The sequence below is a fragment of the Phocoena sinus genome, chromosome 6 (genome assembly GCF_008692025.1).
Source record: "Phocoena sinus isolate mPhoSin1 chromosome 6, mPhoSin1.pri, whole genome shotgun sequence".
NCBI classification, from domain to species: domain Eukaryota; kingdom Metazoa; phylum Chordata; class Mammalia; order Artiodactyla; family Phocoenidae; genus Phocoena; species Phocoena sinus.
The window spans coordinates 62814514-62886602 of record NC_045768.1 but is presented as its reverse complement, the minus strand read 5'-3'; the positions used below and the strand labels follow the sequence as shown (position 1 = coordinate 62886602).

General features: G+C 37.0%; 1 protein-coding gene across 1 annotated transcript; it reads right to left on the bottom strand.

Annotated features, from left to right (window-relative positions):
* Positions 1-25448: 25448 nt before the first annotated feature.
* Positions 25449-41061, bottom strand: TYRP1 (tyrosinase related protein 1). Its single transcript, XM_032635756.1, has 8 exons — positions 41017-41061; positions 40121-40582; positions 38178-38500; positions 35270-35474; positions 32296-32463; positions 29723-29902; positions 26574-26720; positions 25449-25734 (listed from the first exon to the last, which is right to left on the bottom strand). The coding sequence occupies exons 2-8, from the start codon at positions 40503-40505 to the stop codon at positions 25529-25531; spliced, it is 1614 nt and encodes a 537-aa protein (XP_032491647.1). The 5' UTR covers positions 40506-40582; positions 41017-41061; the 3' UTR covers positions 25449-25528.
* Positions 41062-72089: the final 31028 nt, after the last annotated feature.

Sequence of the window (72089 nt, the reverse complement as noted above, 5' to 3'; positions counted from 1 at the left end):
TTGTTAACTCCACATGATCTCACATTCTTCCATTTCTATCTTTCCTGTCTTCACCTTTATTCTAGATGGACATCATCTTTTACTTGGACTACACCACAAGTCTCTGCTGGCCTTTTCATTTGGTCTCTTTCCCCATCCCAATCCATTACCCACATAGCAGTGGAATTTATTTTTCTCAGAATGTAGCTGCATTGTGTCACTATCTTGCTTAAAATCTTTCGCTATTTTCTCCTTGTGCTTAGTCTATTTTTTTGAATTTTTTTTCTATTGAAGTATAGTTGATTTACAATGTTGTGTTAATTTCTGCTGTACAGCAAAGGGATTCAGTTATACATATATATGCATTCTTTTTTTATATATTCTTTTCCATTATAGTTCATGCTAGGACATTGAATAAAGTTCTCTGTGCTGTATAGTAGGACCCTGTTGTTCATACATTCTATATATAAAAGCTTACATCTGCTTACATGTCCCACTCCATACTTGTGCTTAGTCTTAAATCCATGCTCTTTACAGTGAACCAGAAAACTCTGCTTTATAGCACTCATCTATCTCTCCAGAGTCACGCCATCCCACTCTTAGCACTGCAAGCCCAGCAGGTTCTACCTTCTGAGCCTTTCACAGGTGGTACTCTCTGGAATGCTCTTCCTCCAACTCTGTGTGCCTAGATCTTTCTGTTCCTTTAGATTTCAGCCCCAAATATCACCTCCTCAGAAAGACTGCCCTGGCCATTATGTTTGAGTGGTTCCCTACTTTTTGATATCTCCTTGAGATGAAAAGATCTAGCTTCTATTTAGGGAGGCTCAGGTTTATTTCTCATAGTCTATTTTGGTAATTTCCCACATATTTTTGGTGTTATTTCAAGGAATCAGAGAATCTTTATGTAAAAACTAAGAACTGCTTTTACACTGAATCAGTTTTATTTTATAGATGCTATTTTTCAAGAGTTCATGGATGCTGTTATGATTAATACAATTTTACTTAAGTGTATTTGTAGATTTCTGCTAGAATTAGATTTTGTTTTTTAATCCATCTATAACCAAAATAGAAATACTTTCACGTGGGATTTATTGTATTTTCTTTAAGAAAAGAGCTTCCCATCCATAAAAATTGCTGAACTACTGATCCATGTTGTTGAGAATTAATTTAAATCAAATAAGTTCATTCCTGTGATGTAGTTTACTTTTCTACTGAGTTGGATCAAGTTTTCTCTATTTAGTTCTAGAATGTTAGAAATGAAAGGAATCCTTGAGACACTTCAGTTTAGTTCCTTTACATTATAGAAAAGGACATAGGTTGGAGATTTAAAATATTTAAGTGATCCCACAAATAGTAGGAGGGTAGAATGGACAGACTGGCATCCTGTCTTGTAGTCCAGCTCCTTCCATTGCCCTCAGCGTCCTTTGGACACTACCCTCTCCGAAATGGAGTCAGAGACCAGATTCCTGAGCTGAGTGTCAGCTGAGCCGTCTAGTCCGTTCCTTCTCTTCCTCACTCCCTCCTGCCCCCTCCCTCTAATTTATCCAGGCTGTAATCTCATAGCCTGAAGTGTTTATTTTTTACTGGTAGTTAAAGAAATATTTAACCAGCTGCACATTAACTTGAAAATGACCACACAAGAAACATGGTTGCTAAGCAAAGGTAGTGTAACTCCCGTAATTGTACTGAGAGCTATAAAACATGCACAGAAGCATATGTCACCACTAAAGCATCCCTTCTACTCACATTTTTCTCATTGCCTCCTCGAGTAGCATAAAACTGGTTCCTGGATGCCCATGGCAACAAACTCAAAACTTGACTTGTAATAGAGCTTGGTTCCCAGATGTTCCTATTGGCTATAAAGTTACACAGCAGACTTAATGATATAGCTGGACGTGAAATGCTTTCATATTTTTCCGCTGCAAAGTCAAGTTGAAGGCAATTTTAAGTAGGAACATAAAAATCCTAAAATCTAGATGGACCGGTACTCAGTCTGCTAGATTTAAGTCAGCTTTAAAGACATGGGTTTCATTGAGTTAGAGAGTTTCTAAATCCATAGAAAGAAATATAAAACCCTCTACATTCAAATTTATTTTCAGACCAAATTAATCTCCTAAGGATAACTAGACACCACATTGAGATAACTACTGTTATCTCTGGACAGGCATATTATCATCCTACTTTCTCTCTTGTTCTCCAGTTAATGCTTATAATATTCCCTTGGGCAGCTTGTAAGTAGATTCCTGGGCACCACCCTCAGAGACTGTGATTCAGTAGATGGATGCTGAGATCCAATACTCTGTATTTTTAGCAAGCACCCTCAAGTGATTCTGATGAGGTGTCCATAGACCTCACTTGGAGGAAACAGGTGAGCCCAGTGGTGGCAACCACATGGTGCACAGCCTTTTGTCACCCAGGCATGTGTAAGGCTAGAGTGACCAGAGACAGGGCAGCGACCTGAGAGAAGTACAGCTTTCCGAGGCAGCCTTGGTTGAGGAAATCCTCCCTGGGATAGAAATAATTAAAGCCAGCCTTATGACAGTCTTGAAGTAATAGGGCTCTAGGCTTCACAGATTTTGTGAGAAGATGACCACAAAGCTGGCAAGAGGATAACATGATCCCAAATTTGGTTCATGACATTTCTTATTCAGCCCACACCTAAACATGAGGTAGAGCTACTGTCTTTTCATAACAAATTAAATAGGTCGAGAGGACTATTAAACATTCTTTTTAAAGGGTGCTGTTGAAGACTGAGGCTCCATATGAAATGATTCTATTGTTGAGAACTGCAAAAGTCCCGTTAAGAAGATCTAAAATGAGCAGCAGATGTTACTGCTTCACCATCTGGTTAAGATTCCTAAAGGAGCTCCTAGGGAAAGAGAGACTAGGTTCATTTAAAAATGAGCTCATTAAGAGTAATGGGGAGTAATGAGCTTCATTCCAATAATAATAATAATAATAATGATAAATGAGTTCCAAGAACACATTATCAGAATTATCAAATTGATTCACCCTGGGCCCAAATTTCCTTCAGAATCCAGTCAAATTATATGGCTTAAGATGAGTTCAACCAAAGAGGCTTCATGTCTTTAGACTTAAAAGTTCCCAGTAGCCTAAATTACCACACATTTTCTGCATTGATACCATTGTTTAATGGCTGTAAATAGAGTGATAGAACCTCATTTTCCTAAAGCTAAACCGGAGAACTGGACTCTATTGGTGGACTTTTGGCCTAACTTTGAGACTAAGAAGCAAATATTTTGCAAGAGAGCTCATATCCCTCAAGTCAGTGTCCTTATAGACACAGGCCCACTCTCCCTACTATAATTTCTCAGTAAATTTCACAGATGCTACACTTTTTGTCCACGTTACACTATGGGCAGTGTTACAGTTGTTTTACACTATGTTTGTTGGGTCGTAGTCATTCACAAACTATTTTCTGATGCCATGCTTGTCTTCCACAATGAAATAAAATTCCACAGCATGAATCTTCTAATACTCAGGAAAATACTGTTGTAAATTAATTTAAAGGTTTTTCTAACTTCGGATTTTTCTTCTATAAGTTTTTTGAAATCTTTGATGTCTGCCACCACTCATCCAGTATTAGTTTGCAGCTCATTTAGACTAAAACAAGGTATTTGTTTCTTTTAAGCATGTATAAATATTCTGTGGAATATTACTAAAATATCCATCACTTTCCGGTGCCCTGCCACCCGACTGAGGAAAACCACAGGTGTGCTGATTTAAGGTGTAATTACAAGGATGTACCTGAGTCACAGTGCAATGCTTCTACATGAACGTGTTGAGGGCTCACCTTCAAAATGAGGTCATTGCTGGGCCAGTCACCTGGTAGGAATGGTTCATTCAGATGGAAAAACAGAAGCGAGGTGGAAAACTCTAGTGAGAGTTCTAGGGGAATCTCCGAGGCTTGGAGGTGCCAACATGTTGAGTGTCTAATTTGATTCCCTTAATGAGGAGGCTGGATCAGCTGCTGTGATTCTAAAGCTCCAGGGTTGCACAGATCTTGTCTCTACACCTGGAGCTTAGGCCAAACCAAATACTCAACTTTGTAATCAGACCAGTTACTTACATTTAACACAGATCCACAGTAAACTCATACCTACATTAGAAAAAAAAAAAAAAAGCACTTTGAATTATGTCACTTTAGTTCAGCAGAGTAAATATATTTTTCTGAAAGCAGTTTGTTAATATTTCATCAAAATAACCTGATCATTCTATGGAATTTCTGATCATTCATTCTTATACTAACAGACTTAAAAAAAACTAATTTATTAAACACAATTTATTAATTAAAAGTTTAAATAACAATACATGAAATGCACAGGGAAAATATATGATTAAACATTAAAAAACTGGTGATTAGATGTGCCACTTTGGGAATATGAGCAAAATATTGGGGCAGTTAAACTATAAATATTCTTAAAAGTTTTATCCCTGTTTCATTGTCCTTGATGCCTGTAGGTATCATATATAAAGCATTTTAAATTACCTTTTGGAGTGCAAGCAGATGGAAGTGGGAACGTGGAACAATGGTCTTTGTCCTGTTGCCCATATTTAGAGCTACTGAATGTGCATGTACTTTTGTGTATAGCATTATATCTTGTTGCCGCTGCACTCTCATGCCCAGTGCTGCAGCTTTGAAAATTATAACCGGTTCTCAATAACCACCTTTAGGAAATCCCCCAAAAGTATTTGTGTAACTTCCTGCCTCCTGAGTGCAAGTTTACTTAGGATATCTCAGGAAAGGAAGAATCCTTAGTTCCTCTTATTCTGTCCTGACCCAGATAGGTTTGCTGCTTGTTCAGTCTAATAAAATGACCTCAGGAAAGTATAGCAATGTAAAGCTGTGATGTTTGGGTGATTTGGGGCGGAGGGGAGTAGCAGCAGATAGAAAGTATTTATGGAATAATGGAAAAGATTCCTGCCTAGGAGAATACCTTTTGCAGTCATCACCTTATACTTAAGTTTCAGTTATAGATTGAATTTTTTTTTTCTTTGTTGGCTTATAGCCTAGATTACCTGGGAAATACCTCAAGGAACACTCCACGAGTTACCAGTTATTTACACTTTTATAGGAATCACTGTATCAGGTCTTTACACCAAGAGCAAGTTTTTAAAAAGAGCTGGGTAGAGAGTAAACAAGGTCACCAGAGTCAGCCTCTGTGTGTGCGTGTATGTGTGTTTTGAAGGATCACTGGAAAAGGAGAAAAAAAAAATTGTACATTGAGTGTGTTCCTGGCACTTTGCTTGATATTTTATATTATCTCAGTTAATTAGCTCAACAGTCCTATGGAATGTATATTTTTATTTTATTGCCTGAGTTTTATGGGTGAAGAAACTGAGATTCAAAATGGGAATTAACTTGCCCAAGGTCACATAGCCAGTCAGTGGCAGATGTGATATCTTAGCCTTACTCTGTCAAGATAAGATATATGTTAGTCTTCGAGAATAGATGGTACAAGATACGAGGCATGAAAGAACATGGTATTATTTAGAGAATGCTAAATAATTTAGTATGTCTGAGTAAAAATATAGATGAGAAATTACACATTGCCCCCTACATATCAGCATGCAATCAGCTGGCAAATCTGTGTTTCTTCTACTTCCCATGTGTAGCCTATTGCAGTCTAGTGGCACCCTCCTAATTTAATATCTTATGACTTCTATGTGGACAATTTCAGCAGCTTTGTACATGTCTCTTTCCACCAGCTTCATTGACTTTCAGTTCTTCCTCAGCAATAATGCAGGTTTAATCTTCTAAAGTATGTGGCAGTCTCTTTTGCAAAAGAAAAAAAAAAGCCATGTGTGTGTATATACACACACACACTTTATTTTTAGAGCAGTTTTAAATTCATAGTAAAATTGAGCAGAAAATACAGAGATTACCCATATACCCCCATCGCCACACATGTGCAGCCTTCCCCATTATCCACCCACTAGAGTAGTACATTTGTTACAATTGATAAACCTACACTGACACATCATTACCATCCAAAGTTCAGAGTTTATGGTTCACTCTTGGTGTTGTACTGTCTATGGGTTTTAACGAAGTATAGAGAAATATATCCACCATTATAGTATCGTACAGAGTATTTTCACTGCTCTAAAAATCCTCTGTCATCCCTCACTTCTCCCAAACCCCTGGCAACCACTAATCTCTTTACTGCCTTTTTCAGAATGTCCAACAGAATCATAGTAGCCTTTTCAGATTGGCTTTTTTTCACTTAGTGTTAATATGCATTTAAGTGTCCTCCATGCCTTTTCATGGCTTGAACATATTCCTTTGTCTGGATGTACTACAGTTTATTAATTCATTTACTGAAGGACATCTCGGTTGCTTCCAAATTTTGGCATTTATGAATAAACTTGGTATAAACATCCATGTGAGGATTATTTGGGTAGATACCAAGGAGCATGACTAATGAGTTGGTGTTTAGTTTTGTAAGAAACTACCAGACTGTGTTCCAAAAGTGGTGGTACCATTTTGCATTCCCATCTACAGTAAATGTGAGTTCCTGTTTCTCTACGTCCTCGTCAGCATTTGTTGTCATGAGTGTTTTGGATTTGGTAATTCTAATAGGTATGTAGTGCTATCTCATTGTTATTTTAATTCCCTAATAACATATGGTGTTGAACATCTTTTCATATACTTACTTGCCATCTATATATCTTCTTTGGTGAGGCATCTGTTAAGGTCTTTTGCCCCCTTTTTTTTTTTTAGTAGAGTTGCCTGTTTTCTTACTGTTGTTTTAAGAGATCTTCATATATTTTGGATCACAATCCTTTATTAGATGTGTCTTTTGGAAATATTTTCTCCCAGTTTGTGGCTTGTCTTCTCACTCTCCCAAATTTATATTTAATTGATATTGTTGTATATTTATCCTTTATTTTAAGCCCTTTCAAAACCCTTTTAAGAAAAAGTAGCATGTCAAATTTTAAAAAGGAGTTAAAATATTTAAATGCTTAGTAAAGTTCAAATTCCTGATTCCGGCATTTACGGATGTCCACAGTTCAGCCCAACCAATGTTTCTAGTCTTATCAAGTAACAGTTGCATTCACTTTTGTGCCAGACTAATAGACACTTCTTTCCTGGAATTCAGACACTGTTGGAGGGAACATAAAGTGGTGTAGCAATTCTGGTTGGCAGTTTAACATTACATAAAGAAACGAAAACAAAACCCCCAAACCCACATTAAAAACAATCTCCTTTGCTTTAGCAATTCCTCTTCTTGGAATGACTCCTCAGGAAATAATTGTTGTGTACAATCACATGGTCTCTCCACCTTTCCTTTCCTAAAGGTGTCTGTTGCATTATTTATTGTCGTGAACATCACTGGTTGCTTATCCAATCTATTTTCCCCTTCTCAAGAATTTTAAACTTGCATTCAATTATCCATCTCACCCCTATTATTTTAGGGCTAACGTTTTTCTATTCCAGTCCTGAAGTTGAGCCTCACTGGGTAAATCTGCTTTCTGTTTCCAATGATTATTTGGAAACACTGGCCTATGCCAACCTATTGATGGCTTTCTGTGCATCTCAGGAAACGGTTCATAAGTGGGTATATGAGACATAAGAGGACATTTGCCAGGGGCACTGGAAGAGGTGGTTTCTGTTCTTCTGGATGTATTTGAATGTAAAGCCCAGAACTGCTGCTATCATTTTTCTTCACCACCAAAAGACTGAGTGGACCTTTGGCAAAAGCAGGGCCAAAAGGATCTCAGAGAAATGGAGTCTTAGCTCTGATTTAAATGTAGCTGACCAGTGCCCTACATCTGGATTTTAACCAGTTATGCGAGCCTTAATAAACCATTTAATGTGGTTTTAGCAGTTTGAATTAGATCTTTTCTTTTGGTTGAATTCATCAAAATCGATACTTTGTAGAGAGAAAAGCTGCAAACATCTTAAATATCAACCAATAGAGAACGGGTTAAATAAAAAATCACTAATACAATGGAATAATGAGCAGGAATTAAAAGATGACACTGTGGAAGAAGATATAATGACATAGAATGATATTCATAATATTTTTGTGTATAAATGAGTTAAAAACAGTATACATATGATAATTTGGGCTTAAAATCTATATTTACATAAAATGAGGTGAAGCCTTGCAGAGTGCTTGGTACAATGCTCAAAATATAGTAAATGTTATTATTATTTTAATTTAACAAAATGTTAACAGTTGTCATATTTAGGTGATAGCATAAGGATGACATTATTTTCTTAATTTGCACACATTTCATTTTGTAACAATAAGAAAAAAAGCTCTTTCAAAATGGTTTAAATTTTAAGGTTCTACTATATTGTCATCATCAATTTTTGAGATGAATAGTTCACTATGATCGCATCATAAAGAATTCTGAAGATATTAGAAAAAGAAACCTACTTATCTGCTTCCTAAATATATTTTCCAGGTGCCTTCCCATTCTTGAAACCTTTCTCTCCATTTGGATTGCTTCTTTTTCCTACCATCTTTTGACAGTTTTATTTCCTCTTTAAGACACAACTAAAACATTGCCTTTGGCACAGTCTTTCTAGGACACGCTGGTCAGATGTGGTTCCTTGCTCTCTTGAAAACTACAGAATTTGCAAACTGATTTTTATTTTGTCCTGTGTGTTTAATTTACACAGTATTTTAAAAAACCTGTAGATGACACTAATTAAATAACGGTAGATTTCCACATAAAAATCTGGATTTTCTTTTTTTTTTGTGGTACGTGGGCCTCTCACTGCTGTGGCCTCTCCCGCTGTGGAGCACAGGCTCCGGATGCACGGGCCCAGCCACTCCGCGTCATGTGGGATCTTCCCAGACCGGGGCACGAACCCGTGTCCCCTGCATCGGCAGGTGGACTCTCAACCACTGTGCCACCAGGGAAGCCCTGGATTTTCTTTTGAAAAATAATAAGACCCGACAATCTTGCACTTGCATAGTTGCATGATAACAATAGGCTTAGATTGAATGGCAGCTTCCCTTTTCAAGTGTGTATTTTTTTTTTTTTAAGTATTTCACTCATTGATAACAACTTGTGCCTTCTGTAGACGTTTGACTCCTACCGTAGTTTAGTGGAAGGCTCAGCAAGGCAAGGTTATTTGGCTACTCCCTTATTATACACTGCTTTTCGCGGTTGTTTTCGTATGTACATTTTCTGTAAGTTTCTTGGGACCAAAGCCTGTACTTACACATATCTTACACATATTTGTCAGCTCATACTGCCTTACGCACAGTAGGCTGGTAACATATTACTTATTGAGTGAATTAAACCAGTGAACAAATAAATAAACCTTGCCACATTCTATAAATTCTTTACTCGAAAAAGGTTTTTTTAGTTGCTTCGGTTAGTCAACTGAAGAAAGCACTTTAGAAAACCACATTAGTAGACAAATAAGAAATTGCACCGTGGATCATGAGTACTGAACAGGTCCTGTATCATTGTTGAATTTCAACAAAATGGTTGACTTTTGAAGGTGATGTATGAGATCTGGCCTAGCATTGCACTAACAAACGTTACTGGCTTACAAAAGATTTTGATAAATTCACTCTTGTCCTTTTACTCGTAGAAATGTGTTTTACCACCTGTCAGACACAATGACAGAAAGGCTGAAAACTTCATGATAGAGCCATCACTTGTGCAAAATGCTATTAGATATGTCAAGCTCTGATGGTGAACTTTCTTCAAGAGTCTAAACAGAGGTCACTTTCAACTTCTATATTCAGTTTTGTGAAAGAAAGCAGTATAGTATCATTTTAGGTCCCCTTATGACATCTCTTGTACGTTGTAGTTGCTTTGAGTTGGGGGAGAAAAAGCTGGATAGCAAATGAAATAGTTTCTGGTTGTGGAGAAAAGTTCCTAAAGTAATTAATTCCTAGTTTTGATATTTTCTGTGAACCCTCATAGCTGCAGGAGGATAGACAAGAATTTGAAACACATCCTTCGAGTTTCTTACATATATTAAATTAAACTTAATAACATGTATGGAATGACAAGGGAGAAAGATCTAGATGTATGGAGAAGAGCTGTAAAGTTGTGGTTGCCATTTTAATATGGGCTTTTTATTTAGAGAGTTCCTTTTCCTTTAACTGTCCATAATCTGGCAGCCTTGTATGAGTATAAAAAGGGTGAGACAGAGCATTCAGCACAGAACTGTGGCATTGATAAAGTCAGTCTTCCTTTGGTCTCACAGTCTGCTCTTTGAATATGTATAATTTAGAGATACAGATTTCATCTGAATACAGATACACCTCATTTTATTGCACCTCACTTTTTTGTGCTTTGCAGATACTGTGTTTTTTACAAGTTGAAGGTTTGTGGCAACCCTGCGTCAGACAAGTCTATTCGCGCCATTTTTCCAACACCATTTGCTCAGTTTGTGTCTGTCACATTTTGGTACTTCTCGCAATATTTCAAACTTTTTCATTGTTGTTATATTTGTTATGGTGACCTGTGACCAGTGATCTTTGATGTTACTATTGTAATTGTTTTGGGGCACTGTGAACCATGCCCATATAAGATGGCAAACTTAATCAAACTTAATCTAATGGACTAGCTTTTCCCCCATCTTTCTCCATCTCCTTGGGCTTGCCTATTCCCTGAAACAAAACAATGTTGAAATTAGACCAATTAATAGCCCTGAGTGTTCAAGTAAAAGAAGGGTCGCGAGTCTCTCACTTTAAATCGAAAGTTAGAAATGATTACTCTTAGTGAAAATGTTGAGAAGTGATTAGGCATGTTGAAAGTTGAGACAGGCCGAAAGCTAGGCCTCTTGTGCCAGTTAGACAAGTTGTGAATGCAAAGGAAGCATTCTGGAAGAAAATTAAAAGTGCAACTCCAGTGAATACATGAATAAGAAAGTGAACCAAGCGTTACTACTGTTACGGAGAAAATTTTAGCCATCTGGATAGAAGATCAAACCAACCACAAGATTCCCTTAAGCCAAAACCAAATCCAGAGCGAGGCCCTAACTCTCCAATTCTACAAAAGCCAAAAGAGGTGAGAAAACTGCAGAAGAAAAGTCTGAAGCTAGCAGAGGTTGGTTCATGAGGTTTAAGGGAAAAAGCCCAAGGGTTTCCATAAAATAAAAGTGCAAGGTGAATAAAGCAAGTGCTGATGTAAAAGCCGTAGCAAGTTCTAGCTAAGATCACTAATGAAGGTGGCCTCACTAAACAACAGATTTTCAATGCAGACTAAATTGCCATATTAGAAGAAGACGCCATCTAGGGCTTTCATAGCAAGAGAGCAGAAGTCAGTTCCTGGCTTGAAAGCTTCAAAGGACAGGCTAACTCTCTTGCTGGGGGCTAATATAACTGGTGACTTGAAGTTGAAGCCAGTGCTCATGTACCAGTCTGAAAATCCTAGGGCTCTTAAGAATTTGGCTGGATCTACTCTGCCTGTGCTCTATAAATGGACTAACAAAGCCTGAATGACAGCATATCTGCTGACAACATGGCTTACTAAATATTTTATGCCCACTGGTGAGACCTACTGCTCAGAAAAAAAGATTCCTTTCAAACTATTACTGCTTACTGACAATGTACCTGGTCACCCAAGAGCTCTAATAAAGATGTATAAGGAGATTAATATTGTTTTCATGTCTACTAACATAACATCCATTCTCAGCCCATGGTTAAGGAGTAATTTCGATTTTGAAGTCTTATTATTTAAGAAATACATTTTGTAAGGCTATAGCTGCCATAAATAGTGATTCCTCTGATGGATCTGGGCAAAGTAAGTTGAAAACCTTCTGGAAAGCATTCACCATTCTAGATGCCATTAAGAACATTATTGATTTATGGGAAGAGGTCAAAATATCACAATTAACAAGAGTTTGGAATAAGTTGACTCCAACCCTCACGGATGACTTTGAGGGGTTCAGGACTTCAGTGGAGGGAGTAACTGCAGATGTGGTGGAAACAGCCAAAGGAACTAGAGTTAGAAGTGAAGCCTGAAGATGTGGCTGAACTGCTGCAAGCTCGTGATAAAACTTGGACGGATGAAGAGTTGCTTCTTATGGATGAGCCAAGAAAGTGGTTTCTTGAGATAGAATCTCCCTGCAGAGATGCTGTGAAGATTGATGAAATTCCAACAAAGGATTTAAAATATTACGTAAGCTTAGTTAATAAACCAGCAGCAGGGTTGGAGTGGGTCGACTCCAGTTTTGAAGCAAGTTCTACTGTGGGTAAAATGCTATCAAACAGCATTGCATGCTCCAGAGAAATGGTTCATGAAAGGAACAGTCAATCCATGCAGCAAACTTCATTGTTGTGTTATTTTAAGAAATTTCCACAGCCACCCACCCTTCAGCCATCACCACCTTGATCAGTCATCAACATTGCGGCACCAGCCTCCATCAGCAAAAAGATGATGACCCGCTGAAGCTCAGATGATGGTTAACATTTTTCAGCAATAAAGTATTTTTAAATTAGGGTATGTACATTGTTCTCCTTTTAGACATAATGCTATTGCACACCTACTAGACTGCAGTACAGTATAAACTTAACTTTCATATGCACTAAGGAACTAAAAAATTCATGTGGCTTGCATTCTTTCCATGGTCTGGAACAGAACCTGCATTATATCCGAGGTATGCCTGTGTAAGCTCTATCACTTGATTTTACATGGCCTATCTGAGCTTCATTTTATCTATAAAATGTGAGTAACTGTCTTAAAAATATGAACTTCAGGGCATGGTTGAGAGTATTTAAAATCAAGTAACTAGTGTACCCACAACAGCCTCCCCCTTGCCCTCCAGCTTTTGGAGACTTTATGCTTTCTCCATTCCTACCTTTTCAAAACCTTAAAGAGGAAGGGATCTGATCAGATTACTCATATTTAGATGCAAATAACTGATAAGACTTCAAGTGTACCTGCCCTTGTATATGTTTACCAGGGGCCAAAGGTTTTAAGCCCGAAGAATGAATCTTTAACTGTGGAATTTTAGGAATTAACTAATTATTGAAGGAGAAATTCGTTGCTCAGATAGTCACTTCCCCATGCTTTCTGTTCCACCCCTGGAAGTGGTAGGCAGTCTGCATACTTAGTAGTCAACACCCAAGTGGGAAGTGGTGACTAATAAGTAAGATGGATAATTTTCTTGGTAGTTAAGTTTTTGTTTAAAAAGGCACCAGATTCCTTCTGTTTCTTATTTAAGAAAGAAGTGCCTAATCTCTAAGTAGGAAGGGCAGAACTCCCAAACAATATTATTGCTATCAATGACATTGTTATTAAACATTTTTTCCACTCAACTAGGGAACCACCGGCATAGGAATTAAGGCAGTACCTGTATGTTTGCATTTGCCGTGTAAATATCCAGTTGAGGCAAAAGGGCTTTGCTTCCTTAAAGAGAAAGATCACCTTCTTGTAGGAGACAGAGGGCAGAAAACATACATTAAGTTCAATTTTTGAACCTGGTTGAAACGGCTAAACACCATTTATCTGAACGCAGCACCACTGGTGGGCTCAGCATTCTGAACTGAAATTTCAGGTTTAGACCATGGTTAGGGATTAATGGATAGAGCTTTGAGCAAATAATTTGCTACATCCTAGACTTCTACCACTCTTGCTGCACCATTACCGTTAAACTAATAGCTAATTTCTAAGTCAGTCCCTCTAGCAGTCAGGTGGCAGAGATTGCTACAAGGTTCATTTTACAGCTGAGAATAATAGGCTTGGGTGACGTGTTACACATCAAAACAGTGGTTGAAACAGATTCTAGCCCAGGCAGTCTTTTGAAAGCAAAAGCAGTTTGAATTTTTAAAACTTGCTAAATTAATCAGACCAGGAGGCCTTTAGACAAAGGTGGCTCTAATGCCATGGCAGTCTGCATAAAAGCAAACCAAAATCTCAGCCTGTAAATGCCTCAAGGTTATGAAATTCAAATGCTAAGGACAACCAATCACACACAGCCAAGTAGGGTTCAAGCTCTAGACAATCAAACAATTTCCTTGCTTTTCTTCCCCCTTTTCTCTCTGTAAGCCTTCCTCCTGGCTCCTCTCTGTACAGTGCTCCTAACTCCTTCCTGTTTGGTAGTTTGGCCCTATTCCCACTGATTTTTGCTCAGATAAACTCTTTAAATTTTTAATATGCCTCAGTTGACCTTTTCACAAACTTTAAGACCAGATGAAATTCATAAGTTTCTTCATCCATCTTATTTCTCTAATAATAATCATCATCCATATCTTCAGTTTCTTCACTGTGCTAAGTATTTTAAATGTATTATAGGTTACATAATGTTTAATCTTTTAATATCAATTTAAAGGTAAGCATCATTATCCAGCTTCTATAACTTGAGATCATGAATCTTTAAGATTGTACAAAGCAAAGGCTCTTTGCTTATAAGCCCCCCAATCTTTCCATCCTCCTGTCTCTCTAGTTGGGAATAACTCGAATCATCTCAAGAGTGGAAATTCACTGTCAGCTCTCCTCTTGAAAACCTTTGGGTGATAACACTATAAATGAAAAGGACACCAGGTCCCGTTTGTTTAGGAAGATTGACTATAATTAACTGCCCGGTAATTTAATAATATTTTTTTCAACTATGCTTTTGTAAAGATCAAAAAGGAAGTACCTAAATTGACTGTCCGTATTTTGCATTAGTATAAATGGGTAGCAGTGAAAAGAGTTCCACACTACATAACGTACATACATGTGCATGGATATATACAAATGCTCTGAACACTGTACTTCTTCCTCGTTTTGTGATTTGGTCTCCACTGAAAATAAAATAATGCCATCTGGTGGAGGTTAGAAGATGTGGAAGCCTGACCTTCAAGTTCACTTGACTCAGTTTTGTTCAGTTTGATATTCTACCTGTTTCTACACTGGGCTAGGTGACCTGCAGGGTATCTGGTCACAAAAATAAGTAAGAGATGATTTCTTCCCTCAAAGAACACACAGTATTGCCAGGCTGCTGGCATGGAAATTGCCAAGGATATACCTTGGGCAAATTGAGGTGCAGAGGGGCACTGAGCCTTAGAGGAGGTGATGCTCTCAGTGGAGGATTCTTGCCTGAGAAGCAGTCAGGGGCAGAGATGGTGGACCGGAGGGGCATCATGAACGATAGCACAGAACTAAGAAAAAGCACTGGTTTTTCAGAAAAGCAAGTAATTTGTAATCCTAGAACTTAAAATTTGGGAAGCAGCAGAGACAGAAGATGGGTCTGCAAAGCAATCCGAGACTGGTCCCAGAAGGCTGGCTGAGGATGCCATGCTGAGAAGATTGCAGGTTACTGATTGTTATAAGTGGGGCGGGGAGATAGTTGAGATTTAGTAAATCAGTCTGCTGGCGGATAGATTTGACAAAATGCAAAATCCATTTTGTCATAAAAGGTAACATTCACAGGTTCCAGCGATTAGGACCTGGGTATCTTTGGGAGCCATTTTTCTTTTTTTTTTTAACACTTAAATTGTGTGCACTTTTTTTAACGTCTTTATTGGAGTATAATTGCTTTACAATGGTGTATTAGTTTCTGCTTTATAACAAAGTGAGTCAGCTATGTATATACATATATCCCCATATCCCCTTCCCTCTTGTGCCTCCCTCCCACCCTCCCTATCCCACCCTTCTAGGTGGTCACAAAGCAACGAGCTGATCTCCCTGTGCTATGCAGCTGCTTCCCACTAGCTATCTATTTTACATTTGGTAGTGTATATATGTCCATGCCACTCTCTCACTTTGTCCCAGCTTACCATTCCCCCTCCTTGTGTCCTCAAGTCCATTCTCTACGTCTGTGTCTTTATTCCTGTCCTGCCCCTAGGTTCATCAGAACCTTTTTTTTTTTTTTTTTTTCTTAGATTCCATATATATGTGTTAGCATACGGTATTTGTTTTTTTCTTTCTGACTTACTTCACTCTGTATGTCAGACTGTAGGTCTATCCACCTCACTACAAATAACTCAATTTTGTTCTTTTTATGGCTGAGTAATATTCCATTGTATATATGTGTCACATCTTCTTTATCCATTCATCTGTCAATGGACACTTAGGTTGCTTCCATGTCTTGGCTGTTATAAATAGTGCTGCAATGAACATTTTGGTACATGACTCATTTTGAATTATGGTTTTCTCAGTGTATATGCCCAGTAGTGGGATTGCTGGGTTGTATGGTAGTTCTGTTTTTAGTTTTTTAAGGAAACTCCATACTGTTCTCCATAGTGGCTGTATCAATTTACATTCCTACCAACAGTGCAAGAGGGTTCCCTTTTCTCCACACCCTCTCCAGCGTTTATTGTTTGTAGATTTTGTGATGATGTCCATTCTGGTAAAACAGTATTTTAAACTCATAAAATAATTACTGTAGACATCTCCTGAGTTATTAAAAAGAAACAAAAAACCGGAAACCTTTTACTTAAGCAAAGAGAGAAATTTTTCTTTTTATGTTTGGACAAAGTACAAAATAAAGCCTCAAAAAAAGTGGGCATAGTTTCAATCTTATTCTGTGGAGAACTTTGATACATGAACTTTAACCTTCAACTGTGAGAGAGACATGGTCAGTATAGTTGGCCGTAGAGCTATGGAAGAAAATTGAATAGGACTAAGATTTGGTGCCCAGGACAGGCTAATAATTTGTCAGCCATTTCAAACTGTTAATGAATAATATACAGTATATTCATTTATTTAATAGGCAGGGTCACTTCCATTATAGAGTTTAGTTTAGTTTCATTTAAAAGAAAAAAATTTCTGATCTCGTTTGATCAGAGGGGGACCACTTTGCATTTTGCCATAAATAGAAGGAGTTGTCTGTGAGGTCATCAGAACGATTTTTTTTCTGAATTTTCCAGTGATGTCTTCCAGACCCTTATAGGTTGGTAACCCAGGTCATCTAGCCTTCTCTCTCCTCAGATTACAGAATTATGTGCTGGCTCTGTAATGTGAGCTCTGAAAGGGTTTGCAAATATCCTATCATCTTAGTGTTCCCCGATTGCTCTGTGTTCAGATCTCCAGCCCTTTCTGGGGACTACAAATCATCCCAGTAGGCAACTAGACACGTACATACAAACAGGAACCCTGTATGTGTAATGTAGTATAATAATTAGACTGAAGACTTCATGAGTGACTGTCAGGCTTATTTACACTACCAAAGTTTTTGATTAATAACAATTTTCTATTACTCAGAAATATGTTCTACTTAAAATTATATGTCAAGGTATTTGCTTAGAGTGGTACAACATGTCATAAAATGTTAATAACTGATGAAATAGATGTATGCATGTGTATGTGTATGTCAGTGTTCATTGTTTTGCTTTTTCAATTTTCTGAGGGTTTGACATTTTCCAAATAAAGTTTGGAGAAAAATTAAGAGGTAGGGTGTAATGAATTTCTGAAATGCATTAAATCTGTGGGTGAAGATACGTCACTATTACTTCTGGTCTGATCACTGGGAGACATCAGGATGATATATAGACGACTCAGGAAACAGTTTGGAGAGAAGAAAGAGAAGAATTTTCTAGGGCTGAGGGAATGGGGAGTCTAGTGTTTCAACTGAGTACATTTTGTGATACACATCAACTACACACTCATTAGAATCTTTGTATGTTATGTTACTTTTAAAATTCTGTGTTATCCTGATTAAACAAATCTACACTGTTGGTGAAAAAGATATAGTTCAAGCCTCCATGCCAATGGGCATTGCTGAATTGAGTCCGGTATCAGATATCAGTAATTATCTAAGATAAAGTTTATTGAGTTTTTAAAACATTAATGTCTCTATAAAGGAGAAGGTAAATCACAATATCCAATATCTGGATATTGTCACAATATCCAATATCCAATAATGAATGATAGGGTCTTACAGTGCTAAAAAAGACATGGAAAGCAATGTGTGTTTGCTGAAATATATCATAGCCACATTTTGTTCTTTCTTGTACAAAATCCACTATGTCATCTGCAGATGAACATTCACAGTTGTAAATTTAGCTCAGTTTTCAAAAGAAAAATCTTTCAAATGTATAAATAGTATGGACTGGCATAAACAATTATTTTGCCGTGCTCTTAGTTTTTCATTAACGTTAAGGTTTACGTTCTGGGACTCTACTGCCACCTAGAGGAAATCAGTTTTAAGTATCACTTATTTGCAGTGCTTTTCCCAGTCCCTTGTAGATCAAGTTCCCACAGTTGTGGCTTACTATAATGCTTTATTTTTTCCTTCTTTTCTAAGCAAACTTTGAATTTAGTTTCTATAGGAGTATCTCATATTAAAAATTATAGCACGTGAAAAAAAGAGAAGAAAATTAAGAAACTTCATCCATTAATGGAATAAGAATTTATATCAAGATTAAATTGTATCCTTGTCATTTATCAATGTGCTGTTGCAGATTCCATAGTTGCTCTACGAAGCTGGTAATTTGAAAATAATTTTAAAAATTCGAAGCAAATTTGTTTTTTTAAGAAGATGTATTATGTAATGTATTTGGAAGAATAGTATTGGTACAAAATTATGATATTATATGTGTATGTCTAACAATTTAGGTCTCATTGTTCCATGTCTATGCATACATTAAAATTTTATTTATGTACTTTAAATTGGGGACTGCATTCCCCCTTAATTTGGAAAACTAGATATACGTAGTCTGATTCATTCTTAAATATACGTTCTTTTAGGGCTTAAACAGAAACACCAGTCACTAAACAGGGTGTATTAAACGTATTGAGAAGAGTTTTATAGTCTTTCTGTGGTAAAGGGACATAAACGCAACATGAGTATGGGAGAGATCTATTTTGAGGTCGCCTCACAAAGCTGTGGAAGCACAAAAGAGGCAGACGGTGCAGCCACAAATGAGGCTACTGAAAGGAAACGTTGCCAAACCCAGGAACTCCCATAGCTATTTGCATAAGTGCTAGCAAAGTTCCTCAGCCGATCTGGTCCTGCACCCCAGACGCGGAAAAGCAGATGAGGCAGCAGATGACCGTTTACGTTGCCAGGGTGTGTGAACCAGCGAACATCCCCCGCATTACTCACTAAGTAATGAGGAGGGGCTTTAGATATGTTCCACAATTCAGATGGGCCTGCCAGTTGGCCCCTGGGCTTCATTCTGTGTGATCCATACACAGCAGAGACACTCAGGAGGCAATGCAAATGAATCAACAGACAGCAGCGAGGTCCCAGCAGCAGCAGGCAAGGTACTGCCTATGCAACAGGGCGTGATGACAGATAATTAGCTGTGACATGCCCTCCATGGCAGTGGGATGAGAGCGTTCAGTTGGAAACCAGTGTGCAACGTGTCTTCATGAACGACGAGATTTAACTTTGGAGCATGAATTCTTTTTTGCCAAACTAGTTTTTAAGGAAGTTGTCGGGAAGAGTTAAGTTTTCAAGATTCTAGGAATGAAAGATAGAATTTAGTAAGCACCTACTGCATTCCAGGCATTGGGAGATGTACTTACCATATAAAGTCATTTTTAATGTTCTAAAAATTTCTGTTTTGAAAGAACTGCCTTTCTGTTACAGATAAGAAAACTGAGGCATAGAGAAGTAATGCAACTTGCTCAGTGACACATTGCTAATAAGTAGAATAGACATGAGGCCAAACTAGGGCTGTCTGGGTTTAGAGTTGTCCTATAATTTGCCTATTTCAATCAGATGTTGAGTACTTTTTTAAAAAGGAATTTAATAGAAGGTCCCCCCTTTTTCTACTCTTTGGGTTTACTCAACTTGAGTTAAATAAGTTTTTCTTACGTATTTGACATTTTTATATCATGCTATTTGTTTATTTCTTCTTTAAAGTATTAAATTGGTTATTTAAAAAAATTACTGTAAAAGACTCAACAATTGGAACAATTTCATGTGGACTGTATATTAGAAAATAGTATTGTAAGCATGTTAAATTTCCTGAATTTGACAATTGGATTGCGTAAGAGGATGCCATTGCCATTCTTCTTAGGGGACACACAGAAGTAGGGATTAAAAAGCCACAATATCTGCTACTTACTTTCAGTCTTGTTCAGGAAAAATATTAATCATGATATGTACACAGGTAATATGAACATAGAGTGACAAAGGAAACGCGCAAAATGTTGACAATTGGTAAATTTAGGAGACTGTATGCAGGAGTTGGTTGTATTCTTGCATCTATTGTCTAGGTTGGATTTTTTTCAAAGTAAGTTAAAATGAATTGATATTCTCTTTAGCCTTCTATTAGGCCAGTTTTTCTTTGACAGCTTTAGGCGTACATTTGCAAAGTTAGCCATGACTTTCATTATGTGTCGTCTCAGGGGCTGAGTAGAGCTGATTCCCACAGCTGACTAGCCCTTTCACCCTTGTCACAAATTATCAGTGTCTTTGGTGCTGGCGTAATCATCTATTGTATGTGAAACCCATCTGGGTGATCTGCCCCTCACTCTTCATTTTGTGGCCTGGAAGGGCCTGATGATAAGTGATCGTGATAAAGGAGGATAATGTATACAAGAGAGTTCTAGTCAATAAGAAGACACATTTTTGTCATTATTATTCAGTTGGGAATTTCAGCCGTGTGGAGATTATTAATCTCACAGGCCATTTTTCTACCAAAATGAAAAACTGCATTTCTTCTGCTTTCAAGGATCACATGAACATTTTTTTAAACCGGAAGAAGAAGAGCAGATGTCTTCACTGTTCATTTCAGTTGGAGACATTTGATGTTCATAATCAACATTTTGAAATGTGTTCAAAGCTGCCATCTTGTGGTCAGATTCTATTCTCCTTTTAGCAGATATATTAATAAAAGGCTGACTAAATCCAAAGATTAGAAGAACATTGCAGAAATACATTTTACAACATGTCAGAAGGTCTATTTTGAAGCCTACATAAAAATATACAAGAGTGTATTTCTACATGTGATTTACTTAATCTAACTGATTGATGACCAGTTTTACTCATTTCTATTTGAGAGCCATGACAGATTTTATTCATTGTCCTTTCTTTCCTTCGTCCCCCAATTAAAAGTCTAAAGTTTCCTATTTCATAGGTGGAAAAATTAAGAATAAACTTCTGCTTAGTGACATAAATTTTGAAATCAATCATTCTTTACTGAGATTTCAAAAAAAGTCACTCTTTTCTTTAAAACTTCCTTTCAAAAAGTCAGGGTTCACGAACGACTACAAATGGCCTCTGCTCCAACCTTCCCCACATACAATTCACACTTCAAGTTGATTCTTTTGATTTTGCCTCTTTATTTCTAAACAGAAACAGTATATTTATTACCTTTAAAAAAAGGTAGTGGTAGCATGTTTTAACATTCTATTGAGGACAGTGGGGATTCACCTTTTATCATAGACCTGTTCAGTGTACTTTTCCAGCAATTTTCTCATCCTCTAGGTTTCAGCTTAATTTTCACTTCTTTAGCTGATTTTCCTTAATCACCTATCTATCAATTAGATGCCACCCTCCACCACCAGATTGTTTTTTTTTTTTAAAGAAAAGGACACTGTGTGTTTCTTTCATTCTGCTATAATTATTACATATCTGGATTGTTTTTGCTTGTTTATTGTTGTAGCAGTACTCCCAGCTGCCACAATTTCAGATTCTTTCTTTCTTATCCCTTACGAGTAGGATTCTGATTTTATTCAGGATAGTAACCAGCCGAACAACAAACCACCACCAACAAAAAACTCCCTTAATTTTTTATACTCTCCTGCCATGGGATAAACTTCTAATGCAAGATAGGCAGAATTTGGGAGGATATCTATTTCCAAATAAAAAGAAAATTTCTATGTGGGATAGATATAAAGTCTAGAGATGTGGCAGCCATTTCACAGCACTGAGAGTATAAATAAAATGGTACAAACCACACACTAAAGGTGCTGGGGAAAAGTTATAAAGAGCCTGTGCTCTTGAAGGCATCATTGTGCTGTCTTACTTCCCTTGGGCTCTGCCTTTCAGACTTCCTAGTCTGTGAGAAAATAATGCATTCCTAATACAGTGCATTGGCTTTGCCATTCTCTTTCATCTCTTTTCATTCTCTTTCAAGCTCTGTGAGGCCACGAGCACTATGAACCTTGTTTATACTTGTGGCCTTAGATCAGGTTTTCTTAACCTCAGCACTATTGACATTTTGGGCTGGATTATTTTTCGATTTGGAGGGCTGTTTTGTGCATTATTGGATGTTTAGTAGCACCCCTGGCCTGTGCCCACTAGATGCCCGTAGAATGCCCCACCCCCAGATGTCTCCTGGGGGTAAATTGCTCTCCAACTGAGAAGCATTGTCTTAGATGATGGGTTCAGTGCCCAGGAGATACTGACCAATAGATACTGGCTGTATTATCAAGATGATTAATTAATTGGATGTGAGGATTGAGAGAAATGGTAGAATTCAAGGGTGACTTCCAAGTTTCTCTCTTGGGCTAGTAATTGTATCACTTAAAAGATGGAGAGGCATGTTCCAGTTTGTTAATGTTTCTCTTAAACCGTGACCTTTAAGTCAAATAAATACTCCAGATGTGACTCAGACACCACAGATTTCTGTTCCTGTGTTAGTGACGCATAATACCTTAGCACTTCCATAGTATTTCTTTCCTCTTTATCAATCACATAGCATTCCTCCCCCCACTTCATTGGTTGCATTGCACTATTGCCTTATACTGGCCTTGAAATTCACTAAAATCTCCTGCTAGCTTCTGTCTTGTTCTACCCTTTAATTTTTCAATTGTGCTTTCAGAGTGGGAGATTTTTCATTTTTCCTTTTACATTTCAGTTCTTTCATATCAAGCTCTGTTCTTGGTTTGTTAACATATTTAAATTTTTTTTCTTGTTTCTGTTTCATATTAGCTCTCTGTGCCCAACTTGATCTTCCATTGATTGGTTGCTTGTGTAATGATTTTGACTAGGAAATGGCGAAGAACAAAATACATGATGTTACTGGGTCTTCATGGACTGAGCTCAGAACAAGTGTCTCATAACCAGTCTTGGAACAGTTATTTTAATAGACAAATCTTCTTTCTTCCTGCGTCCAGTTTTAAAGATTACATGGAGCTGTAAGTGAGCACCATCTCTGAAATCTGCTTATAGGAAAGAAGACAGGATATAACTTCAGAGGGATACAAAAGTAATAGCTTTTCATTCTTGATTATATAGGAAGGTCCAATCAGGCATTTTTACTCACTCTGTTTAGTCTATAAAGCTCAGCTCAGTTTGTGGTATTGGCATGCAATGTATGCTTATGCAACAGGAAAGAGTGGGTTTAAGTGGTATGCAGTGTGCTTTCCAGTAAGTACATAATAATTTCATTTACTGTGTTTTATAAGAGGGCTGGAGAACTGAGAACCAGTGAAAAATCTCCAAGATTGCAGAAGAGTATTATTTACAATGAATAATGTAGCATATTATAGGGGGAGGAATGGTTACCTGATCAAGATAAGTCTTAAGATCTTACAGAGCTGTAAAATAAATAGAAAGAAGTCCTTGAGTAAAAGAAAAATAAAGCAGCACATTTAGGGAGAAATTATCAAAGCTATATTTATAAGGTAATGGGTGTAGCTCTCTATAGAGTTAGGATTTCTTAGAATTAATGCTCATGTTTCGGGACAGGCTCTCCTCCTCTCTCCCATGAACTATTTGATATTAACTAGTCTCTTAGTTTGTACTCTGGCCATTTCAAATCATTCTTTTTTTTTTTTTTTTTTTTGCGGTACGCGGGCCTCTCACTGTTGTGGCCTCTCCCGTTGCGGAGCACAGGCTCCGGATGCGCAGGCTCAGCGGCTATGGCTCACAGGCCCAGCCGCTCTGTGGTATGTGGGATCTTCCCGGACCGGGGCACGAACCCGTGTCCCCCGCATCGGCAGGCGGACTCTCAACCACTGCGCCACCAGGGAAGCCCCCAAATCATTCTTAATCATCATTACTTAAAAATATTACCTCCACCGTTAGCTTTCTCAGACATACTTTGTGACTGTCCCCTGTTCTCTCATTCCAAATTTGGAATTCAAATAGAATGAATTCCAAATTTCTGAGGATTGCGCATAGGACACGGATTTTATTCCCAATTTATATTTCTTCTCCCCTCCATGAAAACTGTGCTCTAACCACGCTGACCTGCTTTATAGTTTTGAATGTTCCATGCTCTTTCAAACTTCTGTGACTTTGCTCATGCTGTCACTTCTGCATGGAATCTCATTCTCTACTCTTATATTTGGTAAATTCAATGGTATTCCTTAAGGCCCAAGTCAAATGTCACCTTAATTTTATGTTCCTGACTTTCCCCTCCCCAAATAAGTAGTGTGTGCTTGATACATGTTTTTGAAATGAGTACTTAGTAAATCTCCAAAAATATGAAGTAAGGAACTGAGTTTCATTGATGTTTATATAAAAATAAACCTTACATTATACAATAATTTATCTGAAAAGCTTTGAGTACATAAGATTTTAATAAATCAAAATGTATTCGAGAGAACCAACTGAGTAATCCTCTTTGAAAGTTAAAACAATATTATTGTTATATACATTCTCTTTCACTAACACTATGACACATATTCTCTACATTTATGCCTTCCTTGTGGACCTCTAAGAAACTAGAAGAGGAAGTGGGAGGTGAAATGCATGGATGGGTAGTTCTTTTTTTCAGTGAATTGAGAGGTAGGAAAACACCGTTGCAAGCATAGGCACTATTGACAGTCTTTTAAACAAAGTAAAGCTTTTACCTCTCCAAAGTGTGACAAAGATTGTGATTTTGTTGTGGCCTTGAACCTTAAACTAAATAATATAGGCTGATGCTCAAAGGGGAAGATCAGTTTGAAAAAGCTAATTGGGATCCCATTTATAATGTCACATAATTAATTTAAACTACAAATGTAGCTTCCTTTATATCTGTTGGCCAGTGTCAATGAATGGAAATGTATTTACATCTTGACATTGTAGAAATGTCTACTCTTTTTTTTTTTTTTAATTTTTTATTGAAGTGTCGTTGATTTACAATGTTGTGTGAGTTTCTGGTGTACAGCAAAGTGGTTCAGTTATACATGTATATACATATTCTTTTCCATTATGGTTTATTATAGGATATTGAATATAGTTCCCTGTGCTATACAGTAGGACCTTGTTGTTTATCTATTTTATATATAGTAGTTTGTATCTGCTAATCACAACTCCTTCTGTATCCCTCCCCCACCCCCTTTCCCAGCTGGTAACTGAAAGTTTGTTTTCTATGTCTGTGAGTCTGTTTCTGCTTCGTAAATAAGTTCATTTGCATCCTACTCATGTATTTTAATCAGGGGTTTACGATCAATCATGATTTTTCTTTACAATATGAACAAAGTACAACAACTTATTTATATTGTCATATAGTTGACCTTCAAAACATGCCCCAAATCTTCATACTCTCTGCTTAAATACCATAGAATGGGTGCAACTTACCATTATAAATAGAACTGAAAAATAGAAAACATTGAAAATATTGTGACTTTCCCCAGTTCTGGAAAATAGTATCTGGTGCTTTGAATTCCAGCATGTGTATGCACAAGGACGGAAGTAACAGAATGAAAGAAAATACAGTTACTAACACAACCTATTATTTTTCAACCATATGGTTTTATGATAGTAATGCATAAGAGAATATACCACTTGTAATTACACCACAGACTGATTAGGATCCTGGATTTTTTCATATTCTTCAACGTAGTGTTGATACTGATCAGTAAGGAGAGACTGATTTGCTTCATCCATGTTTCTTCTGGCACGAATCAGACAAGAAGCACCCACAAAAACGACTGCAACCAGTAATAAAGCAGCAACTACCGCTATGGTAACAATCTCAGAAATACTAAAATTCCGACCTATGTGAAAAAGAAAACGAGAGCAAAAAATAAATAATAAAACAGTTGCCACCCAAAATTGGATACCGTAATAGAGGCACTGTTCCAGGCACTTTACAAAGTCCTCATATTTAATTTTTATTGGCTACATCGCCTGTTATAGCACCTGGCATCTTCAAAGCACTTTCCGATTTCTCATAGTGAGCCCTACTGGGATAGTTATTATATTCATTCTAAAGGAAATGATGGCTCAGAGTTTGAGTCACTTGCCCAAGGTCATTTGGTTAGTATGCAGTAGAGTTGTTTTGGAGCCCAGGTCTTTCAGGATCCAGATCCTGTGCTCTTCCACTGTACCCCACTGCCTTTGTTAAGAAAGGTATTTAAAATTAAATCAGAAAGTTTTGAATTTCAGAACTTCAGAAAAAACAGCTCAGAATATCTCCATTTCTTTTTTTTTTTAGGCTAAATAAATGGAAGCAACATTATGTAGTAGAGAAATAAGGGCATATTACACAGGGCTAAGCTCAAGACTCATTCTCTTAGAATAGAATAGACTCATTCTATTCCCTCTAAGCCTCGTCTTCCTTATTTGTAAAATGAGGATTTTAATGCCTGCCTCAGAGGGTTGTAAGGATTAAATGAAATAGTGTGGTATGTAATCGGCTCAATACCAGGTCAGAGTGGGCTCTCAACAAATGTTAAATTCAGTCTCTTTATCCACAAATAAAAATTCAAATGAAAGCTTCTAAATCCAAGTGGGAAACTGTGGATTACTTTATCTCAGAAAAATGTGATTACTTTAAGGGTGACAAATTTGCTTTCAGAAATTTCCACAGTAAAAATACATTTTCAGTACTCACTTGGCCATTGAACTTCATAAGTGTATCCCAGGTTGTCTGGAGCAGTAACAAACATTTCTATGTTGGTAATTGGAGGCCAAAATGGTACCATATTGTATTGTCTGTTATGTCCAATAGGGGCATTTTCCAATGGAAATGTGGATATATCTAAAATATGTCAAAGACACCTTGTTAATAGACAAACTCAAGCTAATATTAATACATTATTATTGTGTTCTGAAGATGACCCAAAGTATTCAAGGGTAACATTAAAAATTCTTTCATATTTTACACTGAGTAAAGGCATAAAAATGTTTCACTACAGCAGAACAGGGAATTGCATAAAATAGAGCTCAGATGCTTTGAGTACAGCACTAACATGTCATCCAATACAAAAAGAGAGTTTAAAAGTAAGGAAGTTTTAGTCTTTTCTTATCTATGATGATCATTAGTTGTTTTACTTTTATATTACAGAAACTAATTTGAATAAAATTCATTAAACTTACTTTTCAAAGCTAAAGAAAAGATTGGACCTGTAATTTGCTGTAGTATCATCTATGATTTAAATATGAGAGACACTGTAGCTAATGAGGTTTGTCCTTGACTATGACTATTTCTGTTTAGTATTTTTCATTTTTCTGTTTAATTAGAGAAATAAATATTAACTTATTCCCTGGGTTTTACTCTGTTAACAAAAAGCACTTAACACTTTGAATCAAGGTCCTAGAATCCTATTTGCTTCCTGCCGCCTTTCATCTTTCTACTTAAATAAAAATCATAGGCATTTATATTATTAGTAAGTTTCTGTTATCACAGATAAAAGGAGTGATATACTCTTTGTGACAAAAGATCATTCCTTTTTGTTGTTGTTGTTGTTTATATTTATATTGGTACAATTAAATGCCAAATGGAATGTCACAAAACCAGAGTTGGAAGTGGGTTTGGGTAGGACATTAGTGGAAATACATTTAAAAGAGCTGGAATATGTGAGAAGGCTAGTGAAATATTAGGTTTTCTGTTCGCAAGAAGTATATTACCTGGACAGTCACTGTGATCCTGTGAAGCACAGGAGAGTATTTTAGCATCTACTCTGAAGAAAAATTGATCATAGAAATGGCAGGTAGTGTTTATATTTTTGTAACTTTAAATTTAAAATCTAGTGATTTTAAATGTACTATGAATTAATGCTAATTAAATATTTATCCACTGAAATCTATTGAGCTCCTGCTAATGCCAGGCACTGATCTAGGCACATGGGGTATAGCATTAAACAAAAGACAAGGTTCCTGGCCTCAAGGCACTACTCCTATTAATTATTTGTTAAAGTTAGATGTTAAAGCTAATAACTTAGATCATTTTTTAAACTTCCCACTTCATCTTTACTGAATTGGCCTCAACCCAGTCCAGTTACAGCTGCATAAAAAAGTTATGTCCATTAAAATAAGTGGAGGAAAAGAAGAAGAAGAATAAAAATATCAATAGCAATTGGATTGCAATGTTGCTTCCCTGTGTCAGACCCTTCAATGGCTCCCCTTCTGTCTTAGAGTTAAGCCCAATGTCTTTAAGGATCTGCCCCCTGTTTTCTCTCTGACCTTGTCATCTCCCTCCGTTTTCTCCCCACTCCCCACTCTGCTCCAGCCACAGTGGCTCCTTTGTTCCTTTGTCTTGGGAGCGTTTTTCTCCATATACTTACGCAGTGCTGCCTATCCCCTTTCCTGATTTTACTAGTCTACAAAGACTTTCCCCCATATAACATACTCTATATTTATTTACATATGCTTATTGTCAGTTTATACATTGCTGTCTAGTTTCCAGCAGTGTATGTTTAACAAAAGTTTGTTATGTTCATTTCTAAACCTACTAATTCTAGTTATTTGTTATTGAAATAAAAGTAATATAACAAAACACACGTAAATCGATAATTATGATTGTAAAAAGAGGAGGATGTTTTTATAATAAATAAATGGAATGCTTTGGAAAGATTTATTAAGAATAAGTGGCTGCAACGTTGCTATAGAATTAGGAATGAGCAACTATGATTTTTAAGGGTTAGGGGAGCATTATGAAAATTTAGAATAATACTGTACTCAGATTGCATCACAAGGGTTGTTAATTTCTTGTTTCACTTTAAAGAAACAGACACCGTAAATTATAGACAATTCATTATGGTTGTATGTATGTATATAAATACACATGAAAAATCAGATGGAACTCCAATCAGTGAATTCATAAAAGATTGATAAGTGAATAAATATTTGTATTTAAGCTATTTATTTCTTAAATTGTTTTCAGATGAAACAAACTATTTTGACCAACTCATCAATTAATGGTCCAAATCAGGTTAGGTTAGCGGTTTCTATTGTATTCTCTCTCTCTCTCTCTCTCTCACACACACACATACACACACACACACAGCACAGAAGTAAGAGATGGCTGAATGAATAAATGAATCAGTAGATAGTTAATCTCCAATATTATGTTTATGTGCATGACGAAGTAAAGGCACATAAGACAAAACTTAGAACACTTTTAAAATGTGCAAATTTATGATGTTTTAACCAGTAAAAGCACATTCATTGTTGGAATAGTAATACAACCCTCTCAGCTGAGTGAAGAGAAAGTAGCCTTTAAATAATATTTTAAAAATGCATTACAATGAACTTAAAAGAGATTTTCTACAGTGTGATGTAAAAACTAACATTAACTTTTCAAGTTGAATAAAATTTCCATTTGTGAGAGGCCGTAAAGTAATAAGAATCACAACTGTGGATTATGAGTGTATTTTTTCTGTCTTTTGGGGTATCAAAGAAGAGCTCTTTAAGGTTTTTGCATTCATATTAAAAAACAATGAGGATGTTCATTGGAAGATATGAGAAAGAAAAATCGGGGAAACATGGTAGTCATCTTTACATGGTAAAAAGGAGAAGGGATTACCTTTTTAGTCCTATTGAATGTTAATAAGTATCATCTTACAATTACTATTCTGAGAGACTTCTCATCTGCCTTTTCAAAGTGGTTTAGAATAGTTGGAAATGGCTAGATATTAGAGCTATTTTATCCTATTGTTAGGTGTAGTTTAAATGTGCCAAATGCTTAGCCTAAAGTGGTAACTATGCCATCTGAACAATCGCCTTTGCTGAGCCTGCAAAAAGCATATGAAAGAGTTTTACCAGCAGTATGTCTCCTCAGCCATTCATCAAAGACTGCATCAGTGAAAGTATGTAGGAGGACAAAAATAGGATCATTGGGAGATAAATGAGTTTGCCCCCCAGTTCCATTCAGGAATAGATGAGCCAAATTGTGAAGGCTTCGCACAGTAGGGTCATACCTTCCTGTGGGATCACTGTAACCTAGATACAAAAAGAAGGATGAGAATAGTAAAAACCATTACACATATCTAACTTTTCAAGTCCAAAGCAGTGATTATATTGGGAAACAATTTTTCCTAAGCTTGTCAGGCCAATTTTCACCTTAGTGTAATAGCACTGCTTCTCTGTACCTATGGTTGGTGACATGTGTTTGCTGTACCGAGAGCTAGGTTAGTTTGAAGCTAGTGGCATGGCATTCTAAATGTAGCCTCTAGGTTAAAAATAATGACCTGCAAAGACTACCAGTCAAAATATATAGAACACTCTATTTTGACAAGGGTAACATTGGTCTACATGGAAATAAAGATAGTGGAAAGCTCTAGCTTCTACAAAAACTGCTGATACAGTTGGGAGAACACCACTCTGACTGTCCTGGAACTTAAATTGCCAGATGTTACTTTAGTCTCCTACCTTATTCCTTTTGAATGACTGTCAGCATGTTTATTTTTAGAAAATTATTTTTGTGGAGAAGTTACAGTTTCTCAGAGCTTTCTTACCATCTCTGTGCTAGTTTTAAATATCTGAAGACTGCTGTCAAAACGTTTATAGAACTTTTGAGAATGATCTGTATTCTATACATATATCTTCTCCAAATACATTTCCATATTATATATATTTCACATGTGGATCATATATATATTCCCATTTTATATATAATCCACATATTATATTCCCATATATACTCACATATATATATTGTTCATGAATACATATTAGAGAGAAGACAAGGATAGATCACAAACAAAAATAGATGGTCTCTGATGTGGGATGGAGTTACAAGTGTGTGTAGTTAGCTTGAAGGACCAGAGCGGGGAGAGCAGGGAAAGGCTCTATATTATAAAACAAAATTAGAATTTGAAATACATTAACTCAGTTGCATAATTATAGTTATTCATTTACTCATTTTTTATATGTTTATTCCATTATTTTTTGACTCATAAAACGTTTAAAGATTGTCTGTAATGTACACAGTACTAATCTTTTCATGCATTCTGTCAGGAAATCAGTACAATTTGTCTTTTGATTGGGCATCAGTAAGACACAATCTGCAAATTCTTTATGAAATCACTCCTTATAGTCTTAGTTTATAAATACCAGCTTAGTCAAAATACGGTTATTATTTATTGAGTCAGCTCCAAGTCAGTGTATCATTGTAGTTATGAAAATTAACATAAAGATAGGAAAGAATGACATATAATTTTGATGATAAAAGGGGAGATAATTGAAAATAATTATCGGATCTATACATCACGTATCTCAGATTATGGGAAAGAGAGATCTATTCCCTTTTATTGGTTGGGGGGAGGGCGGTCTAACATGTGCAATGCTGTATTTAAGGTAAAATTTGACAATAACAGGTTTATAATAAAGTTAAATGTGATTCTACTCTTTTAAAACTTTAAATATGTATCATGAATAATTTGGAGGTATCAAAATTTATTTTATAAAGTAAATTATTTTATAAAATAATTATAAGTGAAATATAATTTATTTTAGAGGACTTAGAAAATTTGGATATCTATGGAATATCCAAATTTTTGACTCATATTTTTGACTCATAAAACGTTTAAAGATTGTCTGTAATGTACACAGCAGGTGGTTAAGCACTAATCTTTTCATGCATTCTGTCAGGAAATCAGTACAATTTATCTTTTGATTGGGCATCAGTAAGACACAATCTGCAAATTCTTTATGAAATCACTACTTATAGTCTTAGTTTATAAATACCAGCTTAGTCAAAATACGGTTATTATTTATTGAGTCATCTCCAAGTCAGTGTATCATTGTAGCTGGATATCTTTGGAAATTAATTTCACTTCTTTGGACCTCAGTTTCTCAGCTTTAAAATACTTTGAATTAAGCAAGGAAAACCAAATTAAATATCTCTAGATGCAAGTTCCAATTTTTATAGATCTTAATAAAAGTTGCAGGATGATACCTAAGTAAAACATGTGTCCAAACCAGGCTTTAGTAGATGGCAACTTATGTTCAGGATTTTTTATTATATTTTTTAAGAAAAAAATTAATAATCTCTCCAAGTCTTGAATATTATTTGCCTATACTAGAATTTGATATAGTTATACACATATTGGCCAGCTACCTAACAGAAATTTGAGTTTAATACCTTTTAGGTATTTTAACAGAATCGTTTCCAAGGGCTTCTCCTATGATAAAAAGTTTCAGGGTCTCACACTTTTCTTTAAGAAAGTTCTTTTTTTGAGCAGAGAATTGTGATTATATCATAATAGGCGGCCCTATTCACATAAACTTACAGGATCCATATGGCATTCAAAGGTTTTTTTTCAAAGAGATTTGAATTTGAATAGTTTTCCCTGTAACAACTAGGTCAATTCAGAGCACCGATTTTTACTTGCCTTCCACTGTGTTTCGGAAACTGTTTGTAGAAGTGGAATAAAAAGGAGGTGTGTCAAATAAACCAACTTCCAAGCACTGAGTGACATCCTGTGGTTCAGGAAGACGTTGCACCATTGGTCTAGCCACATTTCCAGCTGGATTTCTCCTAATTGGCCTACCCTCAGTGCCTGGGGAAAAGATGGGAAACGGTGAACATGTATAGAACATTTAGAGATCTTAGCTTTGCTTTTCAAATTTGTATACATAGCACGAACACTGAAAAACAGGGTTTCCCTTGGTAGAAGAGAAAATTTTTAAAGTGCATATTTAGTGGCATTAAAGTGAGGAAATAAGTTATCATGTCCAACTTCTGTGAATAGGGAAAATATGTAATACACAAAATCACCTGAGGAAAAAGATGATCACAATAACAGATAGAGGTCCTTGTGTTTGTTAAATCAACATATGCTTTTTTCAAGAGAACACATTAAAATGAAAATTCCATGGAAAATTAAATCCTACCAACGTAATCTCATAAACCAGAACTCTACACTGAAATCCATATTTCATACACATACGCAATTTTGTACTTGAATGCTCTTTCAAGCCTTCAGAGAAATAAAGTTAAAACAACCTTAAATCTCTTTGGGAAGCGGTCTGTATTGCAGTCACCACATATTTTTCAGCAATTAATGTGGAAAATAATTGAAACATTTTAAGGTCAGTAAGATAAACAGGTAAACAAAGAGCTGCTGTACTAGGGATAATATGTACCCCTAGAGATACAGAGATGCCTTTGGGGAGACAGGGAGGGAGAAAAGGAGAAATAGGGAAGGGAGGGAAGGTGGGGGTGGGAAGCGGGGAGAGCGTAAGTGAGAGAATCAATTCTTCCCAATGGGGTGGCTTCAGGAAGCCTTCATTAGGTAGAGAGATTTGCAAAGAGCCCTGAAGGACTGAGGAAAATTGCCAGAGGTGAAATAAGACAGATTTTTCAAGTCAAACATTTTAAGCAGAGGTAATAATAAAAGAGATAAGCTTTCTTCTATGCATCATATAAGCCCCATCGGAGCACAAACTCTTTTCTTGATCACCAGTGTGTCCTCCAGTCTTGATCCAGCACTGGCATATAATTAAAGCGAAATAGTTGTTTGGTGTATGTTGATTTATGAAAAGATAAGGTTGATTGTACAAGAGGGCCTGTTAGATGAACAGCTTGCCTAGGGTATGTGGCAATGTAAGGGTGTAGTGGATGGCGGGAAGGAAAGGAAGCTAGACAAGAACTGTTTTATTTATTAGGCCAGTGAAAGAAAAAAGGAAAATAACATTTTATTGAACACATATTAATGTGTCTGATATGGTATCACATACTTTAATAATATATCTGATTTAATCCTCACGGTAATTCTTGCCTCTCTCTACTTTTCTTCTTGGATGAAATTATCCATTCCTGTGGTTTCACTGATCATCTTTTACAAGACACCCATACCCGTACAGCTTTGGATCAAACCTTCCTTAGACGTTGCATGCTTATGTCCTCATATGCTTTCTGGACAGTATCTTTCCAGTATTCCATAAATGCACCAAATTCGGTATACTGAAAGAGTTAATTATTGACGTCTAACATTCTTCCAGCCACTAAAATATCACCTTTAATTCATCACATGAAAAACATGCTCTTTCTTCACTATACTTCTTAAATTTGCTTTCTACTTCAGACACTCTGAACTTTTCATTCATTCCTGCATGGAAGTCCCACAGGACTCCAATCCATAGGATGTTAATAGGTGCAATGGCAGAAGTTGTCCATGTGCAAACAAAAAAAAATCACAGTCAGAGAGAGATGAATATTTTGGTATCTAAAGACATACTGATCCTCAATTTTATCTCATTCAGCATGCCAAACAAAGTTTTATTTTAATTTTTAAACTTCTACAGAATAAAATTTTATATACATTTACTTCTCTTATTCCTATAGATGGCTAAATAATATTCTAATGGTGAAAAATCTACTTAATTTCTTTGCTCTATTTAAAATATTCTCTATTTAAGTTACAAAGTAATTTAATATTTGGTGCCTAAAGGAATATGTGCAGAATAAATGTTATTGGTATAATAATAAAAAATAAATTCCAATAATTCTAGTTTTTATATGGAAGAACAAAAGTTCAAAATAGCCAGACGTGCCTGAAGAAGAAAAATAAGATGGGATAAAAAGACTCTGATAATTAAGACCTTCTGTTAGCAGCAAGAGAGACGGTAAAAATAGGATCTAAGGAAGAGAACAGAAAGCTTCACGGGAGCTGATCCACATAGGACAGAAACGTGACCTGTGGCAGAGATGGCATTCAGACCACTGGAGAAAGGATGCTAGGAAAACTGGGTAATCACTTTGGGAGAGCTGGAAAGAGCTAGTTGGCAGACATCTTCTGTACAGTATCTTTCTTTTATTAAAGGCATCCTCCATGTCACCTTTTGGTTTTTTAACCTTCTGAGAAGATTAACGTAATAGTAAAAATAATATAATAACTTAGAATAATAGTAATAATCATTATACAATAATAATAGTAATTATTATTATATGTATTTTTTACTCCCAGGGCACTTCCAACTCTTTCTGCATATTTCACATTTCCTAGGGAAACATTTTCTGTGAAATTCCAACGCAAGACACATGACTACTAAGCAGTGCTGAGCTTACTAAGAGGATTAATTAATACAAAATAGACATTTCCAGAATAAGAAAGTGAGCAATGCACTGACCAAGTTGTTCAAGGAAAGCAATGGAAAAATGTATAGGCACTTTCTTTTTCCCCTGGAGCACCCCAGATTGCCTTGACTGTCCTAGGTACTTAGTGAATATTTGTACATCAACTCTCCATAATAAACGTGGATTTTAGTCTGAAGTCCTTAGTAGAATGAAGAGCCTTCAGGCAGCACATTTAATCACTTTACCTAACAGGCAATTCTGAATCCTAGTTGTCATTTGGAACTTACTGTTACAAAGGGTTCCCAGGGTATCATAATCTTCCAAGGATTCGCAGACCACTCGCCATTGAGAAAAGACGGAGTTCGGGCTTATAAGAGTGGAATCAAAGTTGCTTCTTGATCCCATCAAGTCATCGGTGCAAATGTCACAGGTGTTCTTCCCGGTGGCAAAATTCCAGTAAGGAAGGGAGAAAGAAGGATCCTGCAACATTTCCTAGATCACAGAAACTCTGTTAGCATTCTCTGCTTTTGTTTAAAATTCTCCCTTTGCTTGGTTTACTCCCTGGCATTCTGTTTCTGTTAGTTCTCTTCAGCCACTTAGGAACCAGTTAGTGTGTCAGTGGTGCCTGAAGGGCTAGAGGACTTAAATACCTTATTTAAAACAAAGCTTCAAATTTACTACAGTAAGTCACTTGGGCACTAGAGGGAATGAAACTCAACTTGTTATACAGAAGTTTCTGCAAATGCTTTGGGGAGGTGTCTTCCTTTTCTTTTTTAGGCAAGTTACATTTCTGTTGGTTTTACTAAAAAGTATCAATAATCACTTCTACACTTTGACATTTCCACTTCCTTTCATTTTCTTATCTCTAATTCAAGCATGACTAACTCCTGGTCTGGCGCCAGACTCAGCCTTGAGATATATTATGTGAAGCAGTGCCTTTTATTTTGTTTCTGTTTTTTAATTTAACCAGAACGACTTCAGGCATTTAGATTCTGGTTTGGCCACAGACTACAGAGGCTCTTTCATACTTGCCTTATCTGCCGGGGAACTGAAGGTGTTTTACTTAGAGACCCCTGCTTCCGAATCTAAACTATGAAGACTCAGGCTTCTGCTAGAAACTAATACAGACAGGAAATGCTAAACTGAAGCAGAATATTTCTCTGTGCACACTGTTATTTAGACCAGAGACCTAGTTTCCATTTAGAGCTGATCTCAACAATTTTAAAAATGCTGGACTCAAGATCACATGCTTATTTTACTGGGTTCCTTTATTGTACTTGTTATTTCTCATTCCTTTAAGCCTTTAGTGAGCTATATTTAGAGTGTGGGATATAAATGTAGGGATTGCCATTGTTTTATCTCACAAGTATTTAGTACATATGTACTTTTTTACTTTTAAACCCTTTCTAGGAAGCATTTCCTTGTCCTCGGGGTATTTTAGAGGGTCAGCACTTTCCAAGGTATTCCCCAGTTATTGATCTCCAGAGCTTTAGAGTCCTTATTTAGAAGCCATTGTTCTGGTTCACAAAAATTAGTGACAGCTTCTAAGGGATCATTAAGAGTCAGTTTGTGGTTCAGCAACTGGCATCTGGGAGCTGGAGCAGATTCATGTGGCATTTCAACTGTGCGTTACATTTAGATTGTAATTTGTTGGATCCCTCGTGCTGTTGGGTTTTAAAAACGTAAGTCTCTATAGAGGTTGAAGCTTACGCAGGCAAAATTGAAGCTTTTAGATACTTTCCACCTGCCCTTTCATTTTGGTGTACCTGTGGGAAAATTACTTGAAGGCAAGAAGAGCTCGAGTCGATTACAAATGACAGATTTATCTACTCATAATCTGAAAAATGCCTTGAAATCAGAGCTATAAACTGTGAAGTTCAGAGTATCAGATGAATTCATTTAATCACTCTCAAATTGCATATGGATGGACTACTTACATGTGAATATTTTGTTCTGTATTTTAGTGCATTAAATCTCTCCCTTCTAACCATTTATTTTCTTGGATAATGCTGGGCACAAGCATACTGCGAATCAATATGGGAATCTGCCCTCGGATATTTTTAGATTAATTTTTAGATTTTAATTTGTGGGGAGGGGTTCATTGCTGTTATTTCATCTAGAAAACAGGTTCAGTTTGTGGATTTCCTAATTGAGATCTAAGAATTTTAAAGGGGTTAGGGGTTAGGTTGGGGTTAGCAGATGTAAGCTGTTATATACAGAATTGATAAACCACAGGGTCCTACTGTATAGCACAGAGAACTATATTCCATATCCTATGATAAACCATCATGGAACAGAATATAAAAAAAGAATGTATAGATATGTATAACTGAATCACTTTGCTGTACAGCAGAAATTAACACAGCATTGTAAATCAACTGTACGTCAATAACAAAAAATTTTTTTAAAAACTTCATTTAAAAATAACAATACTTTTCTTAAAATATTGAGCAATTAGTAAAATAAACAATGTGAAAGTATTTATGTTAACAGATTCTTTAATGTGGCGTTAGCTTATCTGATTAAAAATAAGCAGGAAATAACTTTGTTTTGAGCTTCACTTTATGCCAAAAAAGTCAATGCCTTTTTAATTAAAATGATGTCTGACCTATGGGATGTTGTTAGTAGGTGTCTTCTATAAGCCTCAAAGTGGTAGGGGGCATGGAAAAAATGGAGTTCAATTAAAATATGACAATATAAATGAAAAGTAATTTTTTTCATAATTTAAACCCTGTATCATATCAAAACGAATCATCAACTTATAAAGTGAGCTATACATTTGGGACTTGGAAGACTGAGAAGTTATACACACCTGCCTCATCCAAACCAGGAGGAGGTATTGGTTTACATTTGAAAAGGGAGACATATCAAGTGAGAGTCCTTCATTGCAAACTATATGAGGGTTATTTTTTCAATGACAGAGCTGTAGAATATGTCCAGTGCTTTAATTCACACCTGCAAATATCTCAATTGGCTTCCTCATCACTGATATGACTTCCTTTTCACTTCACAAAGGGTAAAGATTAATTAATAAGGAGGTAATTAGCATAGGGAGAAACTTAACAGAATGCCAAAGGCAGATTAATAATGTGAAATCGCTTCGTCATCGCCTGTTTTGATCATTCGGATCAAACAGCTTAGAAACAAGTCACCTCCTCTGTAAAGGATATGAACATGGCCATGCCTCGTGCATACCTGCATGTCTCTCTCCAGCTGCAGCAGGTGGTACCTATGCCATGTGAGAAACGCTGGTCCCTCATGAGAGAAATCCACTTCACCAAAGCTTTCCTGTCCTGCCCCCAGAAAAGTCTTTTTGACTGAGTAGTAGTGCATCCAAACAAAGTAGTTATAAATGGAAATGTTCTCAAATTGTGGGGTGTTGCCATCTGGCCCCAATATTTCTTCTGATCTCCTGGTGGCAATGACAAACTGAGGGTGAATTGTACGCTTTGCCATATCCAGGGCCCGGACAAAGCGGTTCTTTTCTTCTGTACTTAAGTCCAGTAGGTTTCTCCTGACTTTAAGGGTACAAAATTCAAACGTGAAAACATCTGCAGTGTGGGCATGGGTAGACAATGCACATAATCATCTTGTAACACCACGTCCCATTTACCCATGAATGATACTTTACATGTGTGCTCACATCATTTTATACTTTTAATAATACCCCTTGCTAAAATCCCTTCTTCAGGCCTGCTTTTTGTCTGTCTCTTCCCCTCCTTCTCTTTCTCTCTCCAACTTACTGTAGGATTCCTATGAGCTTTCCTTAATCTTACCATGGACTTTATGATTCTATGATCCTGTTATATTGATTTCTGCTCACTATTGGCATATTTCTTGGAATTTTCTACCTTTTTAATATCATAAATTTTGCAAAAACATGGTATGCGGTATAGTATAGTGGTTAAGACCAGAGCCTCATTCTATGACTGCACACATTTCTCTAAGCATCAGTTTTTCATCTGTAAAGTGTGTGTAAAAATATCCGCTTTATAAAGCTGTAAAGACTAAGAGGACACACATAAAAAGCACTTAGACCAGAGCCTGGCTCAGAATAAAGACTCACCCACAGACATAGAGAACAAACTTATGGCTACCAAAGGGAAAGGGGGGGAGGGATAAATAAGGAGTTTGGGATTAACATGTACATACAACTGTATATAAAATAAATAACAAACAAAGATGTACTCTGTAGTACAGGGAACTATACTCAATATTTTGTGATAACCCATAAGGGAAAAAAAATCTGAAAAAATAGATATATATGTGTAACTGAATCACTTTGCTATAGCCACAACGTTGTAAATCAGCTATACTTCAATTAAAAAAAAAAAAAAAAAAGGCTTCCCTGGTGGCGCAGTGTTTGAGAGCCCGCCTGCCGATGCAGGGGACACGGGTTTGTGCCCCAGTCCAGGAAGATCCCACATGCCGTGGAGCGGCTGGGCCCGTGAGCCATGGCCACTGAGCCTGCGTGTCTGGACCCTGTGCTCCGCAACGGGAGAGGCCACAACAGTGAGAGGCCTGCGTACCACACACACACAAAAAAAGGCTCAGTAAACGTCCCCTGAAAGTCTTGGTCCCACGTTTGGCACAAGGAAAACAATCCAGTATTGCCAACTGTTACTATTTAAAGCTTTCTCATTTATTGTCATTTAGGCTGCAGGCCAGGCTCATCTTGTAAAATGGCTGAACTTGATCATCAGAGCAGGAACCATCCTTGTGGTCAGCAAGGGTAGTGGAAGAAGCTCATCGATTAGAGCTGGACACATCTCATTGTGAATTCCAGGTTTACCACATACCAGCTACATGGACTTGACCTTTCAGAACCTCACAATTAACATAACTATCTTGCAAAGTTACTGAAAGGTCCAGTCATAAACACCTAGCACAGTTCCTAGTATAAAGGAGTTGCTCAACAAATCTTTTGAAAGGAAATGTTATTAGAAGACTTGAGGTTCACCTTCAACTCCTTAAATCAAATACATTTCTCAGCCTCTCTAAGCCTCAGTTTCCTCAGCTGTGAAAAGTAAGTCTTGAGCTTTATGATTTCTGAGAGTTCTGAAAGTTCAGCTGGTTCAGGATTCTGTAAGTGTGTTGAGTTCCACGCAGAACTGTGCATCCATTCACACCCCACTTACCTATGAGAACCCTCTGGTCACAGGCAGCTCCTCTCCATCCAGGGCGGCAGGTTCCACAGTTGTATCCTGAGAAATTGCCAATGCAGTGGCATGTCCTGTTGAAGAAGCGCGTGGGCCAGCCCTCTCGGTCATCTCTGCCATCGTGTGGGTACTGGGGGCCGTGGGGTCGGGAGTCAGCTGTCACCACGTCACACCTGCCCCTTCCCGATGAGGAACCACAGCGGTCAGTCCCAGACCCAGACAGCGGGAACAGGTCTGGGCAACACACGCCACTTCTCAAAGCCTCGATGGTGACACACTGTCTTGGGAATTGAGCCCAGGCCTGCTGGAAAAAAAGCAGGGCCAAGAAGGTATAGCCCAGAGAGAGGAGTTTGGGAGCTTTCATTCTGCTTGAAGCAAGAACGCAATACAGGCTCTGGTTTTCAGCCCTTTGTGTAGAGCCCGAGGCACATAGATAAAAAGCTGAAAAGGAAAAAGCAAGATGAAATTATGCAAGTTGTTTTGTACTGTTATAAATGGCATGAGACCCTTCCCAACCCACCTTCAAAATGTTTTTCATATCTGTAAAATGACATTTCAAAAACTAATCAAAATAGTGATTTACCTTTAAAAATTTGACATGTATAATACCTACATAATTAAATCCCCTGTCCTCGTCATTTAATTTTCTTCATTTAAAATTTCTATTTATATAAAAAAAATACTTATCCTGGATGTCATTTATCAAAAGCACTCATTATCGGGTCACTGTCGTTAATTACATTTATCCATGGAGCTGAAAGAAGAAATTGGGGGCAGATTTCTAGCAAGTTAATTTCCAGGATTTAAAGTCCCCTTTATCCTAATGGAGTTTTGGCGGGAATCCACCCACTCCCCATAGAGTTTCTCTCCAATACCTTGAACTCCTGAGGGGATCCTCTGCTGAGCCTTTGTTAGAACTGAGTGTTTTATATTTGCTTGTCCCCTGATGTCAGAGCTGTTAATTGCTTGTGGGTTTCTGCCTGGTAACTCATCCCAAATCTGTTCACCCAAACTGGGAGGGGCTGGTCCTCTTTTCCACCCTTTACTAATCTCTTTTCACTTCAGTGAATTTTTCTGCCCTTTAAGTATTTGGTTAGCACATGATTGCCTTCCCACTGATTTCCTTGTGATGTTTAAAGTTTTAAGAAAAGGTCAGAGCCACGAATTTGGAATACAACAAGTCAGAGAAACTATAGAGAGCTTTTGTTTTCATTGCAGAGAATTTTATTTTTTCCTTTGAAAATATATCTTTAGAGGATAAATGGGATTACTTACCTTTTCTTAGTGATAAAGGGCTAGGCTAGTGCCTGCACCTGATGGTAGCTTTTGATTGTGTTCCGTCTTGAAAACAGATGCTGCCATTCTTAAAATTTCCAGAGAGAATAATTGTAGTAGAAAAGGCATCAGATATAATTACACCAACTCACATGACATTGGCTATCAAGGTGCCTGCTGGTATTGACAGTTGGGTACTCCAATTCCCTTACCTCCATTGGGGTGGTGTTCATCTCTGTGGCAAAGGATCTCAGGGTCGCTGCTATGTCTACTGTTTAGAAAATGACCACTAAATAGCTTATTCTTTCCTACCTTCTCTGCAAGCGATCTTAAGTTAATGGCACTAAGGGTAATAGATTCCTGTATTTCAAAAGGAATTTTCCTCTGGAGTTGAGACCCATACATATGAAATCAATTTTCAAAGTTAATCTTTAGTTTGGAGTACATAATTGCTGTGCAAAAGTGATCAGAATTTGCGATCAGGGTTAGCTGTCCTATTTGACTCTCAGCCATAAAATTGTCCAGAAACCTATGTAAAGGACTTGGGTATATGGTTACCAACAAAAAGCCAACCAAGGCTATGTCTACAAATGAAGATAAAAAGAATAAGAAGAGTTTCCTATACACGGCCCCTCGTCCAGGCCATCAACATGATTTATTACAACCATATCAAGCCATGGTTATTAAGATTTGTGTCTATAAATCTAGTGTTATTCTTTTTAAATTTAGTTTTATATTTTGGTCTGTTGTGTATAAAACAATCTACTAATGTGAATACATATTAGGATATTTCCTAAAATGTTTTAAGAAACATAGCAATCCTGGTTGTGATCTGTCGCGTGCATAGAGGCCAAAAGTCCCTTTTTCTTTTTTGCCTTGGATCTCGGGTACTAGAATCACAAAACTGCTATCTATCATCATTACTATTTAAGTAGGCTTCAGTGACCAAACTTTTTTTCCCCACTAATACTATGTATTCAAGTTGTTGTATGTAACAATATTCTATTTTATTTTTTTAATGTCAGTTTGATATATCATTGTAAGAATATACTCTATCCATTCTCCTGTTAGTGAACATTTGGGTTATTTTCCAGGATTTTTAATTTAATTTTTTGTCTTATGAACAAAACTGCTGTAAAGAGGCTTGTAAATGTTTCTTTTTAAACATATATAAGAATTTCTTGTGGTAAATACCTAGGAAATGGATTGCTAGTCATAGGATTTGTGAATATTTATGTTAGTTTTAAGTTGTTTTCCAAAGTGGTTGTATCAATTTATATTCCCACCAGTAGTGCTTAAGATTTCTTCCTGGTTCACAAACTTGCTAACACTTGGTAATAATAGACTTAATTAACATTATAGAGATAGATATTTCATTCATGTTAATAACTAATATGTTTTAATACTGTTCTTGTGCTTTTATCCCACCTGTTTCTTTTATTGGACATTTTTTTCATGCATATTGCCAATTTTTTTAATTAGGTTTTTTGTCTGTTTGCTATATAGGACTTCTTTATGTATTCTGTCTTCTAATCTTCTGTTAAATATATTGAAAATATCTTATTCTAATTTATGGCTTAAGTTTTGCATTCTTGACACAGTTTTCTGAGGATTAGTATTTTAATGTCATGGTATCAATCTTTTATTTTATTGTTAGTAGCTTCCATGTCTTGTTACCATTCCACAAGCAATGAACTATTTTTTAATGTTGTCTCCAACATAAAAAGCTTTAAATATTGCCTTTCACATTTCACTCTTTATAATGCATGTGGAATTAGGTCTCGTGCTTGATGTGAATAGGAACCTCAGTTCAACTTTTTGTTCCACATCAAAACCCGATTTTTCTGAGTACCATTTATAGCTGGAGCCATCCTTTCCCAAGTCATCTGCAGTATCACCCTTTCAGGTTTTCATGTATGAATGGATTTATTTCTGGCATTGCTCTTCTGTTCTGTTGGCGAATTTGACTATCCCTGTGTCAATGTTATGTATTCTTTTTTAAAAATCTTTTTTTAAATTGAAGTATAGTTGATTTACAATGTTGTGTTAATTTCTGGTGTACAGCAAAGTGATTCAGTTATACATATATATATACATATTCTCTTTCATATTCTTTTCCATTATGGTTTATTATAGGATATTGAATATTGTTCCTTTGCTATACAGTAGGACCTTGTTGTCTATCTCCAAATGGCTTATGTCACTTTAGTTCCTGAGTGATAATTTTGAAGATGTTCCTGTGCTGTTTTCTCATTGACACTGAGGTTCCTCAGAAGTCTGCTATCATTCTTAAGGTGTTTCTTTGTAAGTTAGCTGTCTTCTCTTTCTCTGACTTTTTGTCTCTGCTTTCACAGGTTGTGTATAGAAATGGATCTGTTTTTATTTATTCTACTTAGTCTACATTTTGCTTTACATATTTGTAGATTCATGAATTTGTCCATTCTGGAAATATTTTAGTAGTTTTTCTCTTCCAATTTTGCCTCATCTCCATACTCTGTTTACTTCTTCTGGGCCTATGATTAGGCATATGTTCTCGTTCTGTACTTCATATCTCTTAACCTATCTTTTTATTTTGTATAAATTGGCAGAGTTAATAGTTTCTATTAGAAGATACCTATAAGTTGTTGGGTAATTTTAAATATTGTCATATCAGTCAGTTGGAACTATCTAAAATCACGTGGAAATTGGTTTTATCATTAAAATTATATTAAAATACATACAGCAAATAATCCCCATACTCTTTGAGTCAGCAACCAAAGCCTGAATGTATTAGAATCACAAAACACAAGCTGGGGATTTTATTATTATATTCTAAAATGACTCTACTCCAGGAGGTTATAGACTAAGAATATACCAATATATTTAACAGGCAGTTCTCTCACCATAAAATTTGATCTTAAATCACCAGGCTCAATGTTTATATTAATAATTTGTGTTGTTTGTCTGTTACTGCACGGTTACAGGAACAAAAATAAAAGAGTAAGTCAAGTTACCTCAAAAGTCACCAGGTAAATATCCAAAACTATGTTTGACAGTTGAGCCAGATTAACAGATAGCACCAATTTTTGCTTTTTATCACTTTATCAAATAAGTAAGTAAGAAGTTGTGCGACAGGTAAATGGGAAAAGGAAGAGGTCCTTTGGGAAAGGAAGAATTATTAAGAAAATAACCTATTATACCTAGAATGTCGGAACTGAAAAGTCCTGGTGCCTTACAGTACATAATTTTCATCACATTTTAATAGACCAGCAGGCAGAGAACTGGTTACAGCCAATGCTGAGTATACTGGACTGAGCTAATGATGTCTTAACTGCCAGTTGGCCATACTAGATCGCTTTAAGGTATGAATCATTAGATTTTGGAAATATACAACGGGATTTTTCTACTTTCCTATAAGTTTAAAGCACGTATTTTATCCAGGTTACAATTTATAGGCAAAGGGAAAAATTTAACCTGCCCTATGGCAAAAACCTAATTTATCCCCTCACCCGCCATACTTAATGTCACAGGAGTTTATTTTCCACGCGAGAATTTATTTTTCACTCAGCAGCCTGAGAGAGCTTTTTATTACTGATAACCTGATGAAAACGAAATCTGTCAGTGATTTCCAGACATACCTAGAATAAAACCCTAAGTGCATACAGAAACCTTCATGATCTGGCCCCTCCAATCTCTGACAACCTTCACTCTCACTGCCCTCCCTCGTAAACTCTTTTATTCACTACTTTGTTTCTTACACTTACTATTCCCTCTGCCATTTCCCCAGGTGTTTGTGTGACTTGCTGTGTCATGTCTTTCAGGTCTCTGTTCCGATGTTACCACTTCGGAGAGGGCTTGCCTAAAAACCCCACCTAAAATAGACCTCTCTATCCCTAAACCCATCATTCATTACTCTCTCTTTTTTTAAGACTAAATCTTCTTCATAGTACTAAACATTGCCTGACATTTTTATTACTTATTCATTTTTTACTTGTTTATTGTTTGTCTCACTTATCAGAAGACAAGTTTTTGTCTTTCTTCCAATACTGACCTGAGAGATTTCTAGAGAGCCATTTAGCTGTTTTTTAAATGAAGTAGGACTAGACATCTGACTTATTTACTCTCAGTCTAGTAATTCGCCAGTACTGCCACTAAAATGAATAAATATAACCTACCTCCAATATTTTCATTAGCTACTATTTGTGAGCACCTGTTATTTCCCTTAGTGCCATGCATATATTAGCTCTCATTCTTGAAAAATATTATTAAATTATTACTTTTATTCCTCTTCTTCAGGATGAGGAAACACAGGCTTATGGAGATTCAAAACTTTAAAAAATTATGTAGCTTGTAGGTGGCAATTTCAGGTTTTGAAGTCAAATCAATTTGGTTCCAGAATGTTTGTATTTTTTAAGTACTGCTCACATTCTAAAGAAGAAGGCTGGAGAATGGAGAGAGTGTTGTATTTTGAGTCATAAAATATACCAGCTTTGCCTCAGTGAGCAGGTGCCTTTATTTGTCTGGGTCTCAGTCCCTCATCTATAAAATATGTATAACAAACGTATATAACCAGGAGAGTCCAGACTATCAATGCTAGTTTAATAAATAAATGCATCAAAGATAGAAATCTTAAAGTAGATGAAAAATACTGAAATTAATATCTTATTCATAATCATCTTAGTAGACTGGGACATAATTTACACCATGCCTTCATTATTACCAAGTGTCCGATCAGTTTTATGAGTAATCCTGTGAAACAAGAATTCCAAGCATTGAAGAAAGAGGAAAAGCTGAAATGGCAATCTCTATTAGTTGTGAAAGCCTAGCAATAGACCACCAGTAGTATATTCTACCGCACATATTGACATCATTCCTCAGCTTGTAGGTGTTTTCTAATGTAGGAGTCGGGTGCAAAGTGTAAAAAGAAAAACATACTTGTCTTTGCTCTTTGACCAAACATTGTGGAATGGTTAAAATGCCATACTCTAACAAAGTTGTTCACAGCATAGGTCAGGAATCAGTGTCAAAATACATGTGCAACACTCCTTGGCCCCCTACAGAAATTATTTCTAGGATTTCTTTGATGGAAATTAAATTTTACACAGTAATTTTGCCTTATGGGGTTAGCAGATGCAAACTATTATATATAGAAGGGATAAACAGCAAGGTCCTACTGTATAGCACACAGAACTATATTCAGTATCCTGTAATAAACCATAATGGAAAAGAAAAAAAAAGAATTGGGCTGTTCAGAGATACACACATGGGCAGCATGTTAAGACTTATTAGTAACCACCATTAATGTGCATGTTATATATCCAAAGCTGATGTGAAGCTCATATCTCATCCTCGTTTTTCCTTTGAAGTCCTATGATTGTCATTTATAAAAGATGTAGTCAAAAAGCTAAATGATAAAGACCAGGAATTCAGGTTAAATTGAGGAGAATAAGAGTTTCAGGAGCATCTTTATTTTTCCAGAAAAATTGTTGATGAATATTAATATATTTAGTGAGCACTTGTGGCAAATGATATTGAATATATTCATTGTCCAATTGAATTACATTTTATTAAATTATATGCTTAGTTATAGTAAGCTTAGATTAATAGCTAGAATTCCAAAGGCATTAAGGCAACTCAGAGTCATCTGTTAGGCCAGTCATGTGTTTTTGCCTCATGGAGAAGCTTAAACTCTGTGAAAGCAAAGAAGAGTAATGTTAGGGCTGTGTTTTTGTGTCACTGAGTAGAGATTCAGTCAAACATAACATTGCTATTTTAGGGCAGAATATTTCAAGTCGACATCTCAAACAATGTAGTTTCTGATAAAATGTGCCATTAATTTCTTCACTGAGTTTTCTAAATTCAACACACTATTGCAAATACTGGTGTAGGGCCAATTAACAATAATTTAATTTCTGTTTAGTGAAATTCTCTTTTTCTAAGTTAAGATTAAGGCATTTAAACTGTTTATTTTACCGATGATTTCTATTCTGCTTGTACAAATGACCTTGTAAGAGTTCCCCATAAGAAAATTTTAAATACATGTGTGTTAGGTGTTGCAAGTCAAAATAATCAAAAATACTTGTTTTGAGAGTGAATTAAGTAGTGCATTTGTTGTATAGTTAAAATTATTGTGCTCATTTCCAAAGATTATGTCTGTACTATAATATTTGTAAAAGATAAAGTTCCCATTATTTTACAACTTTTAAACATATCTTTATGGTATCATCATGACTATATCCTCGTATTTAGCATCTACTGTGTGCTAGGGGCTGAAACAAGACTGACGTTCTGAAAACAACGGGGTAATATAGCCATTATACTCCAAGTGCTTCTGAAATAGTTAAGTATGTGTGTAATGAGCATATTGGCTCACTTCTTGCTTTTTAAAGCATATTTTGGAATTATGTAGAAATGAGCAAAATATCAAGCCTATATAATTGATCAATAATATTGACAGTTTCTACTAGAACTTCTGTTATAATATCCATAATATAAAACATAGGAATTAGTGATAGATTGTTCTAGCAAAAGAAATATTTAAGAAGCCATAAACCTTCTATAGTAAAGTGTCAATTAATACAGAATGAGTACTAAACCATATTTTTTCTTATTAACTACTTGAAAAAATTTAATGTATGAGATGTAATTTTAATTTATAAACTATATTATTAATGATAGTTAAATGTATAGATATACATTATAGAAAATATAGTTAAATATAATATATTATGTACCTATATAGAGATATGTTATATAATATATGATAGTATATATGTATATGTGTATATATATGTATGTGTGTGTGTGTGTGTGTATATATAATTTGTGGAAGTGACTGCTTCATCAATTTGGAATTTAGTCTCTATATCTAATTTGATGTGCATGTATAATGGCATGGAGTCTTATTTCTGAGATACACCTTACGTAATGACATGAGAGAGCCCTATAACTTCTGCGGTACACCAATCTGGTGTCATGGGTGAGGTGAGGTTAGAGGCTGGGTAGTGACATTTCTTCCTCCTCTTCTTTCAATATGATACCTTTTGCAAAAAGGAAGGATGACTGACTTTATATTTTTAACTCTGTTTACAGTTAAGTAAGCTCAGACACATAGCTTATCATAATTGTTAATTTCCTTTTCATGTGAAGGGTAGATGGATGTTTCTAATCAGAGTGGCTCTTCTTCAAGTGAGAGAATTTATATTACTTCCATTTTGTGAATCTTATATCTTTACCACATGGTTTCAAAGATCACCATGCATATTTGCATCAATATAGTGAAGAGGGAAGGAATATGGATTATAATTATAAGGAAGATTTCTTTATAGGCCAGACTTGAAAGTAGCTTTCGTCACTTCCTACAAAATACCATTGGCTAGAAACTAGTCATTTGCCTCCACACTATTACAAGGGATGTTGGGAAACATCATTTAGCTGTATCCCAAGGAAGAAGAGGAAATAGGTTTGATGATGAGCTGGCAGTCTCTCTTCCAGTGACCAATCATTAGCTATTTTGAAGATTACAAAATAGCCAGCATAATAATTATAAATATGTATTTATTTTTCTAGATGGAAGATTTGTCATATTTTTGATATGTGGAGTCCATTAGTGATTCTGTTTTCTTGTCTGATCCTTTTTTCTCTGACTTATGTTTTCACCACTCTTCGGAAGGGGCCTGACAGAATTTCTAAATAAATGGTTATTATCTGATGGGTAAAATTCCTCATATATCAGTCAGTGCTTCAACCATAAAAGAAGAGTAGGAAAAGGCTTCCTTCCTCAATGAGCCTGCATCTAACTGGGGAGACAGAATTATGATCCTCAAAATGTATTTGCTGAAATGGCTGGTAGAGGCAGAGGAAATGGGAATTTAGTAAAGAGTAAGATCATTATGGATTGACGCATGCTCAAAGTTCTTTTTCGGCTAGAGTATGAAGAAAATGTAGTGTAGATGCTTGGAGATTGTAGTGCTGCTCTGGTGCCGAGACAATACTCAGTGCTTACACTGTTGTTACTTAATTGGAATAGATGCCATGTGTTTGTAATATCATTAAGTGCAAGGTAGCGCACTACATTAATGATACCATGGTAACGGCCTCCACAAGGAAGAAGCACAGAAGTAGGTGAGGATCTCAGTGACTCATAAGACAAATAGAGGTTGACTGAAAAACACAGGTAAAATTCAAACCCTAGCCTGGTTTATAAAATTTTGGGGAATTACATGGTCTAGAGAAACCAGGGACATTTCCCATAGTATGAAATCAATTATTATCCCTTAGTTTTACCTCTACAAGACAGGAAGTCAAGACTGATGGATCTTCTCAGTGTTGGCAAAATCACATTTCCCATTTAAAAAACACTTCTGGTCCCTATTCACAAATAATGCAGTGACAAGCATTAAAAGATTTACAAAGGGTGTGGCTGTCCTGTTGGGACCATTGACAAGACATTATAGTGTCTTCACTAAAATGCAATATAATTAGTGCTACAGGAAATTAAGTACTGCTAACTGAAAGAGACTCCCTGAGATTTGGATTCAACTCCTCTTCCTTATTGCCCACTTGAAGGACACCTGGTAATTTTCTTTACTTGGTGCTTATAGAACTCTCACTAGTAAAGGACATCAGATATTTCTGAGACCAGAAAAAATGATTAGCTTTGGATAATTTCAGTGAAACATTCAAATTAGAGAGGGAAAAGATCAGGAAAGCAAACTGATCAAGTAGAAATAGTATATTTTATAAGAGCACGTGATTGGGGAAGCTCAGAGGAGTTAGTCCACTGCCTTTAGGAGAAGGTTATTTATTACTTGCCAACCAAAAGGCAGCCTTCTAAGCACCTCCCTGACCTGTCATTTTGGTTATAAAAGTAGCTTCATGTATAAAAGAGAACTAACCCAAAGCCTAAGTAACCTAAGTATTATAAGCCAAGTTAAATTTAAATTATTTTATATCTAATAAAGAAATATGCAAATCTTATGTATAAGAATGATCATTTTAAAACACTTTGAATGAAGATCTTTGAAACCCTATAAAAGATTGAATTTTTAAAAAATCCTTACCTTAAAAATTAAAATTAAACTTTGAAATATGCAGATGGAAAAGTGAGGCTCTTGGAAATCATAATCGTTGTCAAATTCACTAATAAAATAGGATGACATCTATAATATGCAGTAATGGATCAGGGAAGATCAACTAGTTTTCATCTAGCAAGCTAGTTATTTGTCTACACTTCAAACAATTGTCTTTCATTGAATTAACATATAATTTTCTGATTCATATCTGATTCATGAGACATTCAAGAAGTTAAAATTAGGGGATCTGGAGAGATAAATAAAAAGTATGATCAACACAGAGAGACTTTGTGTACATGTATGATTACTGCTATTATTTCTTACAGTTAGTTTTGAACTGTTTAGATGGGTTATCACCCCTCTCTTTCTCCCTTTTTCTACACACACACACACACACACACACACACACACACACACACACACACACTCCTTACCCTGAAACCTGTAAGACCCATTTTATTTGGTTATGTAAATCATCATATTTAGGTAAGAAGACAGAGCTTTTCCGTTTGTTTTCTTTTTTTTAACCATGAGGAGTTTGAAGAGACAATCAGTTTTGTCAATACTCTCATTAAATATGTCTCCTTAATTTTTAGATAACCTTCCAAAAGTCAGACAATGGTAGAAACTCTCCTGCCCTTTCCGCTTCTTCCCAAGAATCAAAATTTACCCTCTCCTTCCTCCCTACTCCATCTGATAATCCCAGGGGCCTGGTCATCAGAAGTTAAACCAAAAGGGGAGGGAACGAAGAAGCTGAGAGCCCTGAAGGGCCGGCGGGGGATGGGGGGTGTGAGGGCAGCAGGGGAAGAATGTGGAGGCTCCTGTAAGGTGACTGTGAAGGACTAGGTTAGGAGGGTGAACATCTGTGTAGGAGACGGTGCTCAGGTGCATGCTGTAGAGCAGAGGAGGCCCTCTCAGTCCTCGGTACCCTGTGGACTCTGTGTGATCGACAGACATCGTCTGACTTTAAGCAGATGATTAAAATAAATTCTGTCTTAAAATTCGCTGAGTGAATTTTATCATTTACGGCTTTTATTTGAGAGCCCTCTACCATCCTGCCCTTTCACATTAGCGTCATAGCACAAGGTTACCAATGCTATCAGTAATATAAATGAATTTCTGCACTTGTTTGTTCCGGAATGTTCAGTACGGGGGCGTGGGAGGATGCAGTAGTCCTCAGGTAGAAATGCGCATCCATGGAAAAAAGTGGAAGAAAAAATGTTTTTTTATGGGTCACATTGAGAAAGTGAGGCAGTTCATTGTAGGTGGGCATGCTGCTTATTACAAATGTTCTTGTGCCTGTTTAGTCACATCTGTTGCACTCAGCATCTAGAAATTCTTGAGAGCTACAAAAAGGCCTTGTTAATGTCAACAGTGACTTCTTACCTTTGTAAAATATTTATAAGAATTCTTAAGTATGACTTTATGTGCTTATAGAGACTGTATAGAAAAAGCATTTTGTTTATATTAAGGAATGAACTATTAGCACTGCTTATTTTATAGTTTCTATCTTTCAAGGGCTCATTAATTTCTATTTTTTGATTTTTATGTTTGCTTTTTGCTTGTTTTATAACTTAACTCTTTATTTAGACTGTTGATAGTAAAGATGTGCATAGATTAACCATTCATTACGAACACTCTTGTCTCTGTGGACATCCAAAATGGGTAGGGAACTCACACTCAGAGAGTTCTTACAGTATTGGGGGCAAATTTGTAGCATAGTTTCTGTTTAATCCTCACACCAACTCTATAAGGTAGATATCCTTACTCATAGAGGTTCATAGAACTAAAATGATTTGTTCATGTCCATGTACCACTAAAGAAGCAAGCTGGGATTGAACACATTTTCTTAGTGCCATTTCCAGCAATATTTCCACAGCGTTACAGCTAACTGTGGTTGTATTATTATACAGTTTGAAATAAGCAGGGCAGTTGTAGGCAGAATATGGGGATGGAGCCCAAAGAGAAGAATTATAAAAAGCAGTCAACTGATGTCTGTGGGACTGAGAAATTGGTTGATAGAAGATATGTTTCATTTATAAGCTGTGTTAATGACTTGTATTAACCATTATAGACTGTAACCTTTTAATATCAAACTTCTGTCTAACCCTGGGGTAATGTTCTGGGTGCTATTTGAGTCTCCTTTTAGTCGGTGGTCGTTATTAAATCTTTTCCTATAATGTGAAATGAGCTCTACCAGTAGGGTATTTTCTTATTCAGAATTATAAGTAGGTCAGTGAAAATAGAGCTCTGTATTCTTTCTGAAATAGTCAATGATTTTCTTTCAACATGCATGAAAGGTTTTTTTTTTTTTTTTATTTTTTTTTTAAACATCTCCATTGGGGTATAATTGCTTTACAATGGTGTGTTAGTTTCTGCTTTACAACAAAGTGAATCAGCTATACATATACATATGTTCCCATATGTCTTCCCTCTTGCGTCTCCCTCCCTCCCACTCTCCCCATCCCACCCTTCCAGGCTGTCACAAAGCACCGAGCTAATATCCCTGTGCCTTGCGGCTGCTTCCCCCCAGCTATCTACCTTACTACGTTTGTTAGTGTGTATATGTCCATGACTCTCTCTCGCCCTGTCAAAACTCACCCTTCCCCCTCCCCATATCCTTAAGTCCGTTCTCCAGTAGGTCTGCGTCTTTATTCCTATCTTACCCCTAGGTTCTTCATGACATTTTTTTCCCTTAAATTCCATATATATGTGTTAGCATACGGTATTTGTCTTTTTCTTTCTGACTTACTTCACTCTGTATGACAGATTCTAGGTCTATCCATCTCATTACAAATAGCTCAATTTCATTTCTTTTTAAGGCTGAGTAATATTCCATTGTGTATATGTGCCACATCTTCTTTATCCATTCATCCGATGATGGGCGCTTAGGTTGTTTCCATGTCCTGGCTATTGTAAATAGAGCTGCAATGAACATTTTGGTACATGACTCTCGTTGAATTTTGGTTTTCTCAGGGTATATGCCAAGTAGTGGGATTGCTGGGTCATATGGTAATTCTATTTGTAGTTTTTTAAGGAACCTCCATACTGTTCTCCACAGTGGCTGAACCAATTCACATTCCCACCAGCAGTGCAAGAGTGTCCCCTTTTCTCCACACCCTCTCCAGCATTTATTGTTTCTTGATTTTTTGATGATGGCCATTCTGACTGGTGTGAGATGATATCTCATTGTAGTTTTGATTTGCATTTCTCTAATGATTAATGATGTTGAGCATTCTTTCATGTGTTTGTTGGCATTCTGTATATCTTCTTTGGAGAAATGTCTATTTAGGTCTTCTGCCCATTTTTGGATGGGGTTGTTTGATTTTTTGTTATTGAGCTGCATGAGCTGCTTGTAAATTTTGGAGATTAATCCTTTGTCAGTTGCTTCGTTTGCAAATGTTTTCTCCCATTCTGAGGGTTGTCTTTTGGTCTTGGTTATGGTTTCCTTTGCTGTGCAAAAGCTTTGAAGTTTCATTAGGTCCCATTTGTTTATTTTTGTTTTTATTTCCATTACTCTAGGAGGTGGGTCAGAAAGGATCTTGCTGTGATTTATGTCATAGAGTGTTCTTCCTATGTTTTCTTCTAAGAGTTTGATAGTTTCTGGCCTTACATTTAGGTCTTTAATCCATTTTGAGCTTATTTTTGTGTATGGTGTTAGGGAGTGATCTAATCTCATGCTTTTACATGTACCTGTCCAGTTTTCCCAGCACCATTTATTGAAGAGGCTGTCCTTTCTCCACTGTACATTCCTGCCTCCTTTATCAAAGATAAGGTGTCCATATGTGCGTGGGTTTATCTCTGGGCTTTCTATCCTGTTCCACTGATCTATCTTTCTGTTTTTGTGCCAGTACCATACTGTCTTGATTACTGTTGCTTTGTAATATAGTCTGAAGTCAGGGAGCCTTATTCCTCCAGCTCCTTTTTTCGTTCTCAAGATTGCTTTGGCTATTCGGGGTCTTTTGTGTTTCCACACAAATTGCGAAATTTTTTGTTCTAGTTCTGTGAAAAATGCCAGTGGTAGTTTGATAGGGATTGCATTGAATCTGTAGATTGCTTTGGGTAGTAGAGTCATTTTCACAATGTTGATTCTTCCCATCCAAGAACATGGTATATCTCTCCATCTATTTGTATCATCTTTAATTTCTTTCATCAGTGTCTTATAATTTTCTGCATACAGGTCTTTCGTATCCTTAGGTAGGTTTATTCCTAGATATTTTATTCTTTTTGTTGCAATGGTAAATGGGAGTGTTTTCTTGATTTCACTTTCAGATTTTTCATCATTAGTATATAGGAATGCCAGAGATTTCTGTGCATTAATTTTGTATCCTGCTACTTTACCAAATTCATTGATTAGCTCTAGTAGTTTTCTGGTAGCATCTTTAGGATTCTCTATGTATAGTATCATGTCATCTGCAAACAGTGACAGCTTTACTTCTTCTTTTCCGATTTGGATTCCTTTTATTTCCTTTTCTTCTCTGATTGCTGTGGCTAAAACTTCCAAAACTATGTTGAATAAGAGTGGTGAGAGTGGGCAACCTTGTCTTGTTCCTGATCTTAGTGGAAATGCTTTCAGTTTTTCACCATTGAGGATGATGTTTGCTGTGGGCTTGTCATATATGGCTTTTATTATGTTTAGGAAAGTTCCCTCTATGCCTACTTTCTGGAGGGTTTTTATCATAAATGGGTGTTGAATTTTGTCAAAAGCTTTCTCTGCATCTATTGAGATGATCATATGGTTTTTCTCCTTCAATTTGTTAATATGCTTTATCACATTGATAGATTTGCGTATATTGAAGAATCCTTGCATTCCTGGAATAAACCCCACTTGATCATGGTGTATGATCCTTTTAATGTGCTGTTGCATTCTGTTTGCTAGTATTTTGTTGAGGATTTTTGCATCTATGTTCATCAGTGATATTGGCCTGTAGTTTTCTTTCTTTGTGACATCCTTGTCTGGTTTTGGTATCAAGGTGATGGTGGCTTCGTAGAAGGAATTTGGGAGTGTTCCTCCCTCTGCTATATTTTGGAAGAGTTTGAGAAGGATAGGTGTTAGCTCTTCTCTAAACGTTTGATAGAATTCACCTGTGAAGCCATCTGGTCCTGGGCTTTTGTTTGTTGGAAGGTTTTTAATCACAGTTTCAATTTCAGTGCTTGTGATTGGTCTGTTCATATTTTCTATTTCTTCCTGATTCAGTCTTGGCAGGTTGTGCATTTCTAAGAATTTGTCCATTTCTTCCAGATTGTCCATTTTATTGGCATAGAGTTGCTTGTAGTAATCTCTCATGTTTTTTTTATTTCTGCAGTGTCAGTTGTTACTTCTCCTTTTTCATTTCTAATTCTATTGATTTGAGTCTTCTCCCTTTTTTTCTTGATGAGTCTGGCTAGTGGTTTATCTATTTTGTTTATCTTCTCAAAGAACCAGCTTTTAGTTTTATTGATCTTTGCTATTGTTTCCTTCATTTCTTTTTCATTTATTTCTGATCTGATTTTTATGATTTCTTTCCTTCTGCTAGCTTTGGGGTTTTTTTGTTCTTCTTTCTCTAATTGCTTGAGGTGCAAGGTTAGGCTGTTTATTCGAGATGTTTCCTGCTTCTTAAGGTGGGCTTGTATTGCTATAAACTTCCCCCTTAGAACTGCTTTTGCTGCATCCCATAGGTTTTGGGTCGTTGTGTCTCCATTGTCATTTGTTTCTAGGTATTTTTTTATTTCCTCTTTGATTTCTTCAGTGATCACTTCATTATTAAGTAGTGTATTGTTTAGCCTCCATGTGTTTGTATTTTTTACAGATCTTTTCCTGTAATTGATATCTAGTCTCATGGCGTTGTGGTCGGAAAAGATACTTGATACAATTTCAGTTTTCTTAAATTTACCAAGGCTTGATTTGTGACCCAAGATATGATCTATCCTGGAGAATGTTCCATGAGCACTTGAGAAAAATGTGTATTCTGTTGTTTTTGGATGGAGTGTCCTATAAATATCAATTAAGTCCATCTTGTTTAATGTATCATTTAAAGCTTGTGTTTCCTTATTTATTTTCATTTTGGATGATCTGTCCATGGGTGAAAGTGGGGTGTTAAAGTCCCCTACTATGAATGTGTTACTGTTGATCTCCCCTTTTATGGTTGTTAGTATTTGCCTTATGTATTGAGGTGCTCCTATGTTGGGTGCATAAATATTTACAATTGTTATATCTTCTTCTTGGATCGATCCCTTGATCATTATGTAGTGTCCTTCTTTGTCCCTTTTAATAGTCCTTATTTTAAAGTCTATTTTGTCTGATATGAGAATTGCTACTCCAGCTTTCTTTTGGTTTCCGTTTGCATGGAATATCTTTTTCCATCCCCTTACTTTCAGTCTGTATGTGTCTCTAGTTCTGAAGTGGGTCTCTTGTAGACAGCATATATAAGGGTCTTGTTTTTGTATCCATTCAGCCAATCTGTGTCTTTTGGTGGGAGCATTTAGTCCATTTACATTTAAGGTAATTATTGATATGTATGTTCCTATTTCCATTTTATATATTGTTTTGGGTTCGCTACTATAGGTCATTTCCTTCTCTTGTGTTTCGTGTCTAGAGAAGTTCCTTTAGCATTTGTTGTAAAGCTGGTTTGGTGGTGCTGAACTCTCTCAGCTTTTGCTTGTCTGTAAAGGTTTTAATTTCTCCATCAAATGTGAATGAGATCCTTGCTGGGTAGAGTAGTCTTGGTTTCAGGCTATTCTCCTTCATCACTTTCAGTATGTCCTGCCACTCCCTTCTGGCTTGTAGGGTTTCTGCTGAGAGATCAGCTGTTAACCTTATGGGGATTCCCTTGTGTGTTATTTGTTGTTTTTCCCTTGCTGCTTTTAATATGCTTTCTTTGTATTTAATTTTTGACAGTTTGATTAATATGTGTCTTGGCGTGTTTCTCCTTGTATTTATCCTGTATGGGACCCTCTGTGCTTCCTGGACTTGATTAACTATATCCTTTCCCATATTAGGGAAGTTTTCAACTATAATCTCTTCAAATATTTTCTCAGTCCCTTTCTTTCTTTCTTCTTCTTCTGGAACCCCTATAATTCGAATGTTGGTGCGTTTCATGTTGTCCCAGAGGTCTCTGAGACTGTCCTCAGTTCTTTTCATTCTTTTTTCTTTATTCTGCTCTGCAGTAGTTATTTCCACTACTTTATCTTCCAGGTCACTTATCCGTTCTTCTGCCTCAGTTATTCTGCTATTGATCCTATCTAGAGTGATTTTAATTTCATTTATTGCATTGTTCATCGTTGCTTGTTTCATCTTTAGTTCTTGTAGGTCCTTGTTAACTGTTTCTTGCATTTTGTCCATTCTACTTCCAAGATTTCGGATCATCCTTACTATCATTATTCTGAATTCTTTTTCAGGTAGATTGCCTATTTCCTCTTCATTTGTTAGGTCTGGTGGGTTTTTATCTTGCTCCTTCATCTGCTGTGTGTTTTTCTGTCTTCTCATTTTGCTTATCTTACTGTGTTTGGGGTCTCCTTTTTGCAGGCTGCAGGTTCGTAGTTCCCGTTGTTTTTGATGTCTGTCTCCAGTGGCTAAGGTTGTTTCAGTGGGTTGTGTAGGCTTCCTGGTGGAGGGGACTAGTGCCTGTGTTGTGCTGGATGAGGCTGGATCTTGTCTCTCTAGTGGGCAGGTTCACGTCTGGTGGTGTGTTTTGGGGTGTCTGTGGCCTTATTATGATTTTAGGCAGCCTCTCTGCTAATGGGTGGGGTTGTGTTCCTGTTTTGCTAGTTGTTTGGCATAGGTTGTCCAGCACTGTGGCTTGCTGGTCGTTGAGTGAAGCTGGGTGCTGGTGTTAAGATGGAGGTCTCTGGGAGATTTCCGCTGTTTAATATTATGTGGAGCTGGGAGGTCTCTTGTTGACCAGTGACCTGAAGTTGGCTCTCCTACCTCAGAGGCAGAGCCCTGACTCCTGGCTGGAGCACCAAGAGCCTTTCATCCACACGGCTCAGAATAAAAGGGAGAAAAAGTAGAGAGAATTAGTAGAAGTATGAGGAAAGAAAGAAGGAAAGGAGGAAAGGAAGGAAGGAAGAAAGAAGCAAAGAAGGAAAGAAAGGAGGGAGGGAGGGAGGGAGGGAGGAAGGAAGGAAGGAGGGAAAGAAGGAAAAAAAGACAGAAAGAAAGATGATACAGTAAAAATAAAATAAAGTATAATATAGTTATTGAATTAAAAAATATTTAGAAAAAAAAAAGGGACGGATAGAACCTTAGGACAAATGTTGGAAGCAAAGCTATACAGAGAAAATCTTACACAGAAGCATACACATACACCTTCACAAAAAGAGGTAAAGGGGGAAAAATCATAAATCCTGCTCCCTGAGACCACCTCCTCAATTTGGGGTGATTCGTTGTCTAAAGGAGGGAGGGAAGGAAGGAAAGAAAGAAAGAACGAAGGTAAAGTATAATAAAGTTATTACAATTAAACTTAATTATTAAGAAAAAGAATTTTTAAAAAAAAGTCATGGACGGATAGAGCCCTAGGACAAATGGTGGAAGCTAGAGTATACAGACTAGATGTCACACAGGAGCATACACGTACACCTTCACAAAAAGAGGAAAAGGGAAAAAAATCATAGATTTCGCTCCTAAATTCCACCTCTTCAATTTGGGATCATTCCTTGTCTATTCAGGTATTCCACAGATGCAGGGTATATCAAGTTGATTGTGGAGCTTTAATCCGCTGCTTCTGTGGCTGCTGGGAGAGATTTCCCTTTCTCTTCTTTGTTTTCACAGCTCACAGGAGCTCAGCTTTGGATTTGGCCCTGCCTCTGCGTGTAGGTCGCTGGAGGGCGTCTGTTTTTTCGCTCAGACAGGACGGGGTTAAAGGAGCCGCTGATTCGGGGCCTCCGGCTCACTCAGGCCGGGGGTTGGGGGATGGGGGAAAGAGGGGCACTGCGTGCGGGGCCGGCCTGCGGCGGCAGAGGCAACGTGACGTTGCACCAGCCTGAGGCCCGCCGTGCGCTGTCCCGGGGAAGTTGTCCCTGGATCCCGGGAACCTGGCAGTGGCGGGCTGCACAGGCTCCGCGGAAGAGGGGTGTGGAGAGTGACCTGTGCTCGCACACAGGCCGCTTGGTGGCGGCAGCAGCAGCCTTAGCGTCTCCCGCCCGTCTCTGGGGTCCGCGGTTGTAGCCGCGGCTCGCGCCCGTCTCTGGGGTTTGCGCTTTCAGCCGCGGCTCGCGCCCGTCTCGGGGGCTCGCGCCCTCAGCCGCGGCTCGCGCCCGTCTCTGGGGTTCGCGCTTTTAGCCGCGGCTCGCGCCCGTCTCTGGAGTTCCTTTAAGCAGCGCTCTTAGACCCCTCTCCTCGCGCACCAGGAGACAAAGAGGGAAGAAAAAGTCTCTTGCCTCTTCGGCCGGTGCAGGCTTTTCCCCGAACTCCCTCCCGGCTAGTCGTGGTGCACTAACCCCTTCAGGCTATGTTCAAGCCGCCAACCCCAGTCCTCTCCCTGAGCTCCGTCCAAAACCAAAACCCGAGCCTCAGCTCGCAGCCCCGCCCGCCCCGGCGGGTGAGCAGACAAGCCACTCGGGCTGGTGAGTGCCGGTCAGCACCGATCGTCTGTGCAGGAATCTCCCCGCTTTGCCCTCCGCACCCGTCGCTGTGCACTACTCCGCGGTCCCGAAACTCCCCCCTCTGCCTCCCGCAGTCTCCGCCCGCGGAGGGGCTTCCTAGTGTGTGGAAACTTTTCCTCCTTCACAGCTCCCTCCCACTGGTGCAGGTGCCGTCCTTATTCTTTTGTCTCTGTTTTTTCTTTTGCCCTACCCAGTTACGTGGGGAGTTTCTTGCCTTTTGGGAGGTCTGAGGTCTTCTGCCAGCCTTCAGTAGGAGTTCTGTAGGAGTTGTTCCACGTGTGGATGTATTTCTGGTGTATCCGTGGGGAGGAAGGCGATCTCCGCGTCTTACTCTTCCGCCATCTTCAAGGCCCCCGCATGAAAGGTTTCAATGAACAAAATAGAAACCTGATGAGAAGGAAAGTTAAGCCCAGTTACTAATTGGTAGGAAAGATCAAATGGGAAGCAAACAAAACTTTCTTTTGAATAGATGAAGCATAGTAATCCAGTTATAAAACAATTTATGTTCTATATTCATAGAATACATGTATTAAATATTCCCATCATTATTTTAATCACTGAATTAAAAAAAAAGGTCCTTAAAACATTAGGCACTGGTATCATTGCAATTTATTATTTTTCAAAACATAATGTGGTACAGTAAACACTTTTACCTGGCTAGTGGATTTAAAAACTTAGCCCCAAATTGGTTAAAGTTATTAAGCTTTCTTTTTTCTATAATCAGAAATTTTTCACATAAAATTATTCTTTCAAAATAAAAGTGGTACATACACACAGCAACCAGAATAAAAAAAGCAAACATTTCTTTTTGCAGTAGACAATCTCCTCCCCCGGCCCCACTACACCTTTATTCCCATCTTCTGGAGAGTAACTTCTTGGAAATTAAAAGAAAACAAATTGATTATGCATTGTAGTTTTCCTTAAGCATTTTAAAATTTAAAAGTGATCTATTCTTTTCTCAAGTATTTATTTATTCTTCATTCTTAAAATAATTATGCGTTCTCATTTTTTACCTTATTTTCTATAGTTTTTCTTTTTTCTTTTTCTTTTAATAAAGTACAGACATTGGCAGTAACAGCCACAGAGTGGAGCAAGTTTTAGGAATTGTAAGGATACAGATATGAGTTCAACAAGCTCAACAAAAATGAAAATCTTTAATAATGAGCCATGAGTCCCTTGCTGCTGAATGCATCCAAGCTAAGGGTTGATGAAGCACTAGTGACATCCTGGAAGAGATTTTCATATTAGGAAGAAGTTTGGACCACTCAGTGCTTAGTTAACTTGTAGGTTCTACTGTTGCTTCTAATATCATGATAACCTTTGTGGTAAAGACTTGTAGGGCTCACACACACTGGTTCCTGTCTTCTTCCTGGCATATGGGGATTATATTTTGCTGCCCCCTCGTAGCTAAGCAGGGCTATGTGACAAGTTTTGTCTGTGGATTGTGGGCAGACATCAAGTGTATCACTTCCAGGCTGAAGCAGTTAATTGCTGGCACAGTTCTTATGTCTTTCACACTTGTGCCTGACAATTAGGAAAGTGGCCCCATAGCAAAATGGTAGGGCTACAAGATCCAGGCAGTCTGGACTACTGAGAAGCTACATGGAATCTAAAGTGATGTTGCATGAGAGAGAAATGAACTCTTTTTTTTTTTTTTTTTTTTGCAGTACGCGGGCCTCTCCCGTTGCGGAGCACAGGCTCCGGACGTGCAGGCTCAGTGGCCATGGCTCACGGGCCCAGCCACTCCATGGCATGTGGGATCTTCCCGGACCGGGGCACGAACCCATGTCCCCTGCATTGGCAGGTGGACCCTCAACCACTGTGCCACCAGGGAAGCCCAGGAATGAACTCTTTTAATGTTAGGAGATTGGACATTCGGACATTGTTAGCACAATGTGTGCTTAGCCTTATCTTGACTAATACTATACCTTAACACTGAAAGGTATGCTTAAGTTTATTTCTTATCTGGCATCCATACAAGGAAGTACAGCGTCTCAGTTAATTATCTCAAAAGCTGTGCAAGGTCAATGTGTCCCCGCTCTCATTTTCCATATAGGGAAGGCTCAGAGAGGTTAAATTACTAGCCAAAGTAGTTGGTAGGAAAACTGGAATTTAAACTTTGGGAAAGGTTGTCTAATACAATACAGAACTCCCAGATAAATTTGAATTTTATATAACCAAAACTACTTTTTTTTTTAGTATAAGTATGTTGCATGGGACATATGTATACTTAAGAAAAAAAAAAGAAACAAAAACAACAACAACAAAAGACACTGTTCTTTATTGATACCCAGATTTACCTGGAAATCCTGTAACTTTAGTTGGTAAATCTGGCATGCCTTACTTAGAGTCATTAAGGCACATGCTGTGTCTGTAATTTCATAATCACAATATATTCTATACTCTGAAGAACAGTGTAATTTTTTAATTACAACCTGAAAGGCAAAGGTAAAAAAGGCATGGCTTATTATTTTTCCAGATTATTCTCAAAGAATGTGGATAATTTGACATGAATGAAACTGATAAACGCATTGCTCCTCAGCTGAAGTGCAAAGACCCGGCTGCCAGCACTTGGTCTAAGCCAGCATGTGGTAACAGCAGCAGACAAACCCCAGGGCCCCTGCCCTGCTGGCATTTGCCTCACTGTAGGACTTTCGCCAATTCATCACATTTGTTCTTGTGGAGGCTGCACTGTATCAGATGGTTAAGAAATTAACATAATCCTCCTATGGATCCCAAGTCTAAAACCTTGAAGGAGAAAGTCAAGTTTCCTTTTTTTTTTTTGCGGTACGGGGGCCTCTCACTGCTGTGGCCTCTCCCGTTGCGGAGCACAGGCTCCGGACACGCAGGCTCAGCCGCCATGGCTCACGGGCCCAGCCGCTTCGCGGCATGTGGGATCTTCCCCGACCGGGGCACGAACCCGTGTCCCCTGCATCGGCAGGCGGACTCTCAACCGCTGCGCCACCAGGGAAGCCCCATGTTTCCTTTTTGGTTCTCTGAGGTGGAGGAAGATTTAACTGTATGCAAATTTCTCAGACTAATTGATCTCCCAGCTTTCCGGAAGTTGGGAGAGACATCAGAATTAGGTTACATTATTATATCTTTGTTTCCTAAAATGAAGTATTTGGAATACATAGTTCGAAAGACTCAGCAATGCTTGTGACTTGCCAAGGACTGGCTGCTGGATTTTTCATATGACTTTTAGTGCAAAAGCATGCTTTCAGGCAGAAATAGTTTGCATTCCTTTCTTCTTTTTTCATTGTAACTCATATGATCTTGGAATAAACCCCATGTTTTGAGGTTGAGATTCAGCCTTTGAGTAGTTAAGCATCTCAAAGTCTGGCCAAATAAGTGTGTCTTTGTTGTGGGGAAGTAATAGAAGCAGCTTTCTCTGCCTTCCATTCGTGTTTCAGCTGCCATTTAATAACTCCATCTATGGGTCTGGTGCTGGGTAACAGACTGGCATACTTACACAGACGAATGAGACGTGCCCTCTATTCTCAAGGAATTCTCACACCATTTACAAAATATTAATTGCTAAAATGGAGGTAAATGACCAAAGAAATGGGAATGTAAGAACGTGGAGTGATTAATTTTGGTTAATGATTTAGGATCATTATTTTAGTTAGTAAATTACTGATCATCTATGTGCCAGGCACTGTGAATACAGGGAATATAGATATGTACGACGCAAAAGTGGTCCTGGTCTCAAGAAGCTTGCATTCTAGTCAAAGAACCAGTGTGAACGTACACCTCCCCATCACACCCACACACTAACACACACACATGTACACAGAACAAGAATAAATGCCAAGCCCTGACAGTTAAACAAGCATACAGTTATATAAATTAAAAACATTACAAGTCGTGATACGTGATATGAAGGAAACAGATGCAGAGATGGGAACGAGGCTATCAGCGGAGAGCTAGGAAACATTTTATTTTTAATGAGATCAGGAAGGTTTTTGTGAAGAGGTGGCATTTAATATAAAAAGTGTTAAAATACTTCTTGAGATAGTGTGTGCCCTTACATTAAGTTTGAAATTTAGCTTTAATATATCATCTGTAACATCGGTAATTAATTTCTTTTCATTTTCCATTTCCACTGTAGAGAGAAGAAATACATACTTGCATTTACTTCAACCAACTTCTCTAGTTGGCAGAATGATACTTACATGGTTACATACAGAGCTAATAGTCAGCTGCTACACACCAGTACAGTTGTTGTTAGTTACTAAAACATTGAAACACTTTACCAGTAATAGGCAAATAGTTTCCCAAGCCCAGTCCCATTAAAGCTCCTTTCTCATGAATCTTCATACCTTCTCATGATTCAACAACTAGTTACAGGGTTAAAGCCAGGTGTACTGATCAGTGCATCTTTCTTACTGTTGTTAGATATTTTAAACATTACCATTGGTTTCATCTAATCACTGTCAAAAACAACTGATCTAAAATGGAATGCTGTGATTGACCTATTTACAGAAGGCCCCTGGAAGGTTCCAAGATGAGGAACGTCAGAGAGCCACAGATATTGGTTATATAATCGTATTGTTGCAAAATTACAATCAGTTTCCTCCAAAACTCTTAAAACATCAGGATTTTACATTCATGGACTTAACCGATTAATAATTTTAGTCCTTTGCTCCTTAGTCCTAAAAACAGTCCGAATCCTTTTGACTTTCTCCATTAATTTGCCATAGTATGTATTTTACATGTCTTCTATTTTATTCTTAACTAAATGACATTTATTATAAAAATGAATTCAATATTAAGAAAATTCAGAAAGCAATATGTGATCTGTCAGTGACCTGCTACCAGAATTTTCATGACTTTTAAAATAAGGCCATACTTTCAAGCAGAAATAGTTTATAAAAGAAGGCATGATTTGTTACTGAATAATAGTTTTTATTAGTTTTTTTTTTTTCCTTTTTCTCTTCTCTCTCATTTGAGTCAGGCAGGTTGTTGGAAATCTTTATGTGAACAGTAAGAATAACCTGAAAAAGACTGTTTCAGAAATTCAAAGCCAATTGAAGAGATTTCATTTCATTTTCTGGCAAGAAGGGCAAGAGAGGGTATCTTTTAAAAGCTGATGCTGAAGCTTCTCTGGGTAAGGGAATGAGGTAGGGTGGGGATGAGTGGTGGTATGTTGGGAGGATTGTGCAGGGAGTAATGGGGACCCAGGAAGTGCTCTGTGGCAGAGAAACAAAGAGGCTGCCAACTCCCACAAGGGTTGTTCGCATGGTGCACCTCGGAAAGTAGAACTTGAGTCACAGGATCCTAACCAAAGTAGTATTTCTGTACCAAATGTGTGGCAAGAAATGGAAAGCCACTGGACTTGGAAAATGAGGATGCCAGCAGTGACTTGGCTTTACTGAAAATTAGCATTCCTTCCCATAATTTCTTGCCATCATTTGAAGTTTCAGATTCTCATACTCTTGAATGGGGAAAAGACTCCCATTACTCATTGGAATTTCTCACATCTCAGTGGGGAGGGGGTTGACGTAAGGAAAATAAGATAGTGTTTTTCTCACCCCTGAGTTTGTGGACCAAGATCTTCAACAGGCATCATGGAAGACACCCCATTCTGAGGGGGAAACAGATCTTGTTTGGTCAGTCCAGCGTTAGGAAAATATGAAATCATATGTCTTTAGGCCAAGCTTGCACTTCTGGTGTTCAGTAGCCTCGGTTCCTCAGTTGTCTCTCACCCTCCTGCCTGGCCTGAAATTCACTTTCCAACCCACCTACCCTCTCCTGTGGACAAAACCAGAGATCTTCAGACTCTTAGACTTTGAGTTTCTGAAGACCAAACTTGGGTCTTGGAAATTAACTCTTCTCAAAAAACATACTCAACAAATCATAATTCATGCCTTTTTTTAAATTAAGATTTTAATCAGCTTGCAAGAAACACACACACACACACACACACACACACATACACATACACACTAAATATTGAGATTTAAATAATAAGTTGACAAGACTAGAGAACAAAGAAATCAGAATAGAAGATCAATATGGGAGAAATTAAGAATGCATATGCTTATATATGTATATCATAGATTCCTAAAGAGTTGACAGCATTACAGAGTGATTGATTATTGAAAAACAAGAAGCAGATCATGCTGTCCTCTGTTTAAGACCCTTGAATGACCTCCTGTCACACATGGGATAAAAACCCTAATTACTTCTTCATATTACAGTACCAGCACTATCTATTCCTGCCCAGCTCTTTGACCTCCATGACAGGACACAAAGTCCACTACTCTTGCAGACTTCTTCTCTTCCTGTTTTCCATCAACACTCAAGATTCTTGCCTTCCTTGGGGCTTTTGTTCTTCCTGTTCCATTTGTTTAGATGCTCTGATCCCAGCTCTTTGGCAGTTGTCCTGAATTAGTCAAGACTCAACTCTGGTGCCGTATCTAAATGCCACATTCTCTTAATTTTGTCAATTTATTTAATTTCCTTCATAACATTCTCTCCATTGAAATTATTTTTCTCGTGTGTTTCTTTAATTGTTTGTTTCATATCTTTTCTTTCCACCCTCTATGCCCACAAGAATAGATGTTCCACAAGAACATGTCATTTTCACTCTTGCGTTTCCAGTACCTAGAACAGAACAGCTTCTGAAATAAAATGTACAAATATGATAAGAAAAGATTGAATAAGTAAGTGAATTCTGAGTTTCCAAGCAACAGAAGGGAAAAGAAGAATATGATCAGTTACATACTCTTCATTGTCCAAGAAGAAAAGGTTCTCCTGATTAGAGATCAATATTTTTTCTGTCAATAATAATGAAGAGATTTCGCTGATTGGGACAAGATGTATTTTACAATGTCCTAAAACATATCCTGGAGGCATTCTTTAAAAATTGTTTTTTCCATGATGTATTATATTTTAAAATGATTACTAAGCTCATTTTGCTAAGCTTTTGTTTAGGATTTTTACATTTTTGTTGATGAGAAAAAATAGCCTCTAATTTCTTGTACATCCTGTCAGGTTTTGGTGTCAGAGTCCATCCAAATTGAAAGTATGAGTTGGAAAGTATTTCCTTTTCTTACGATCTGCAAAAATTAATAAAGATTGGTATTATTTTTTCATAAGTTCTCGGAAAAATGTGTTCATTCTGGGGCTTTCTTTATGACTGTACTAAAAATTTTGGTTTCTTAGTTATCCAGCCAGTGCTTAAGCCCATCAGATAGAGGCAATAAGCTGGGATTTTTCTTCCTTATTCTAGGTGCAGCATTTAAAGTTCAGCCTTATAAACAGGTTTAGTCTCCCAGTAACTTCTGCTCTATTGTGTCATATACCACATTGCAAAGGATAAGATTAGCTTGACCTGGGATGATATTGTGGTATCACCTGCCCCAACTTAATCCCTCAATTTTTTTTAAATTAATTTATTTATTTTTGGCTGTGTTGGGTCTTCGTTTCTGCACGAGGGCTCTCTCCAGTTGTGGCAAGCGGGGGCCACTCTTCATCGCGGTGTGCGGGCCTCTCGCTATCACGGCCTCTCTTGTTGCGGAGCACAGGCTCCAGACACGCAGGCTCAGTAGTTGTGGCTCACGGGCCCAGCTGCTCCGTGGCATGTGGGATCCTCCCAGACCAGGGCTCGAACCCGTGTCCCCCGCATTAGCAGGCAGACTCTCAACCACTGCGCCACCAGGGAAGCCCAGTCCCTCAACTTTTTTTCTTCATGATTATTCCATGATTTTATATATATACAGTTTGTCATGCCATAGTCAGGCACCCAGTCAGAGCCCATTGCATGTGTAGTTATTTGAGATTTAGAGACATTTTATATATATGTATATCCATATCTTATTTTTAAAATTAAAAAAAATGGAAGTATAGTTGATTTACATTGTTGTGTTAATTTCTGCTGTACAACAGTGATTCAGTTTTACATATATATATATACACATTCATTTTTTAAAAATGTATTACTTTCCGTTATGGGTTATCATAGGATATTGAATATAATTCTTTGTGCTATTCAGTAGGACTTTGTTGTTTATCCATTCTATACATAATAGCTTATGTTTGCTGACCCCAGCCTCCCGCTCCATCCCTCCCTCAATCTCCTCCCCCTTGGCAACCACCAGTCTGTTCTCTGTGTCTGTTGATTCTGTTTCATAGATAGGTTCAATTGTATCATCTTTTAGATTCCACATATAAGTGATATCATATGGTATTTGTCTTTCTCTTTCTGACTTAGTATGATAATCTCCAGGTACATTCGTGTTGCTGCAAATGGCATTATTTCATTCTTTTTTATGGCTGAGTAATACTCCGTTGTATACATTGGGTTGGCCAAAAAGTTCATTCGGGTATTTCCATAACATTTTACAGAAAAACCCAAACGAACCCAATCTGTACCACATCTTCTTTATCCATTCATCTGACGATGGTTATTTAGGTTGTTTCCATGTCTTAGCTCTTGTGACTACTGCTGTTATAACATAAGCGTGCATGTATCTTTTTGAATTATAGTTTTGTCTGGGTATATGCCCAGGAATGCGATTGCTGGATGATATCGTAATTCTATTTTTAGTTTTCTAGGAACCTCCATACTGTTTTCCACAGTGGCTGTACCAATTTATATTCCCACCAACAGTGTTGGAGGATTCCCTTTTCTCCACACCCTCTCCAGCATTTGTTATTTGTAGACTTTATAATGATGGCCATTCTGACTGGTGTGAAGTGTTACCTCACTGTAGTTTTGATTTTCATTTCTCTAATAATTAGCAATGCTGAGCATCTTTTCATGTGGCTATTGCCCATATCTATTTCTTCTTCGGAAAAATGTCTATTTAGGTCTTCTGCCCATTTTTGGATTGAGCTGTTTGTTATTTTTGTTGTTTAGCTGCATGAGCTGTTTGTATATTTTGGAAATTAAGTCCTTGTTGGTCACATCATCTGCAAATATTTTCTCCCATTCTGTATGTTGTTTTTCTGTTTTGTTTATGGTTTCCTTTGCTGTGCACAAGCTTTTAAGTTTGATTAGGTCCCATTTGTTTATTGTTGTTTTTATTTCTATTGCCTTCGGAGACTGACCTAAGAAGACATTGGAACGATTTATGTCAGAGAATGTTTTACCTATATTCTAGGAGTTTTATGGTATCGTATCTTATAGTTAAGTCTTTTTTTAAAATTTGTTTTATTTTTATTTTTTTATTTTTGGCTGTGTTGGGTCTTCACTGCTGCCTGCGGGCTTTCTCTAGTTGTGGCGAGTGGGGGCTACTTTTTGTTGCGGTGCACAGGCTTCTCGCTGCAGTGGCTTCTCTTGTTGTGGAGCAAGGGCTCTAGGTGTGCGGGCTTCAGTAGTTGTGGCATGGGCTCAGTAGTTGCAGCACAGGGGCTTAGTTGCTCTGCAGCATGTGGGATCTTCCTGGACCAGGGATTGACCTGTGTCCCCTGCAATGGAAGGTAGATTCTTAAACACTGCATCACCAGGGAAGTCCCTCTTATATTTAAGTCTTTAAGCCATTTCGAGTTTATTTTTGTGTATGGTGTGAGAGTGTGTTCTAATTTCATTCTTTTACATGTAGCTATCCAGCTTTCCCAGCACCACTTGCTGAAGAGACTGTCTTTTTGTCTTTTTCCCATTGTATATTCTTTTCTCCTTTGTCAAAGATTAATCATATCCCGTTCTTTAATTAAAATAAATCCTATGATTGTGTTGTATTTTTTCAACAAACTTGTCATTCGTTGAGCTTATAGTCAATCCAAACCTGAATTTTTTATACGTGTAGCTGATAAGGAAGTCACTTCCCTCAATTTTTTTTACCTTATACTTCTGCTTTTGGAGTTTGTCCCTGTTCTGTTTCACTTGCTCAGTTTTGCCAATTTTTATAGCCTGATAAGATCTCTTATAATTCTAACCTATTATTTTCCTGATTTTTATATCCAGTTCTGTGTCACTTGTAAATTTGATTCATATGTCTACTATGTCTTTATTCAAAACTTTGAATCAATTTTAGTAGCTAAAGTTATACCCCAGAATTTTACAGAGTTGTTTTTTCATGTGGACTTTGCTCAGTTAGTAATGGCTCATTGAATAATCTTTCAGCCCACTGAAAAGCCACTTAGTGTTAATTTAGCACTCATTGTATTAGCTTTTGCAAGATAAAATCATAAGTCTATTAAATTGCTATTCAAAATCAGCCACACTATGCCTATAACATTTTAGTAATCTTACAATAAAGATGTAAGGATTAAGATGAAGAATTGTTAAATGTTTCCCAAAATTGTGCATGAGTCTGGAATAAAATTTAACTAAAAATAATGATATACATTGTGATTGTAGCTCTTTTTAAAAAAATATATTTTATAGGACACAATGCCCTCATTGATATTAGTACTTGATTAAAAACGTCCCCATCAATGTGGAGAAAGAATAATAATTATTTTAATGACAGTTATTGAGTACCCACCACATGGTAGATACTATAACAGTATTTGCAAACGTATTTTTTTTAACTTCCTCACAATCCTGTGACCTAGGGTCTATTGCTGTCATTTTCCATGTTAAGATACTCAGTTACTGGATTTAAATGAATTATCTATAAATAAATGCAGGTAAGCAAAAAAAAAAAATAAAAACAAAACCCTGAATTCACCTTTAGGTCACTAATGTGGTCTGCAATGTCCATAAATTTCATCACCTATTAATTATAATATGTTACATGGGGATCAGATCTCAAAATCATCAAATCCAACAGAACCTATTTAATTTGAAGAAACTGAGACTCAAAAGACATGACAGGAATTAATTATGTTGACCAAGTCAAATTGGAGAAATTCCAGAGTAAGAAAATTAAAATCATTCCACTTTTTTTAAATGGAAGGAAATGTCAGGGGAATATATACAACAGGAAATAACTTAATGAATTTCATAAATGCAGTTCTCATTGATGCCTTGATAACTTGGTATTGTTCATTGAGCCAAGTGACGTCAGTCATGTACGCACGCATATGTGCAAGTAACCCATGACCTGCAAGAAAAAGAATACAATATTGTGTTTCCCTCATAAATGTGAAAGTCACCAGTTTAAACTTTGAAAATGTTGTGTTCTCATAAGTTCTACCGTACTATATTTCCTCTTTTCTAATTAAGTTTGTCATGCCACAGAGTCTATTCCATATGAGGTTATCTGAGATTTAAAGACATTAAAAAGAAAGTAGCACCTTGAAATAAGTGCAGATAATTGGAGAACAGATTATTAGTTTAAAGACAATCTGCCAACTACTTAAGTGGCACCTCACCTTCAATTAATTCATTAATTTATACATTCACAGCAATTAATTTCTGGGGAATAATTAATGCCAAGGAACAGTTAAAAGATATACGAATCACATTAGTTATTTAAAAAGAATATGGTAAAACTATTTCTTTTTAAACTGATAAATAAACCCAATCCATATAACCGCAGACTAGAATTATTACAGTATTGAGTAGTGTTAAAACGAGACAAAGCAAAACACACAAAAGAAACATAAAACAAATATTATACTGGTATGGAAAGGCAGGTGTAAAATCTGTGCTGGGTGTTAACTATGACTTATTTAATGTCTACATTAAAGAGAAACCTCTGATATATATATATAAATTCTTGGTTTTCTTTGGAGTCCAAATGTGATCCTCAGTATTTGATGAGAGACTTGGGCACCCTGATAAACTTAACATTTACAATTGTTAGAAACTTAGCATTCTAAATTACATTCTAAAACATAGAAAAATGTTGAGTTCTCTCAAATTTATTGCATGAAGCTCTAAAAACCCTAATCCCAGACTCTCCCAAAGACAGTGCACGAAAACAAAACTACACACAAATCTTATGTAGGAATATAGATACAAAAACTTTAAAAAAAATACTGGTAAGTAAATTTCAGTAGCTTATCAAAATATAATAAATTTTAATCAAGAATTTAGGATATACAAATGGGAACTTAATTTTAGGAAAATGAATATTATAGTCTGTCAATAAGTAAGTAAAAGCACCGAGGAGTTCTTAGTAAATGCTTCAAAGCCATTT

Coding starts and splice junctions, on each gene's coding strand:
- TYRP1 (XM_032635756.1), bottom strand. CDS start 40,505: ATGAAAGCTCCCAAACTCCTCTCTCTGGGCTATACCTTCTTGGCCCTG. Junction 38,501..40,120: donor TGACCAGAGGGTTCTCATAG/GTAAGTGGGGTG, acceptor GTACCCTTAAAG/TCAGGAGAAACCTACTGGAC. Junction 35,475..38,177: donor AGCTGGAGAGAGACATGCAG/GTATGCACGAGG, acceptor TCTGTGATCTAG/GAAATGTTGCAGGATCCTTC.